Source organism: Apteryx mantelli, chromosome 18 (assembly GCF_036417845.1).
Source record: "Apteryx mantelli isolate bAptMan1 chromosome 18, bAptMan1.hap1, whole genome shotgun sequence".
NCBI lineage: Eukaryota > Metazoa > Chordata > Aves > Apterygiformes > Apterygidae > Apteryx > Apteryx mantelli.
Window position 1 is genome coordinate 12,764,325 of NC_089995.1, and position 71,444 is coordinate 12,835,768.

Consider the following 71,444-nt stretch of genomic DNA (forward strand, 5'->3'; position numbering starts at 1 on the left):
TGGAAGAATTTGGAGGATTTTGCTGGCACCTGATATTTTATAATGCTGACAGCCCTTCACTGGTGCCTTATTAGTGTGATTATAAATGACAGAGTGCATCAGGTGTAGAGTTTTGACTGATGTGATTTTTGCCAGCAGTGCAAAACAAATTTTTTTTTCACACAGCTCTTCTTCTTCTTGCCCTTTAAGAGTGTTGCAGCTCACCAGTGTATCAGTAATGGAGCAAGACCACAAAGGAAGAAGCATGGTGCCACCAAAACCTCTGTTTTTCCAATGCATTGCAATTAAGCAAACATCTGTGGTAACCTGTTAAAGGTGACATGCAAGGAACATCAGTGTTCTTGTGCTCTTCTTTGCTGCTAAGTGATAAAAAGGCCAAAGAGTTTGGGGATTTTGTGTTTATCTCTAAATGTTTTTTTTTCTTCCAAGCTTTTTCCCCTGTACGTGATACCTTTCAGATTTTGTCCAACAAAGTTTTGATGGAAGACTTTAAGGAAGATTGGCTATTTAGAGGGATTACAAATTTTCAAGAAACTGGACTATGGAAGTAAAAGAGTAAGTAATTTTGTTTTCTTTATTTATTTCAGTTGCCTACGGGGAAAATCCTCAACTTCAATGCACACGACCCATTTTCTTGACATTGAGGTCAGTTTTCTGATTTCATCATGCCTTTAACATGACTGAAGAATGAAAGGTGATTAGAAAAAAGCTATCTCGCCATTCTGTAAGTTCCTTTGTTATTCTACAGGTACAATCTGCATCTCTTCTAAACTCCTTTACATTGCGTTTAAAATCATCTTTGAAAATAAATGTTCAGATAATTTCTTTATTAGGATTTTAAACTTGATGCGTGTGTGTGTGTGTGTGTGTGTGTGTGTGTACATGCATGCAGAAGTGGATAGTTAAAAAAAATGTGTTTGATACATTCGCTGAAGGTGGAGAGACTGCAGGACTCTTGGAGGCTGAGGTGGAAAAGACCCTCTGCTCCTGGAGCCATCTCTCTGTCAGTGGAGAAACCTTCCCCAAGCAGTCACGGTAGTTCCCCAGCAGTTTTTTTCTTAAAACATCATTTAAGGTACCATAAAGGCTGTATATGCTATGAAAGCAGAGGAATGGATAAAGAGAGTTTCTAATGAAAGATGTTACTACAGTGCAAGTACAGCTCAATATAGGGATGGTGCAGGCTCCTTCTTCTAAAAGGGCAAAAGAATTGGGAGGCTGATATTGAAGGACTTGTATTAGCCACAGCCTGCACAGGGTTGAGCAATGTTTTTACAGCTCACTTCTGTGCCTGTATATGAAATATTTGCTTTCCTGTCATTTTAGCCTGTGGAATTTCTTTTTGTGGTACTGGGTCTTTTACTCTGATTGTAGTATATGCAATTAGCTGTAGGATCCATGTAGGATCCATCCATAGTGTGTATGATCCATCAAGGCTTTATTTTTTAAAGTATGAATTTGTGCCAAGTGTTTATATTTTTGCTTTCAGAAAAGAGCCTAACTGAATATACAAATTCTGATTTCACATTTAGCTTTATGGTGCTTTTACTGTGTTTTTGGTTTTGATTGTGTTTTTTGATGTGGAGTCTGCTTCCTGTGCTAATGAACTGAGTGTGAGACACACAGTCCAGCAACAACTTCCTTTAAAGCAAAACTCTAGCTAACAGCAACGAAGTTCATGCCATTGCCGCTCCCACTGGAAAAGAAATGGAGAGAACACAAAAATCAGAGCATCACTGCAGGCACAATGTCACAGCCCTGAGGAGGTATCTCAGGATCATCAGGCAGAGCTGCGGGGGTCTAGGGGACCATGCCTCTACCTCTTCCTTGGTCCCACCCGATGGAGCCCAGTCCTACCCAGCATTGGGATTATTACCCTCGTTTTATCGATGAGGAGACCGAGATAAATACAGATGCAGTGCCCATGGTCATCCCCTGTCTCAGAGGCAGACAGGCTGAAAATTCAGGTCTTCCCAACTCCTGTGCTGAACTCTGGCTGCAGGAGAGCTCGGGCTAGCTCCCTCGCAGGTATCGCTCTCCTGCCACGACCATCCAGCTCGACGGACCTTGTGGGCGAAAGCCAGAGATGTTCCTTGCCGGAGCCCGAGGCAGCTGCACGTCGCTGCTGAGCCTCTGCCTCCTGCCATGAAGCATCTGACCTAGGGCCTGAGAGCACCCGGTGTCAAATCTGTCACTTCCCGTGAATTGCTAAACACATCCCTTCTGCTGCAGGCTCACGGCACGCTGCGGCCAGGGGACTCTGGCCCTCCGTCCCCGTCAGCGGTGAGCAGCGAGGAAACATAGCTGGAGTCATATTTATTAAGAAAATTAATAGGCTGGGAAAAAAAAGGAGCCGGGTTGCGGGCACACTTCCTCCTTGCCCGCTGCAGAAGCGGGGCTGTGAGCGATGCCGGCAGCGGGGCCGGCGAGGAGCGCTCGACGGCGCGTCCCCGCCGGCTCCTCGGTGGCTTCGCCTCCCCGGCCCGGAGCCCGGGGCCTCGAGGGGGCGGCAGGAGGTGCCAGGGCTGCTGCTCCCCCCCCCCCCCCCCGGGGTGCGGGAGGAGGAGTTGGGAGAGCCCAGGCCGCCGCCGGGACGGTGCGATGGAGCCAAGCGCCTCCCTGGACGGCCGCTGCCCTCCGCCGGGGGGGGGGGGGGAGGCGAGGAAGCGGCTCCCCGGGATGCCGCGGGGGTCAGCGCTGCCCTCCCCTTCGAGCGGGCAGCGGTGCGAGCAAGCCGGGGAATGACCGCCCCGGAGCGGGGAAGAGGCAAAACTTCCTTAAAACGTCCCCGCTCGGCTGCGGCCCGCTGGGATCCGCATCCAGCGGCGGGAAAAAACCACCACCACCACCACCAAAAAAGGCAGTAAAAAAGAATAAAAATCAGGGGTGGGAGCGCGGCGGGGGAAACTCCGCGCTGCCCTTGGGAGCGCGTTTTTTTTTCTCCCGAAGCCTCGCAGCGCCGCGCCGTGCGCGGAGCGGAGCGGGGCCGCGGGGGGCCGGGCCGGGGGCAGCGCTGCGGGGCCGGCGCGGGGCGGTGCGCAGGCGCGCTCCTCCCGCGCCCCGCCGCGCTCCTTCCGCGCCCAGGTGTACGCGGCGGCCGCGGCTCCGCCACGGAGGCAGCTGCCGGCTCGGCGCGGCCCATGGCTCTGCTGGGGAGGATCGAGTGGCAAGTACGTACCGCGGCCCCGGGACCGGCCCCGCGGGGGGCTCCGGGGCCCCGGCCCGGCCGCAGCCTGGGGGCGCCCGTCGCGGGGAGGCGGCGAGCGGGGGGGGGGAACGGGACACCCCGCTCCTCCGCTCCTCCTTGCGTGCTGGGCGTGCAAGTTACGCGGAAAGTCTCCGGGGGCTGCGAGGCGGCGGGGCCAGCGGCTGCCTTTGTAAAGCTCTGCAGGAGCCGAGGCGAAAATCCGGACAGGTTGCTGCAGTGCCATTACTGATAGAGATATGTGTGTGTTTAAATAATTTTAAGAGGAAGAGGGATGTAGCTAATTAGCATCCCCACGCTCTATTTTAATTGCTGCCAAATAGGAAAACTACTGAGTGTGACAGAGGCTCAGCAGCAGGCTTTGGCTTCACACCTGGGGGTGCTTTACAGTCCCGTATAGGAAACTGCATCCTCGTAAAAAGAGAAATGTGTGCGGGGGGCACTAAACTTCCGGGAACAAGCATTTTTCTTACATATAGGTGATGCCCCCAAAACACAGGCATCAATTTTAGAAAAGCATAAGTAAGTGAAGCTGCCACCTGTCAGCAGCCACCCCCCTGGCTGCTACTCGGTTCCTGCACAGCTCTGACCGGGATGCGGTGGAAGGGGCCGTGTCCTTGCAAAGCCCTTGTTACCTGCTCCTTCGCCTTTGCGGAGCCCGGGAGTTCCTGCAAAGGGGGAGTTTCGATGGGGAGAGTTTGGGCAAGCGCAGGAGGGGGACAGCCGAGTCCTGTTGCAGGTGGCCGCGATGCCTGGCCGGGCACCTGGACCTGCCTGGCCGAGGTCTGGCGGAGTTGCGGTCGCGTTATGCGTGTGCAGGATTGCAGAAAGCCACGCTCCAGAGAGAATTTCAAAAAGCGTTATCCCCCCCCCGGAAAAGGCCCGAGAAGGCGAGGAGTTGCCCAGCTCTCCGGCCATTTGCGTTGGCATTTATTCAAAGCATCCCTCGACGGCTGTGCAGCGGCCGGGGCACGGGCAGCCCCGCGCAGGGCTGCGGGCAAAGCCTGCCCGGCGGCCGCCTCCTCGCGCAGCTCTGCGCGCTCCGCGGAGTCCGAGCGCGAGCGCCGATCCCTGGGAACCGTCGATTCTGCGAGTAGAGATCGAGGAGCAAGTGGATGTTTTGGAAAGTTTGCCGTAAACTTCCCCCTGTTTAGCCTTTTCTCTGCCTTCAGAGATTGGTTTGTTTTCTAGGAAGACAAGTGGCTATTTTGGGCGTCTTGTTTAGATAATTTCTTCTAAATACTTCATCCATCCTCTTCCACTCTTTTTCTTTTTTTAACTTATCAAACAAATAGAAGGGAATTGAATTCAACTTTTTTTTGCTTTTGGCCACCAAAACAAACAAAATGAAGGTGTTGAGACCTTGAAAAATTCTAAAGAAGGAGAAAATCAGGGTCGCTCTTTAGTGTGACATTTCTGAGCAAAAAGAAAATCAGGCTTATGAGTTTATGACAAAAATGACTACAATTGCTACAATGCAGGGTCGCTTTTGAAAGAAGATGAATTGACTCCAAACCTGAGAAGCTCGACGGTTCCTTTCCTCGTTTCTTTTTAAATCCATCTTGTCCCTTTAATACAAATGAACTTTAAGCTCCCCCTGTCTTTTATTATTTAGATTCCTAGTCTTAATGACGCCAGGAGCAGCGCGAGCACACTTGCTAATAATCGTCGCGAACTGCATTTCAAAGAAACATCCCTGGAAGAAAAACACCGTCGTTTAAAAAAAATAAATAGAGACTCCACCAAAAATGATAATGCGGAGTCCCTGCTGCTGATGGGCTTAATGCAACTGCTGCAAATCAGCACCTGCATGGTAGATAAGGCAGATAACACCTCCAACAGTTAGTTCCAGCACCGCCGTCCTCCTCGTTTTTATTTTTAGATCCTTCATTTAGTCGGCTTGAGGGTGTTTTTTTTTTCTTCCCTGATCCTTAAGAAAAAAAGGGAGGGAAGCTGTGAACTGGTTTAAATCTTGAGACGTGGGTCTATCTCGGGCCTTAATAACAGCTCCCAAGCGGCTCGTCCCCGGCTCAGAGATAGCCGCGGAGATCTCCGCAGCCAGCACTGTCCAGGGTCATCTTTTGTCTCTGCCACAATAAACAAACACTTGCTCCTCTCATGCAAACGAGCAGTGATCCGGATGCACCTTAAAACACTGGGAGAAGTCGTTGCTTTTGAAAACGATGTTCATTTCGTCTGACACGCATAACTGCATAGATCAAAATGCCTGCAGAAAGGTAGCAATTTTGCAGGGCAGTAGTTTCTAAGCTGAGATGAAAGTGTGGTTTCAGCGCCCCAAAACGCCTGTCTCACTTCCCACCTGCTTCCCCAGCGCCAAATTCGCGCGAAAAGATTAGACCGATTGGATTTTCGTTAAAAAAAAAAAATAAAGTCATAACACGATGAACCAGTGGCACCATTCACACCGCCTCGAATCGGGACGCTGAATCAGTTCTGCTTTACCTAAAAGGGATTCGATACAACTGCAATAATCTTGTCGGATAATTAAGTAAATTATACCTTAAGCATTGGTAGCTTACAAGTTGTAATCAGTAATTCAGACTCCCGACAATTATGCAAATTGATTCCATACTGGCGCTCGTACTTTCTCGCTTTCGCGACGCGGAGCGGTGCGGCTGCTCGGCGCGGGCGGGCGGGCAGCAGCCGCAGCGGCGCGCTCCGCGGCCGCGCAACCCTCCGCGCGTGGGGAGGGAGCTCCCTGAGCCACCCGCGCTGCGGACGCGGCCCTCGCCCCCCAGCCCCCCCCGGGGGGGGGGGCTCTGCACGGGGCTGGGGAGCGGCGCCCACGCGAGACCCCCGTCCCCGCGGCCGCGCGGGGGGAGGCCGGGCGCCGGCGCGTGCCCTCCCTGCGCGGGCGCGGAGAGCGCCGCGGAAGGAGTGGCTTGGGGCTGCGCGCTCCCTCCTGAGTGGCTGGCGCGGGGCCGCCCGCGAGCAGCGCCGCGGCTCCCGAGCCGTCCCTGGGGAGGAGCTATGATAATACTATTGCCATTAAGGGCGTCTGGGCAGGGAAAAACCCGAGTGACCGCCGAGCGCGGAGCCTAGTCCCTCGGCAGCCTTCATGCGCGGCGACTGAGCTCCGTGCGGGGCAGCTCCTCTCCCCGCGCCGACGTGGATTTACCGCCCGCGGCGGGGCGAGGACCTGCGCCGCTCTCCGCGCCCGCCCGCACACCTGGTCCGGACGCTGGACGCCATGTTGTGGAAACTAGCCGATAATGTCAAGTACGAGGAGGACTGCGAGGTGAGCGGCGGCGGCGGCGCCGGGAGGGGGGCGCGGGGGGGGCCGCCCCACCCCGCCGTGCCGTGCCGTGCCGTGCCGCGGGGCCCCGCGGCCGCGCAGCCTCGCCCGGCCGCGGCAGCCGGCCCCGGCTCGCCTTCCGCGCACGCCTCTGCCCCCTCCCCGCGCGGGATCCCCCCGCCCGAGGACACCCCGCTTCCCCCCCCCCCCGTTTTTTTTTTTTGGAGGTGCGGTTTTTTTATTATATCAGTTTACTTCTCGCTAGTCTCTCGACACCTCTCTTCTTTAAAGAGCCGGAGTGCGAGCCGCGGTCCCCCCGCGCAGCCCGGCGGAGCGGCCGGGCGGGGGGCGCAGCGCGGGGGCGCAGCGCGGTGCCGAGCGGCCCAGCCTGTCGGACCGGTCCGGCCGCCGGGGCCGGCGCGGCGCGGCAGGGAGAGGGCCGCGCAGCAGCCCACCGCTGCGATGAGCCGGCCCGTGCTCGGCGCCGCCGCCGCCGGCCCTGGCACGTCTCCCCCGCTGCTCCCGGGCTGCTCCCTGCTTTCGGTCTCGCCTAAAGTGGCTGCTTTCCCCCCCCGGGCTCCGCCGGTCGCGGTCTACACGTGTTTGGTTCCTGCAGATGAGCTGCAGCCCCCGCTTCACGCTCCATTGGGACCCCATTCACCCCTTATTAACTAGCCCTGTTATTTTAATGACCGTGAAGCCAGAAGCTTGCTAAATCCTTGGATCAGCTCAGTGTAGACATTTAGGCTTGGACTGCGGAGTTTTGGAAGAAGGGCAGGACCGGAGATGGCACGGCTGAGGAGAGGCGGTCTGTCCCGGCCGGGCCGGCCCGAAGCCGCGCACCCCGCCGGCTCCCGGGGGTGGGCAGCGGGGGGCCGGGGGGGGGGGCCCTGCCTGCCCTGCCCACGGCTGCCTCCCCCGCCGGCAGCGGGTCCCCAGCCCCCCGCTGCCAGCCGGGACAGCACAGGTTTGGGTGACATGGGGCTGCGTCGGTGACTTGATTTTTTTTTTTTTTTTTAAATAGTCTTCCACGAACTTTTTAATGCAAGCGTGTGGGTAATCGCGGTGTGTCTGTGAGGCGGGCGAGGCGCAGCGGGAAGCGGCTTGCGAGCCCTTTCCCCCGAGCTGGGCCGACTCCTCAAGCCCGGCGCCGTGGGAGGGAGCCCGCGGCGGGCAGCGGGGCGGCCCCGCTCCGCGGCGCGCAGTGACGCGCCTGCCCCTCTGCCCACCGCTGTGCTTGCAGGACCGGCACGATGGCAGCAGCAACGGCAACCCGCGGCTGCCGCACCTCTCGGCCGTCAGCCAGCACCTGTACAGCCCGGCCCCGCCGCTCTCGCACTCGGGCGCCTCCGACTTCCAGCCGCCCTACTTCCCGCCTCCCTACCAGCCTCTGCCCTACTCGCAGTCCAGCGACCCCTACTCCCACCTGGGCGACCCCTTCTCCATCAACCCGCTGCACCAGCCGCCGCCGCCGCCGCCCAGCCAGCAGCAGAGCGCCTGGCCCGGCCGGCAGAGCCAGGAGCCCTCCGGGCTGGCGCCGCACGCCCGCCCCGGCCTCGTCCCCCACCTCTCGGCGCTGGAGAGCGGCTCGGCCGGCGGCCGCCGCGACACCTACCGCCGCTCCGAGCTGCTGCTGCCCCACGGCCACGGGCTGGACGCCTCGGCGCTGGCCGACAACCTGGGGCTGCACGACATGGCCCACCAGATGGAGGAGGTGCAGGTGAGCGCCGGCCGCCCCGTCGTGGGGGCAAAGCCTCGCTTCCCGGCAGCCGAGGCCGCCCCGGGGACTGCGCGGGGCAGGGCTGGGTCCGGCGAGAGCCGCCCGAGTCGTTTCCTCTGAAACTTGGCAAGGTGCAAAACTTTCTCCCCTTTCTCTTTCCAGAACGTGGAAGATCAACACTTATTAATGCATGACCAGACAGTCATTAGAAAAGGTCAGTAAGCTGGCATGACGGTTTACTTTCCCTCGTCAGTAGTTTAATTTGTGCGTGATGCACCGGTGGATTGATGCCTTATTATCTTTAGGAGAAAGATCCTTTGGGATCGGGAGGGCGGAGGGGTTTCCCCAGACCCTCTGTCCCCGTCGTGTGCTGGGTGGGAGAAGCCCTTGGGTTTGCAAGCGGTCCGGCTCGGTGCCGCTGGCAGGGCGCCCTGGGCAGGAAAGTTTGGTGGGTGTTCCTGGCAGCCCCCGCGGAGATGCCCTGGCTGTTGGATGTGGCTTTAATCGAAACCAGGATCTTGGGATGAATTTAATGGTGCCCTGGAATTCATGCGTGCAAAGTGACACGGGCTTTTCTGGTTTTGTTGCTAGCACTTGAAGGCAGTTTGCTTTTTCCTTCTTTACAAGAAACACTTGAGTGGTGAATGCGTTCGCTGGCATAAGCCTGTTCGGCTTTATCTTAATCGAAATGGTTTTGTAGCTGAGGTTTTAAGGAAGGCAAGAGGCGTATTGAGTCAATTTAAGAGTACAGTCGTTAAGGTTTTTTTCTGCTTTTGTTTTTAAACAAATTCGTGCTTCAAAAAAAAAAAATCAGTGGAAGTTTCCTCCAAAGACTTCAAACAAATAAGCTAGCTGAGGAAAAGCAGAAGTGTTTGTCAGAGCGCTGATTGCTGCATTTAGCTCATGGGAGAATTATTTTGCTGTCAGATGCACCACTGAAAAATCTTCCCCCCTCCGGGAACCGAGGTCAGCCTCGCTCCTTAACCCTTTCCGACCGGAGCGGTGCGAGCCGGTAGCACCACCGCGGGTTAACTGGGTGGATTTACAAGGGGTGGAAAAGCTGGATCTGCGGTTTGGTTATTTGCAAAGCTTTTATTGTCCCTGTTCACCTAAAAGCTGGAGCCACTAACGAGCAACATTTTACTTTCAGTTCTTTTCTCTCTGTTGCGCTGTCTGGTGCGAGTTTGTTGGGGTTCGGTTCCCAGGGCAGTTTCCCGAGTGTCCGTGTTGGCGAGGGTGGGGGTGAAGCGCAGTGGTAGCTGGAAGCTGCCTCTGGCGCTCGCGGCAGCCTGGGACACCTCTCCCTGCCCTGGAAGAGGCTTTGGCAGTAGCTGAAAGATGCTAATTTGTACTCGGTAGTTGTATCAGGCTTTTTATAAGTATGAATTTGCTAACTTGTGGCATGCTGTTTCACTGGGGTGTATGCAGAGGGTTTGGGGGATTTTTTTTGTGCATTTTTTAAAAGCATTCTTAATTGCATTCAGCAACTCCTTGAAACTTAATGTGACAAAAGACAGCTATTGTTCAGGGCCGGTTGTGGGGACCTTCCGGCTGCAGCAGCGCTGCAGAGCAGACGAGAGTCAGTGCTGAGCAGTTAGCCCAAAACGAAATCCCCTCTCCTGCCCTTCACTGGTACAAAGGAAATTCACTTGCCACTTCCTATTTAGTTTTGCCTTTCATAAAATACCTGCTTTCCCTCCTCCTCCTGCAGGTCCCATTTCCTTAACGAAAAACAGTGCTCTGAGTCTCCCCTGCCAGAAGGATGGATTAATCGGAGTGGTCATAAACCCCAATGAAGTATTTTGCTCTGTTCCGGGGAGACTTTCCCTGCTGAGCTCCACGTCCAAATACAAAGTGACAGTAGCAGAGGTTCAGAGAAGGCTCTCGCCCCCCGAGTGCCTCAACGCGTCCCTGCTGGGAGGAGTGCTCCGGAGGTAGGCTACGGCCCGCAGCCGCGCTCGCTCGGTCTGTTGGGGCTGACTTGTATTTCATTTTATTTTATTCCTCCCCCCCCCCCCCCCCGTGCTTGTGTGTGCCAGATTTAGCACAACGGGGAGCTAAGAAGTAGTGGATCCAAAGCCTTTTATCAAACTTCTGATTTTTTTAAAAAGCCCAACAACACTGAATCCTAATAGGCTTTGGAAATAAAACTTCTTTGCACTTCTGCCACTTCTCCAAGAGAAGTGCTATTAACAGTTCTGACAGCAGTTCTCGTTCTCTGTCTAAAAGTCTGATTTTTCTGTCTCTAAAGCTGCTCATGGAGTTTTCTTATTCCAGTGACAAGTTGTCTCCCCATGAAATGATTTTAGATTAAATCTCATGATTTTGATTCAGCATTTAAAAGGACACTTGCTGTATCCTTTTTTTGCAAACAGTTTTAATTTAGGTTGTGATCATTCTACAACTGTTGGTTTTGATATTGCAGTTTTAAATGTTTTTGATTTTGACTTCTGTTGTGTTTCATCCTGGCTGGTTGGTAGTAGACCATTTCAAAAGTAGGTCACTTGAAAAGAGAGCCTGTTTTTTATCTTTCCCCCAAGTAGAACCTTATTGAATGTCAGCAACTGGAATTTCTCATCTTAAAAAAAAAAAAAAAATCCCCTTGAAGATAAATAAGGCCTTTTTTTTCCTCTAATTACAGAGCCAAATCTAAAAATGGTGGCAGATCATTAAGGGAAAAACTGGATAAAATTGGCTTGAATCTTCCAGCTGGTAGAAGGAAAGCTGCAAATGTGACATTATTGACATCTTTGGTGGAAGGTCAGTCTTGAATGTCTCTTAAAAATAAACTTTTTTTTTCCCCCTTGTGTACAGCTTATATACTGCAGGCAAAGCATAGAAAGGCTAGAAGATCGACAGACATGATAGAGCGCTTTATTTTATTTTTTAAATGAGCGTGTTAGTGACGCCGCAGCTGCTGACTGCTGCGTTGCCGTCGGGGCTCCTCTGCCGGCTTCTCCCTCCGGCTCTCGCGGGGGGCTGGCGGTGCGCGGGGGGCTCCCCGTGCCGTGCCGTGCCGTGCCGTGCCCGGCGGCTCCCGGCCCTCCTCCTCCCGCCTGCCCTTCTCGAGGGATGGCGTGGTTTGGGGGGTTTAAGGCTGTGCAGGGAGGCAAAAGAGGTGAAACTCAGCCTATTAGCGGGTTTGGTTCCCTCCGGGGAAACTCCCGCGTCCGGGGGCTGCAGCCCCTGGCCCTACCTCCGCGGCGTCCGCAGCAGCTTTCCTAATAAACGAGCGTATAAAGTGAGATTTATAGCTTCTGACTTCCTGATAGGAAACTGGAGCCCCTTTAATCTGCAGCGTGTTACGTGGACCCTCTATCAGTCTAGCTGAGCTTGACGGATGTGTGTATTTATGTACGTGTGCGGTTATGTTACGTGTTTTTGTTTAAGGCAGCTCCTGGTAGTGGCACAATTTAATAGGAATAGAAGCAGCAATTTAAATGTGAAAAATGGTGCAATACCTTACTTCTATTGCATTTCTGCATTATCTCTAATACACCAACTTCCACGTGAAACCTTTTTTGGAAGTTAGTGTTAAAAGAGTGAGAGTAATGTAAAATGTCAGAGCGCCTATCGGCGGGCACGTGGGCACGTGCACGTTACAGGCACATGCTGTCGGATCACGCCAGTCAGGTTTTAAGCCTGAAAAAATTACCATAATGAAAAAGTGGCCTAACTATACAGCTTTCAATTTTATTTCTATATGATTATTAGAAAAGTTGTTAGAAAATAAATTAAAGCAAAAAATCGGTTATTGCATGGGTGGAGTTTAGTTGTCAGTTTTTAAAATATCAGTGAGTGGTTTTTTGGATTTTTTTTGTTGTTTTTTTTGTAGACTAAGTTCTAGCCTTCGCTGTGCAGTTCATACTGGATAGAGGCAAGATTTTTTTCTCTCCAGTATAAGGGCAAAGGAGAATTATATCTATTTTGTAGCAGTCATTTTTTTTTTTTCTTGATGCAAATTTACAAAGAAAGGCTGTGTACCTATGGATTAGAAAATAGTAACAAATGGTACGGTGGAAAAATACCTGTGTTTCTTTGTAAAATAAGAGCATACTTCAAGAATTCAAAGTACCTTGCTTAATTCCATGATCTTCTTATAATAAATAGGTGTAATTACGTTTAATAAGCATTCCCTTTTCCCCACGCCAGGTGAAGCTGTACATCTTGCTCGTGACTTTGGTTATGTATGTGAGACAGAGTTTCCATCCAAAGCAGTGGCCGAATATTTAACTCGACCACACATGGGCCGCAACGAAATGGCAAACAGGAAGAACATGCTTCTTGCTGCAAAGTAAGTTTTGGGGTTTGGATTTATTTTTCCTTTTTTCCTTTCAAAGATGCTTTCGTTTGACCGCGAGTACGTGTGATTGTGTACAGAGTTGGGTACGTTTTCTTGTGCAATTTTAATCAGGGAGATGAAACGACTCTTTTGATCTGGTTCTGGTTTCAATTCAACTATGATAGCAGTTATTTTAGTTTGAACCCATGATAATAGTAGCAACCTTGTATGATAACTCTAAACCAGTCTGAACCAGTTCATGTTAAAAAAAACGCAGTGGAAGAGACTAAAGAAGAAGTCATGTGCAGGTCACTAGATCTCTAGGAAGCGGAAGGTGTCCGCAGGCTCGGCAGGGGGTGCGGGGTGGTGCTGGCGCTGGGAGCAGTGCGGGAGCGGGACCCAGGTGCGCGCGCAGCCCGGCGGCGTGAGGGTGCGGGTGCGGGTGCGTGCCCGTGGGTGCGGGTGCGTGCACGTGGGTGCAGGTGCGTGCCCGCGGGTGCGTGCCGCGGGAGCGTTCCTGGTGGGCACGCGGGGTGCAGGGGCAGCCCCCCCACCGTGTCCTCCCCGGCGGCAGACCCCGAGGTGCGGGTAGTCCCTTTGCACTGGCACCTGCAGGGCGTCGCGGTAGCTCGGGGTGACCTGGGGCAGACACGGAAAGCCCCTGTGCTCCGCTGAATGCTTTGCAAGCGTTGGTGAGCAGGGGAAGGAAGGGTGGAGGGGAAGCTTTGGTGTCGCTCTGCTGCAGACCCCTGTACGTGTAAACCAGCCGTGTCCCCGGGAGGCAGCTCGTGTGTTCAGCCGCGCTTGCCCTAAGCGGGGCGCTGAGGAGCTTGCTGCCCCCCAGCTCCCCAAGCCGAGCCCAGCAGGACCTCTGGGGCTGGGACGGTTCCTGGCTTTGCAGGTCCCGTCCCTCCGCGGAGGGTCTGCGCAGCGGCCCTTGGAAGGGGTGGGAAGCGTCGCGCCGAGCTGGGCGGGCTCGGCCGGGGCGCGCGGTGGGGGCTCTGCCCCGCGCGGAGGTTCCCGCGCTCCCTGCGGAGAGATCTCGCTTTACAGGAATCTCTCTCTTAGCCAGAACGTCATCTGCCGTCCGCATAACTTGAACCCTTCGCTTCTTGTTCAGCGCTGCCCCTTCAGCTCCGCAGAATTAGCGTGGTCAGCGTTAGTAACGCTCAGTAGCAATCGCGTCCTTCTTGAGGAGATGTTTGCGACCGAGAAATTCTGATAAAGTGGTTCTGCTGGGATTGCTCAGCTCGCGTGCAACCACGGCGAGGGGACAGGTTTGCAAGCCGCAAACAACATATGCTTGGGCGTTATTAGCCGCTCGTGTTTTGCCAGGCACATGTGTTAGTGTTTGCGGGATCAGGGCCTAGGTCTCCGTTAAAGAGGGCATATACATATCATATGCACAGCTAAATTGAATCTCCTCTTCAGCTGCTTATTATTATTATTTTTCTAAATCATTTAACTGCAGCTGTGAAAGTTCTCATAGAAACTAGCCCAAAATTCCCAGCCCCCCCCTAAAATCTGGAGCAAATGATGCAGCGCTAGCCAGACACCAGAGATGGAGAGATTATTCTGCGGAGCGTGGATGTGTTTGTGTGACGTACAGATCAAACAGCAGGCTCGTCAGAAGCTGATGCTAAATTTAATCTTGAAATTGGACTAGGAAGGACACCGCTCCGTTGCTGTTGCTGGAGTAATGAATTTCTGAAAACTCTTAGTATTGAATTGATATTGAAGGCTTTTTATTATTTTTTTAATTTTTTTCTTTACTGCTTTGGAAGGGTAAATGCTTTTCTGCAAGGTTTCTAGCCTGTGCTGGCATAAATTCCCACGGCAGTGCCACGGGTGACGGCTCTGTGTCTTGCAGGCAGATCTGCAAGGAATTCACCGACCTCCTCACTCAGGACAGAACTCCCCTGGGCAACACGCGCCCCAGCCCCATCTTGGACCCTGGCATCCAGGGCTGCTTGACTCATTTTAGCCTCATCACACATGGCTTTGGGAGCGCTGCCATCTGTGCTGCCATGACATCCGTCCAGAACTACCTAAATGAAGCGTTAAAAATAGCAGACAAAACGTACATGAACACTGGCGACCAGAGCCCCGCGGAAGCCACCAAACCCCTGGATAAAATGGATAAGCACAGGAAGTAAAAGCAGAGAAACCAGGCTTTAAACTCTTCCTCCTAAACACAGACTGGGATCTTCTTGCCGGGGGGAATGTAGAAATTTGGTTACTTTTTTTTTTTTTTTTTTTTTTAAGAAAGGAGGAAAAAAAAAGGAAAAAAAATCATCTTATTCAGGATCTTCACTCCCCCTGGATTCGTGAGACAAGTCTTTCTAAAAGCTGCAGTATCCCTTATCTGTGGAAGCAATTACCGGAAGATAAGTACTTGGTACAAGTGTATTGAAACCTTTCGCTGTAAAAGTGGTGCTATATAAGGGTTTTTGTTGGAAATATACAAAGAGATATATTTAGATTTTTTCCCACATCTAAGTATTCAGTGGTGACCAGCTTCATGTATAGTTTTTAAAATACAAATTTTAGATGGGAGCCTATTTGTTACCTGACAAAATTTCAGGGTTTTATTCTCTCTAAACGCAACAGTAACAATAAAGCAGTATTAAACAATGGTATATAGATTTATGTACATTAAAAATTTTTTATAAACACCTGAAAATAGTAAGATTATTCTGTTCTTTGCTTTATTTTCAAATTACCATAGGAGAGTACTAAAATCCTGGTAGATATAAAAGTTATCTGATGGCATTTGACATGCTTATTTTTATGGAAATATTCAGGCTTTCAAAAACTGCAGTAATGTTGGCTGCAGTGGGATATTATCTTGATATTTTTTTAACAAGGAATAGTTCAAAATGAAAATGCTTTTAGAAAATTTTCTGTGTCTAAGGATATTGCAGCTTTATTCACATATTTATATTGTATCTTGTTTTTAAATTGGGGGGGGAAACGGGACTTGAAAGAATAGGCACATAACTTTTTTTTTGAACTTTTGTTTTTGCCTATTAAGGCCAAAAAATATTTCCAGGGAGGCTTTATGTGTATTAAGGGAAGCAGTGTGTTGAATGTAAATATTTATTTATGTGTAATTTAATTGGATTTGTAAATAATGGTGAACTTTTTAATACTTTTTTTTTATAAATGGGTTTCAAATTTTAATTTTGGTAAGTATTTCAAAGGTAATGGGTAAGCTAAACATATCTTTAGGTTTATGCACAGGTATGTTATACAGGGTATTTAAGACTTTTTTTTTTTAATATCTCGATTCTTGCCACTGAAGATTAGATTTAATCTGAGGTGTTATGTTCACAAAGCAATAATTTTGTGCATCATTCACCCGATAACTGACTAGACATGCGAACCGAGTGTGAGAGTTAGTGCGTATGTGAATAATGGAGGTTCTGACCTATCTTTACATATTTGTAAATGTTCCCACTATAATTCTGATGTATACGATAACCATATAATAAAAGTATTCTGGATAGAAGCACGGAATGTTTTGTTATCCGAAAACGGTTTTGTTTTCTTTCTATACTTGAGGAATGTGGGGTGAGTAGCACTAGAGGACATTATGTATTGAGTCATAATTGCAGCACTTTGTTCAGATTAACAGAACAGAAATACGAAGCTGTTTGCCAGTAAAACTAATGGTTTCAATTAAACACGTTATGTATCTCCAAGAATCTTTTTTTTCTCCCCTGTAAGATGTCATTATCATGCTAGCTGCCTATTTAAATAAGCAGCTCAAGACAGATCTCAAGGCTTCCTCTTAATAAAAATCAATCCTGCCAGCTTTGTTTTATAGTGAATCTGACTGTATTAGAGTCTGCATCTGTAGTGATAAATGTTTACAAAATCCTGGTGTATGAAGCTTAATACATCTCCCATCTGGTTTTAGCCCCGTTTTACTGATTTGCGGAAATTTACAGCTTTTGTGCTGATTTGCAGCACAAAAACCTCTTGTGCTGCGGTGGCGACGATGGATGCGAGGCCTTCAGTGGCATTCGGTGTCCCGGATGCGGAATAACCAAAGAAACCGTGCCGCGGCGAAGCTCAGCTTTTCCGGAGCGCTTCGCAAGGCGGCGGCGACGCTGACCCGGGCGTCCTCCTGCCGCAGCGGCGCTTCGACGTCCGGTAAATCCCCGCCTGGCGGCCGGCGAGGGCAGAAGCTGCAAACGATGGCTTGGCCGCGCATAGCTGCGAGTAAGGATTCGGTTAGCGTCACTCGTGTGCCGCTTTGTTGAGAGATGCGGGGAAGGGATAATACGTACCGTTCCCGAATACTTGGCTTATAAATTCTTTTTATGTTTTCATTATTATTTTTTTTTCCTCTAAAAGATAAAGGCAAACCTACTGAAGGCGTGCAGGGAGAAGAAAGGGAAGTTCAAAGAAGTGAATGAATTTGCTATTTCAGTGGCGAGCTGGAAAAACGGGGTTTTGATTTGCAATCCAGTCCCTGTCCGCTCCCGAAGAGGTGTGACATTCCGGTCTTTGCATTCGTTAGACCCATCGTAGCCTCCGAGCAATAAGCATTTGGGACCATCTGTAGGCACAAACGTAGCCGGGACGTGTCGTGACTAACAGAACTTGTTAACATTTTTCTGTATGTATATGATATATTTTAGGTATGATAAGGTCTAAAGGACAATTGCTGTTCAGAGAATGAGATACCAAAGTTTTGGGGGGGCGGGTGCTGTCTCTGCTGCTGGGCCGCTCGCGCAGCGTACGATAGTAAGAGATTTTAGCTACCAGACAATGGAATCTTGCTTTTTATTAATGCACAAAACCAGGCTCTGAAATAATTGCCCCTTGGGATAGGAAATAGGGATGTTTCCATTTATTCCTGCGTGCATTCAAGCAAAGCCAGTCAATTGTCTAATGTACTGACTTGGGTTCTATTTATATATCTGGAACATTAGAAATGTTGAGTTTCCATTACCTTAATGCTTTTCCTCTACTGTATGTTTTAGATGGCACGGGTTTTTTTTGAGGCTCAGCTACCTCAAAAGCTGTCCCAGTAATATGAAACAAGAACAGTGTCTTCTGCTCCTTCCGCTGAAGAGAACGGTTAAACTCTGACCTGAACTTATCTGTCATCTGAAATGATTAATCTAAAGAAAATGAAATAGGTTAGTAACTTTCTGGGAAAGCTAAACAGCACAGGGTAATCTGAACACACAGGAAAAATTTCTGATATATTTTTTTTCTGATCCTCAAACTTTTATGCTTGTTACTGTTTAAACATGGAATATCCAGGAGCTGGCTAAAATAAAAAAATCTGAAATTACGCTTTTTGTTTTCTTTAAATATCTAAATTACTTGGGTGCCCCATCTCATCCCCTAACTCTTCACCCAGAAAAACATGTTTTTAGTATCGACAGCAAGGGAAAATATGATTTCAAACTGTAAGGATTTAAAAGTAAAACCTCTGAAATTGAACCATTTTAAAGAATGACCTCGTGGCGAGGTATGCTGCCTGGTGCAGGCCCCCAAAATGGTCAGTTATGTTTTCTTGGTGTTACTTAACACAAAAACAGTTTGGGAAAAGGATTTCAGCCGGCTCTCGCGTGGGTGAGCAGCCCCACGTTGGGGAAAGTCGGCGCTGTCCTGAGCCGTGTCCGTCCCCCTGCCGCCGCCGGGGGCTTTGCCAGCCCCATCGGTCCTGAGCATTAATTCCTCGTCTGATTAAGATTCAGGGCCCCAGCGCCTGGAATCATCTGACCTCGTGACAGTCCAACGTGGGAAAGAAATGGTTCTAGTTTTTGTGGCTCCAGAGAGAAAAAAATGACACCAAGCTAGTAGAGCTAGGGAAAAAGAAAACTTAAGTTGTCCTGGTTTCCGGTTGTGCTTTGCCCCTCGCGTGCTGGCTGTGACCTGCAGATGCTTCGTCTCCCTCCCGGCTCCGTCCCGCCAGCCGCCTGCTCCGTGTCCCCGCGGACGGTCGCAGCGCAGCGGCACGCAGCTCGCCGTGGGTCCGGCATGCCGTTAGCCTGCCGCGCGTGCGTGCGTGCGTGCGTGCTGGCTGCAGCCCCTTCTTCCCCGCTTCTCCCTGCGAGTGCCCTTTGCGGAGGGCCTGGGAGTTATTTCGGCCGAGAGGCGTGCAGCCTCGGTCCTGGCAGGGGCCTCGGGCCGCGCTGGGGGACACGCTCTGCCGTCACCGCTTCCTTGTTTTCTTAGGGCGCCGCTAAAACCTGCGTCCGAAACTGTTACTTCGTTGAAGGACATGAGGAAGTTGGGGACAAAGACGCTTCCCTCTCAGGAGAAGAAACAAAAATAAAACGGTAATACGTTTCTGTTCACCGATAGTTGCAGGTTTTTGTAAGGGACGACCTGGAGCCCCTTTTGCCGAGCGCCTGCGGGTCCCTTGGGGAATTTGCCCTCGGCCCGGTGCTGAGCCGCTGGCAATGCACAGGGAGCCGTGTAAACGGGGATCTGCTCCGAAACCTTGGCCACGGCAGATACGCCATGTCTGTGTAAAACCTGTATGTTGTCCAAACCGCTTGTGGTCTGTCATAACATTTCCATGGTGCCTGGCTATTTCTGCTGCCTGTTGCGCTATGTCACGTTACACACGTAGCTGCATGGGTGACTGTCGCCAGAAACTACGCGGGGCCACACGTGGGGTTACACGATGCTGGAACAGTGTCGTTAGCAAATCGTTAAATCCTGTTCTGTATCGCTTGCTGCCTTCTCTCTCTTTCATTTTCGCTTTCGTAGGATTATATAAACAAGCTTTCTCCCAGCTTCAGATGCCACTTCGCATTCATTGGATGTCCTTGTGTGTCTTGCGAGGAGGTTCCAGCTGCTTTCCATGGGCCGTTATTGTGTAAGGTCTGGCCACAAATATTCTATTTTTCCTCTCTGTTGGCTAAGCAGCCCTTTTTAACTGGTTCGCGTGAAGGCCTTGCTCGCGGGCTATTCCGTGACACATTCTCTGAATATTCCATTTCATCTACATTTTTGCCTATAATCTTAAATTCAAACCACATAGTCGTACAGGCACTCAGTTTGCCTTGAAACACGGACATTTGTTTACTAATAGAGCAGACTGTCTGGAGATCTGCAAGCAACAAAATAACAGACCACATCTTTAGATGAGCTGTAGAGCTTATTTTTCAGAGTGGTGCTTATATTTTCAGGTCAATCAGCATTAAACTAAAGGAGAAACAGTAGTTCAAGGTGCCCATGTATGATAGGACTGTTCCTGAAAACTAGGAGGAGCTGCAAGGTTGAGTTCTTCAGGTGATCACTGCAACCCAGAACGAATTCCTAGTTAACTGAAGGAATTTTTCAGTAACAGAACTCAAAGTGGCCTAAAAGGATGCCAGCATCCTTATTGCAGATGGGACACTACAGTAGAGAAAAGGGGAGTGGTTTGATTGCAGCCTTCTGGCAGGACAGTGCCTGTTTGGGACCGGTACCCACCTCGGCCAAGTCCTCATCCCTTCCTTCACTCTTTGTATCATATCAACTCAAAGGGGGGAAAAAAAAAACCATGAGAAATGCCGGCTTTGAGGCCTATCGAGTGAAATGCATGATTTTGCCTACTGTAAGATACTAAGATGTTCTTGAGATTGTCAGGCTGTTGCACCTCTGCTTGTGGCTGGAAGGACGCAGACATGAAACAGTCACGATGGGCAAATGAAAAAGCCGACGTGCCGCAGCTCCGCCGTGGGAGGACGTGGACATGGTGGCAGAGAGAAGCCCGTGCCCTGCTGCAGCCCGGCACCTTCGTTCCTGGTGACGCTGGGGCTGAGCTGGGCGCTGGACAACGAGCCGGAGTGGCCGGGCTGGAGGCACATGCTCTGCTTTTGGCTGTGCAATAGAAATGGAAATTAACCTCCAGCAGCAGTAGGGCAGGTAGCTGGGGCCCGTAATTTTCTTCAGTTCTTGCAGCAAAATTTACCTGAGCTCATTTGTCAAGCTTTGAATCCTTAAATCTATAACTCCAATTAATTAAGAATCTCTAATTACCCCCAAAAGGTGCTCTCTATTTAATGCTAAGGTGTGGTGGAATCCGGCAAGAACATGAGAGCAGCTGGAGGATGTTCAGAGCTGGAGATGCCAGGGAAAAAGGCACACGTAGGTGCAAAGGAAGCCGGATGGCTCAACGTGCCAGTGAGACCTCGGACAGGTCCTAAACAGCCAAAGTGACTGCCTGATATTTGGGTCTGTATCCTTGGGTGCCTTATAAGGGCCCATTTTCTAGAGAGTAACAACCACCAATCCTCACAGCAGAGGATTACGCTGCAGACCCCAAACCAAGCAGCCCTGGGGACTTAAACCCACCTCTGGAGTATTTCTAAATCCGAAGCGCATTGGACAAGTTTTAGGTTCTTTACAATAACTGAACGAGAACCTCCGGTGGGGATATTACTGCAAACGCCAGCACAGAAGGATGCTGGCCCTGCTGGCCTAAGAGGAAAAAGCCCTTAGACTGTTCAGGTCTTATTATATTAGGTTAAAAATTTATAGTTTTTAACTAGACTATAACCAGGTAATGTGACTTAGGTAAAAGTGTAATGAGAGCTGCCACGTCTCTCTTGCTGCAGAGGTTACCGTTTTCCAGCAGTCATCCCACACGTGTATTCCTAGAAGCTCAGGCTGAATCACATTTAGGAATTAGGCTGTGATGTTATCTGATTAAGTGAGGGGGATCAGCTGGGTTTTGGGTTGATTGAGTTCAGCTGTGCCACAGACACCAGCCTGAGACACTTCTTTCTGAGCATGGCTCAGCCGAGTCCCTTCCCTGGGACGTGCCAGTGTCTTCCCTAGGCTCAGGTAATGCTTCTTGTGGGACGTGGGTGGCCCATCGGGTGCAGGTGCTGCAGACAGGCCGCATCTACATGTGTATGAGGTCCTTGTTGTGAGGACGTGAGGGGAGGAGAAAAATTATGCATGTTTCTAGGTAAATGGTAGGGTCTCCCCTGCAGAGCCTCAAGTACTGTTTTCTGACTCTGACAATAGGAAATCTTTGTGTTGTCCTGGCAAGCAAATGCCTGTACTTAGTGGCTTTATCTGGTGGGTGATAAAAGGTGATAAGATCCCAGGAGGGCCGTTTTGAGGCAACTCCTCTTAACTTTGCTGCAGAGGGTGTTTCCAGGGATTTGCTCTAGAAAAATTATTGAGTTAGGTGAAAAAGTTAGTGATCTTTGTTAGCGGTTGAAGTAGAAATGATCTCTGCCTGATATTGCTGAGGACTTGCATGATTGATGCTGGTGTTAAAGAGCAATGGAGGTGCTGCTAAAATGATGATTTCTCTATCCTTCTTTAATATTTGCTGGCAAGGTGTGGGGAAGTAAATTGCCCCAGAAGGAGAAGGTAAAGATGAGAATGAACTGCTGGGTGTTAGTTTAAAAGGTAGGTTTGAGAGTGGGTGAAACGCATTGAATCAGTTATAGGGTTTTCTTTCCATTCATTTTTCTCATGTTGCTCAAAACGTGGGCAAGAAAGCATGATCCACTGTTTGGATTGCTCCAAACAGCCCCGTTTGCCTGGGTTGTTCAGGGCATCCCAGACGCTCTCCTCAAATAAACCTCAAGGCTTTCCCGTTGGAACCGCTTTGCGTTTCGAGCCGCGAAGTGCACGGGGGAGCTGGGACCTGGGGTTTTCCTCTCCTCCGACGTGCGCCGCCGCACAGCGGGTCCCGTCGGTCGTGCTCGAACATCGCTTCGGTGCTGACTCACAGGAACGGGGGCCACCTACCGCCTCGCCGGCTCGGCTGCCGGCAGCACCTGGCTCCCGGCGGAGGTCTCCCAGCCAGGGCCCAGCAGGCCCCAGCCTGCTCCGGCTGGGAGATCTAACAAGATCACAGCCAGGGCCAGGGGTGATATGGCCCCAGGCCATCATCTTACATAAAACCCATAAATTTGCATAATGTGTTTTACAAGATTAAAACCAAGGAACCTTTTTTTATATTTTTTTCATAAAAGGGATGAAAATAGGTGAAAGAGCTTTATGAAATGGGATATCAGGAACCTGGGCCTTCCAAAATGACAGTGTCTGTAATTGGGCTTGAAACTATTTCGGGGTGGTTTTTGTCTCCTTTGGAAAACTGGTGCGGCATGCGTGTACGCAGGCAAAACAAAAACCCAGAGATAAGTACGACCGCGAAGAGAAAGCGAATGGCGGACCAGTGACACGGGAAATCATCCCTTTCGAAAGAGCCGTTTCCATTCCCCGAGCCTGTTGGATGCCGCACGCTGGAGGAAAACCTTCCTCTGCAGCAGGGCTGTGGTATGGTGTTGTCACCAAAATCGTGGTTTGCAGAAGCTTGTCGAGTCACACAGCCGAGGCGTGCTTATTTTGCCTAATTACAGCGGGTGACTCGGATGCTAATGCAGAGGTCAGAAAATGGCCTACGAGCTCCAGAAATTCACCTTATTTGGAGGCTTAGGCAGTACAAGCGACTGAATTTTGTGCAAAGGCCCCATTGAGCTAATTTGCTAGTGACTTGGTGGCCAGCTGCCCGGGCATCCCGCATGAGAGGCGTTTCTTCCTGTAAGACCTAGTTCTTTAATGGAAGAACACGTGGAGATGATGGGGGAAAAATCCCAAGAAATCACAAAGTTTGGACGCTGTCTGTGCCCTGATGCATTAGGAAACGCTGTCTAGGGCTTAGGAAAGTCTGCTAAGTGCCCCGAAGCGTAGCTATGGCCATGGACCTTATTACCTAGAGCTGCCACGTCCAAAAAACAGAGCAGAGAAATTCACTGCCCTGGGGAGGGCACAAGGCAAAGCTGAGCTTCAAAACGCTCCTTCTGGCTGGGTGTAAGTGTGGGCTGGGGCACGCTGCCCCCTAAAGCTGTCCAACTGAGAGGCTCTGGGGAACGTGGGGCTGGGATGGGGGATTTGGGGCCTGGGTGGGTGCCGGGACAGGTGCCTTGGCCCCTCTGCGGGAACAGGGATGGGCAGCGGAGCTGCTGGGAAGTTATTTTTGGCTGTTGCTTAAGGAACTGACTATGATTTTAATAGCTGAACCAACCCAGCTGCTTCCAGCACAGCCTGGGAGTTGTCGTAGGTGAAGAAGAGACCTGGACGGGAGGCAGTGCTGGATTTCCTGTGAGTTTTTGTTTTCACAGGGTTTGGCTGATTCATCCCTTGCTGAACCGCTCCCGGCAGGACTCCTGTGGCTGTGGTCCTCTGCTCCTGCCCAGGTCCGCAACACGTGGCGGGTATGCCCATGGGGTATTCATGCCTTTGTGCATCAGGAAAGTCAAGGGAGCTGCTTGCTCTGGCTATGAGAGACATGAACTTGTGTCTTACTACACTGCCCTCCATCCCACATCACCTGTGGCCAGCTCATGCATGCGTTTAGGGCCCCTAACTGTTGCTGAAATAAGTAGCAGCAAAGTACCTAGGCGCCTTTGCAGATCAAGGACAACGTCCTCCTGTGCCTCAAGCACATGTGTCTGATGGGGACACAGAGAAGAGCTGGGAGGAAGGTGAGTGGTCTATGCTGCAGTCCTGGGGTGAAAAGTGTCCTCAGTAGGAAACCTATGCTATCGACTTAGCATGCATAATATAGATTGACTGAACAAGGAACTGGACTTGCAGTTGGTGAAAAAATTTAACTTTTTTTTTTCCATGTTTACTATGTCTCTTCTCCTCCCCCTCTTGCATCCCTTTTGAAAGAAGCCTCATAAAACTACTAGCTCAGGGAGGGAGGGGAAAAACAAAAACTTTCCCTGCCTTGCACTAGGGTGCAAACTCAAAAACAGGCAGGGGAAAGAAGGAAATACACAGGCTTGTTGAAAGAGAGGATTTTATGGAGACAGGAGCTCCCAGTCTGCACTAATATGGCTCATTTAATTTGCAAAACACTTTTTTCTTTCTTTCCTCCCATTCTTCTCTTCCCTTCTTCTCTGGGATTTATAACCCTGCCTTTCAAGGTGTCTACCCATGCAGATCCAGGATGGGCTGTGCGATTGTACAGCTGTTGTCAGGATGACACAGGAAAAGCTGCCTACTCGTGTGGTTCCTACGTGCAGTCCCCTGAGCCCTAAATGCAGTCTAGATCAGTCTGTATTTAGGGGTGTTAACAAAACTTCACTCAGAAAGGTGGAAATGCCTATTATATGATGCATCAGAGCCTGGATGTTGTGGAATATCCTCTCTCAAGAGTTTAATAAGCCCATTACAATAATGAGTCAAGCAAACCAGTCTGCTCTGCTGGGTGTGAGTGCTGATCCCTGGATCTGACGATTTGATGTCTGGCTGTTGAATAATCTCTTAGTTGACTTGTGTCCTGCACTTGCTTTTGAGGCTAAAAAGATAGTCACATGCAGGCAACTTCGGGACTGTGTCCTAACTACTTTGTAGACAACAGGAGTTGTGATTCCTATTTTACTCAAAAGATCAGTTTGAAGAAGAGAAGGTTCTGTGTTTTGAGGAAGAAACCTGAAAACTCATGAACCTTGAGCGGGGCAAATAATGAAAACAACTAAATTTCTTTCTCTGTTCTTTTAATCATTACTAATGGAGAGTGCTCCCTCTGGCATGTTAGCTGACCCTTATGATACAAGGGAGAGGTATCAAAGAACATACTTTCTTCTCAAAAATATGAACCTAAAAAAAACTGAGGCCAGGATTCTTTCTTCCATTAGGGTATAAAAATCCAGCATCACCGGGGCAGGTAAGAAATTGCACCCCTCGGAGGGAAGAAGCTTGGGGTAAAACGCAGAACTGCTCTTCCAGGTTGCGTCTACTGCAGCCTGGCCCTAGTAGGGCTATTGCAGGGCCTCATCGAAGGGAGATTTCTGCAGTGTTTTTCAGCACATGATGAGCATGTGAGCATTTATGGTGAGCCACTGCTGGACTAAAACACTGCCTAGCAGTGCTGCTGGGTTGAACCATTTTGTAAGCCTGTGTAGTACAGAGGTTATTCTTCCTGCTACTTCTCTTGGCAGCACTAACCTGCTGTGACAGTGATGTTGCTGGCTGCTGCTATAAATCCAGCCTTCTTGGAGATGTAAAAATCATGCTGTATGTGGGGCGAGATGGGCAGTCAGATTAATTCACTGCTCTGAAGTTAGCTTTGCTGAGATGCGTTATAATGTGATAGCTCTTGTGTGTTAGGGTTACAAACCGGGGAGAGATGTGACTGGGAGCCCCTTTTTCCATGGTGATCGTATGCTGGGCCGTGCTACCTTATTATACAACAGGGTCATTTGTTTCAGTACAAGAGATCTTGCACCTCTAATTTTTCCATGCAGTCATGCACTTCTGGAGCTTCAACTTCCTGCCTCCTAAATGCTGCCCTTATCCAACCCTTAACAACTCTGCAGGTTTATTAAAGCACAGCTTCTCATCCGCAGAGATTTGTTTTGAGTAAAATGAGGGCTTACTTGGGGTGCTTTGTTTTGAAGGATGGAAGGAACCAGCCAGGATCTCATGCCTTATTCTTCTCGGTCTCTGAGTATTCGTGGAATTGCAGGCATTGTGCTCTCTGAACCACGCTGCTCCGTGCTCTGTCCTCGGCTGAATTGCATTTCCCCTCTTTGTTGGAAGAAAGCAACCATATGTCCAGAAGGCAGGTGTCTTGCCGGCAGCAGCCTGCCCACTCTCTTCGAAGCACCGGTGGAGTTTCTCATGTGTCATGACGGGGAGCTCATTAACGAAGGCCCCATATGAAATCCGTGCCTGACGAGTGCAGGTTGCCTTGCACAGATTGGTCTGCATATGATTATTTCCATCCGCCTCTTCAGCAAAACAGCATCCCTCTCTCTTTCCGCATGATCTCCTCTTCCAGTTTTCAGCACCAAGGGCAGCCTGGATGGATGCAGGGAAGGCAAAGCACAGAGGTTAACGTGGGGGGACTCTCCTGGTGCAAGCTATTGTATATATACACTTGGGTATGTGAAATCGCATACATCTGGGTATGTGAAATACCTCACAGAGTAGAGAGAGGGAAAGAACTTTTGATAGGTTTCAGCTTCTCGTATGTCATAATTTCCCTTCCGGTCTGAGGGATTCCTTCACTGGAGAGACCCTGACTTCCTTTATTGCTTCTCAAAAATCAGTCTTCCACTTTACATGACCTTGTTTTTTTTCTCCCATCACTTACAGTTTATCCTTGATTCCTTCCATCACAAATCTTTATTCTGTTTATGTTGCAAACATGGTCTGTACAGACCTCTAATTCAGCAGGAAGCTCACTAGAGCAATTCTCTAATCAGTTGTTGAGGACTATTGCAGCTGCCATGGCCCAGGTTTGGGGTCCTGCCTCCTCTGGGCAATGAGGTAGGTCCAGTGAGATGTTTGCAGAATATCAGTTTAAGCAAAAGATTTATTAATGGCAAGAAAGGAGACCAAAGGAGTAGACTGAGAGGCAGCTGTAGAGCAGACTTTGTATTTGTGGTGTACTTGTACAGCATCTATAATTCAAACATTTTCATTCAGATACAGTTCCAAAAGAATAGTTTTAATCACCAGTTTTTGAAACTTGAAATGCATTATTTAGCTATGTCTGATTTGAAAGTCACATGGTGTTCCAGTTACCTGAATGGATAGATAAATTGTCATTTCAGATGGGTGCATGGACTTACAGATAGTCTCCTCCTATTTTTTTTCTTTTTTTTTTAAAGACATTTTGAAAACTACATTCTGTGCATGTGTATTGGCAAATTTACTTTTGTGATCAAACAGGCAAGCGAAGGTGAAGAGTGATGTAAGCACAAAAAAGTTGGTTCATTCTAAATCAAAAACTAATATTTGTTTGCAGTCTTTTTTACAGTATTTGCCTAGCTTTATTTGTGAAGGTCATGGGACACTTGGGCGGTTCATTATTTGTACAACTGGGAAGATCTTATCTCATTTTAAGTATATCAGGGGATGGATAGAGCAGGGATATGACCAGGTAACCCGGTATCCAGGACAGAAGGTTGTTAAAATGACGAGGTACCTCCCCAGCCAAACTTACCATTCAAAAACCTAATGGTAGAAGACATGGGGGATTCAATAGATATTGCATATATAAGTTCTTGGTTCCATCAGCATATTCTCCCTGTATTTGAAGCTCCTTTCACAAACACCTTGGGTACGTGCAACTCCCTCACTATAGTCCTGAGCTAACTGAGATGTCTAACCTATGCAAGGAGGCTCATAGCAAAGCAGGAGGTAGTTTTGAGAAGTTCTCAGGTTTGTGGCCAGCTCATGAGGAGCGTATGACAGTGCTTCATTCATTTGCTGGATTCCTGTAATAGCTGCAGTAGATGCACTGAGATACAGCATTGTCATAGTTCAGGCAGTACCAGGATTCATTGATGAATGATTTAGTCTTTGAAAGCTGGGGTGTATCTTAGCAGCCATTCATGACTCTTGAAACCAGGAGGTGTTTTTGCAACAAGAAGGTAGATACAAGAGCAAAGTTTGCATGTTGTAAAATGAATTGTAAAATCCTTTAGCTAGGAGGTAGGTAGCTCTTGTAATAAAATATGTGCTGAACCTTTCCATGGGCTTTTGTAACCTCCTACAGCCTAACTATGGATTTTCTCAGAGCTCTGTGAGCAACATATTTAGAAATTCTGCAATAGCTAAGATTTTTGCATTTAAAAACATTAAAGCTAAATAGGACTCTAGTGTCTGTGCTTATGATGGCTCCATGCAACTGCAATAACGGTGTACAACTGCAGATCTGCATGTACAGGTCTTAATACTTGGATTCATTCTTAAGACATTCATAAAACTCCTTTTCCCTCGTTTGGTTTTACTGTAACTGATGAAGCTGCCTGACTTGAGCAGTTCTGAGAAGCATTTCAGAAATCTAATGCTTAACGTTTCACTGTGCATTTTTTGGCTTCAAAGTGATTTTGTTATGTCCCCAGAGCCTGGTTAAATCCTTAGTTATAATGATTGCACACTGAAGGGTGCTGTTACATAGAAATGCTGTCCCATAATGGCTTCGTTGCTGTGGAAAATCCGATGTTATTTGGTCATTCGCTACGAGTTCCCTAAGCCATCAAGACATTTGCCTCAAGGCTACAAACACAAAGCTACAGGCAAAACCCTCTGGACATAATGAGTGGGCATTTATGCAGAACTAAAAACTGGAACAGCTGAGCAGTAGATCTATGAATAGCAAGCATGCCTCGAAGCACAAAAGACATCATTCTGGAATAAAGGGGTTTATAATGGTTCTGACATCTTGTATGTCAAGATCATGCTACGTTGTTGTAACTTTTTTTTATGTTTGTTTGTTTGAACCACGTTCCTTAAGTAAGGTTTGAGTAATTAAAGGGTGTGAAGGAAACCCTATAGCTTTAGTAAGAACAAAAATTGGGCAACTGACACTTTTGGCAAGATCCATCATTTTGATCATGCTTGCTAGGGAACAAGCTTATTGCTTCTGTGCTCTTCACATCCCCAGTTCCACCCTTTGGGATTTCTTAGGGGTTTCTCTTATATCAGCAGCTCTGAAAGGCTTGATTCTAATGTTAGCTGAGAAGTGTCTTCTGATGGAAAGGCAAGGATTGGGCTAACCATAAACTACAGGGTCAGGGAGTCGGGCAGTACGAAGGAGGGTAATAAAATTCAGAGTGACTTGGATCAACAAGAAGCTGGAAGAGCTTAATGTTGAGAAATGTACTGCAGTGGGGTTGCAAGCCTTCGCAAATAATCTATAGGCACTGCTAACTACATGGCCAAAAACAGATGGAAAGGGATGTGCAGCTCTTGGACCAGGAGCGCAATGAAAACCTGAACAGAGAACAGAAATTGGGGTGGGAACTGGAATATTGAAATAGTCTCAAGGGAAAAAGATGGGGGAGAGAGAACATAAGAGTATGCAAGGATGATGTATTCTTTTTCTACTGTTTCTACATCCAGACATCTGCTCCATTTTTGAGATTATCAGTTTCCAAAAGAGTCAACTTTTGGGCCAAATTTCTAGTCCTCACGCTGTGGGACTGGGGGAGGGACTGAGCAGCCCTTTGTGACTGGGAAAATATGAGTTCAAACAAGTTTTGCAGTCCTTGCAAACTAGTTTGGGCCTTGCAAAACCATTGGCTCTAGAGATGAGCAAAGCCCTAGTACTGCAAAGTTCCTACAGGGAAACGTGGCCAAGGGATTAGGCACTAATCTCTGACCTGAGAAGATCTGATGAATGTCTACACTGCAGACTGTACTGCAGCCCAGAGATACCTGAGCTGGTTGGGACTAGCTCTTTTGGCAGAGTAACCTGGATCTGCACTTCTGGGGTACTGGAAGCGAATTTCCCTCTCTCAGCAAAGTAAGCTAACCCATGCAGGGATCTGTGCAAGCGAGTTCAGAAAGCAGAAGGTATCTCAGCAGAACACTGTAGACTACAATACTTCCATGCACCCTGTTTCCTCTTGTTCAGATTTCTTACATGGCCGTGAGTAAATTATTCCTCCTCTTGGCATCTACATTTCTTATCATTGAAAACAAGTTATCGTGTCTATCTTGCATGATTGCCCTGAAGAGAGGCACACTCTGAACTGCAAGATGCCCAGATATGGAAGGATGTTACTTAGTTGCTTCTGCTTAGAAAGGCAAGGGAATTAATTTCATTATCCATCCATCTTCTTCCTCACAGCTATTACTGGCAGCTTATCCCACCTGAGAATGGGATCCTGGGGCCCGATCAAGAGAATGAGAACTTTGCCTACTGGTAAGTCATTGCTCTGCAGCCACTCTTGAGAGACTGCTTGGTAGAGGTGCATGGAAGAACAGGAATGGAACTATTCCCTTTACAAAATGCTAAATTAAAAACTAAAATTTCACCTTGGTCAAAGTGATATCAGCTGCAGTTGTCCACAAACCAGACCATCACAAGCGTGTCTCTGATGCCCTTTGCAGGGAATGGTCCTGCTACAGAGTTTGGTGCTCTGGTCATGCAGTCAGACTTTGTTTTGCTGCGTGTGCCAATTGTGTTTCAAGTAAAGGTTTTCATTTTTTCCCTGGAAAACTGTCTTTTACCATTGCATATTATTGTATCACTGCTCATCTCCTCTCATCTCTCTCTCCCATTCATTTTCCTTTCTCTCCTCCGCTAGAAGAGTGTGGGTGAAGGTCCTCTGGGTTGTGTTTCACTCCTCCCCGGGAAGGAGTCTGGGTCTGGCACAGCTCAGGAGGTGGTGCTTAAATGAGCAAGGAGTTTGTGACTGAGTGGCACAGAAGAGGTGATTTGGCAAAGAGGGATCTTGGCTGGTGGGAGACCAAAGCCTACTTCAGTTATTTGGGTGTTCACTCTTTTCTTTGACTGGAGATACTATTTATTGCTGTTAAATCTATGTGCAGTTATAAAGCGAAAATAGGGCATAAAATTTCAGTATTTTGCACACCTACAGGTGAATGCTAAAACAGAAAAAGCATAGCAATAGCAAACTAAAAGTCTGAGGGTCATGTGTGCTGGAAGGTCCTTTCTCCCTACCCATCTGTCTCGTGCTGCACAGACCAGATAAAGAGTGGGAGTCATTGAATGCTGTGGGCAAGTGTAGCCCATCACTACAGGCTTCTCAAAAGCAACTGGAAAAAAAAAAAAAGATTTACTCCAGCTTGTCCTTTTCTGATGTGTGCACATAAAGGAGAATGACTGTAGTTCGGTCTCTGATATGATGTCCACAGCACAGTTCTTCTGACTTCAGGACAGCTGGCTCTGCTCCTGCTCCTTAGCACAGGCTTGCCTGTAAGAGCTCCTAGAAGCTGATGTTCCCAGTGTTTGGAATGGTAAGAGATCTACTGCTTTCTCATGTAATGAAACTTTTCCAAGTAGTTAAAGATTTCTCCTTTTCACAAAACATCTCCCTTATGCAGTTTGTACACTACAGAGTTGATAATAACAGTGTAGACTGAAACAGCACTGCTAGCTTATTTGCTTTGTGATTTGTGGTCGGATCATTGCATTTCAGTGTTTATCGATGAAAGGAAATTACTAACAAGATGCTGGTATTTACATTAATTGTGGCTTTGGGGAGACAGTCCAAAGAAAATTATGTGAAAGCCAGTTATTATACATCTCCCTAATAATTGGAATGAAACCCAAAGTTTATAAAACAAAAGTTGATCTCAAACAGATTTTAGCTGCTACTTGATATTTTCCTTTTTTCTCCCCCCCCACAACCCCAAGAAAAGTGTTGTTTTTGTTTTTGTTTAATCCACCTTTTAAGAGTATGAGGAACATGGCTTTAAAGATTGCATGTGTGCTACTGCAAAAGAAACGTGCACACCTATTTATTAGCAGATTTGGAACTAGTCGTACTTATTTACACTGAGCAGGATCTTAACATCCAAGGAGGCCTAGTGGAGTGGGTTAATTCTCAGGCATGATACATACTAAATGGCAGGGGGTTCTCAGTTAACATCGCTGGATTTGATTGCTTTTGTTTGACCTCAGCGAAGTCTTGGGCAGCTCTGTGCATTAAACAGAGATTTGGCTCCAAAAACCTCAAGGTAGTAGCACATTTCATTTATGTCCCACTAGATAATCTTGTGAAAGTCCTAAAACCCAATTTTGACTTCAGTTAGAACTGTTTCTGGACACTAATTCAGTGCTTTTGATGATATTTGATGTATGATGAAAAGTAATTTAAGGTTTCTGAGGATGACTCATTTGCCAGAATAGTAGATCCAAGAAACAAACACAGATGTGAGATTTAAATTCTTCTTTGGCACAAAACACTGCCAGGACTCTTCATGCTATAAACCACAAACCATGCCCAATGGAGACCAGTAATACTTTTCTTTTTTTAGCTTTAACTAATAGGGTAGCTTCTGACTTCAAAGGTGAGCAGAGGTATAAATACATCTTGTTCTTTCACTGTATATCAGTGCTGTTTGTACATCCCCACTAATGGTGGGATTTATCTCATCAAACTCTAGATGCCTACACCTGAGCTTCTTGGAGGCTCCTTTCGTAATTAGTGGAGAAATACAGGCACTTCTGAAGTATGATTCATCTGACCTGCTGTAGATGCCTACTTTAGGGACGTGCCTGAAGTAAGGTGAAATTAAATCCTTCCCACAAGGTTCTCCTTAAGAAGGGGGGATTCTGGATGCTGTGGGGAGACAGTCTGGGCTCCCTTTGCTCGGATGATCCCGTTACCAGACTTCGTCCTTATGTCACTATGAATCCTCAGCAGATCCAGGCACAGGAACCATATGCCTACGGGCACGTGGCTGCACGGGGGAGTGTGTAGACCCCTTCACGCTGACCTTTCTTTGGGCTTATTCTGTTCACCCCTCCTCTTGTCCGAACCAAAGCACACAGCACTGTTTGATATACGTCTGGCCACCAAAAGGCTGCAGACTAAGTGTAACTGGCTTTAATTATGAAAACATAATTTAGTTCTTCATGTTTATAGGATAATTGTTTCTTTTTTAATATAATTTAAACTTTGCAATACAAGAAACAGGCCTGAACCTGTGGATGGAGTGTTGGAAACTGTCTGAGAAGATTAAGGTCTCTTAATTGATTTCACATAAACAGGTGTGACCGAATTCATCAGAAGAAGGTTAAGACTAAATGTATTCTGCTAATTATGCTGAAATTGCCACAGTGGGTGCTCGGTTGAGCAACTGGCTTCCCTTTGCAAGTGGGATCAGTTCTCAACTGTCAAATGGGAGTATTGACATTTCCTAAGCAAATGAACCAACCTGTCATGCATTGTTTTATTTTGAAAATCTGCTTTGCTAGTAGATACATTGCCGGTGGTAGATTTGGCAGCAGGACATGGGAATGTCCTTTTTGTGATGTGCTGCGACTGATGGCGTGGGAGGACAGGTGTCAAAGCAGTGCTATGTCTTTTCCTGAATTTTAGGAATCTGCGTTTATGAAAATCCCTGTTTTAGAGAAGCAAGGGGCTGGCTCCGCTTGAAACGCTTGCTACTTGCTCTCAATGTTTGTTTGTGTGACCTCTTGTAGTTAAGTCACTTTTTTTCTTGTTAAACTGAACTCTAGGCTTTGGAGATGCATAACATGGACAATGCTGTAATATAAAGGACATCCTTTGTCTTGAGTTTCAAAAAAGACAGCCAGCAAGTAGAGTAGAAAACTCCTCCTGCAGCTGAAAACATTGCTTACATTTTCTGCTTACTCTGCACTTTTTATCACCTGTCCTTCTAATCTTACATTTCAACCTTCTAATCTTACTTTTCAAGAGAATAAGGAAGAATCGATGATGTGTTGACCACAGCTGTAGAAAGGCCAAAAGCACTGCTCTTGATGCATCTTGTCACACAACGTGCTATCACACCTAGGTGGTCTTTGAGATGGACAAATATCACAACACAGCATCATAAAGGCACTGCAATTACTTGGTGCTCCTGACAAAACCATTTGCTGATGAAATAGTTCTTGGAGTCTGCAAATTGAAGGATGACTAGTATTTAAGGTGTGTTTTCAGTGGCAAAATTTGCACATAGAGAGTGATCTAAAATTAGTTTGGTTGCTTAAATCACTGTTTCGTAATAGCCAAGATAGTTTGTAACATTGCAAATTAATCTAGAAAATCATATCCCACTTGCATTACTTCTAAGTTTAGAAGCCAAAGGCAGACTTAAATCAAGCCACTGCAGCTGAGGACTTGGTAGCCCTCTGACCATGTGTTCATGGTCAAAGTTTTGTATTTATTATTAAAGGCATCCCCCATCCATTCAGGCTTTCTGCTTAATCTGGGGGGGACAAGGATCTCTGAAGTATCGATCTTATTCTCAGTGGATCCCAGGAAGAAAACCTGCCTATGTCTGAGTCCTGAAAAAACTCATAGATGCAGTGGTTGCACTGGCTCGTTTTCTGAACGTGAATCAATGTTTTCATGCTGTTGCCAAAACGCTATATAGCTGGACTAAGGCCCGCAGAAAGGATCACAGGTAATCTTAAACTCCAGTTAGTACTGGTAAAGCATCAGCGGAAGACTATATCGAAGACTGGGCAATCCACACAGGGAAAGATGTGGACCACGTGAAGCATGTCCAGAGAGAAAGGACAAAGATAACAGGATAAATGCAGCCTACAAAGAAAGATTGAATTTGGGGTTGCTTTGCTTGAAGACAAGGCCAGGAAGGCATTATAATTCTTCAAAAAGCAGAAAATAATTTGTTCTCTATATCCACACATCCAAAAGAAGCAGTGTCTTGAATATAAAGCTAGACATCAGGAAAACATTTTAGCAGTAAGAGGATATTTTTAATAGTGTCGGATTCAGCTGAGGAAAAGCTAGACAAACACCAGTCTGGAATGACAAAGGGAAGAGCTGGAAGATCGCTTGAGATCCCTTCCAGCCCTGTTCTTCTATTGATTTTTATGATTTTTCTTTCTTTTTTTTTAATTAACTGCTGTAAGCACTCTTACATCGTGAGTTAGAATAAGTCATTTTAGAGAGCTGTAATTTCAGTTGCTGAAAATCCTTCCTTATTCCAAGCAATCCTGTCAGTTTAAATTTCTTGTCCTGGATTCCCAGCTTCCCTCCTAAAAATCATCTTCCTTTAAATGAAACATGATCAGAAAATGCTTTGTCAGTTCCCTTCCCTCTTGTCTGTGAAATTACCTATTGGTGAAACAAAAATGTTTAACAATTTTTGAGGCAAAAAAAAAAATCTTGAATTATTCTGATACAGAAAAGAACTACTTTCTCTTTGTTAATTTTTTTATTATTATGGGTTTTTTTACAAATAGGCATGGTCAGAAACAAGGTTTCTATTTTGGACATAAACTCTCTTTTTCTGGGTAAAGTTTCCAGCTGTTACCACACAGTGATTTCTCCACATACTCATTGCACTGAGCAGTTTTTGTGGAAACCTATTTTCTAGTGAGTGTCTTTAAGGCTCGTTTTGGCAGTTCTTCACAGAAACTATCGGCTCTGTGCACCCAGGCTCCATTAGATTCGAGACCGATGCGAATGCCTGGGTTTCTCTGCTTTTCTGAGAACACAAGCTATAAGTTAACCACGAGAGCTCAGAGCTGGCTGAAATGGCATTGGAACTGATAAAAACTTAAGCTCACAATCTTAAATTTTCAGATAAATTCGGGCACTTTGTATTTACCCCCTGTCTAACGTGAACCTCATTTGATTTAATCAAAGCAATCGTTTAGGCTCCCACCTCCTTGCTTTTGCGCTGCCGAGTGAATCAAACCCTAAAATCGGGACCTGCTCCGTGGTAGCTTGAAGCAGGAAGGCGGCTGCGGGGAGGCAGATGCGGGGGGGGGGGTAGGTGCCTTTTTGTCCGATTCGAGCGTGCCGCTGCACGGCTTGCGTATGCAAACGGGATACACGCTTACTCATTTGAATGCAAACTGGTTGTAGGCAAAACATCTTCAGGGCATGGCTAGAAAGGGGGAAATGATTGATTGGAATAAGTTTCCAAGTGATTTATCTAATCCAAAGTCATTTTCCACATCCTCTTCAATTGATTAAAAACCAGCACAATGCACTGAAATTATTTTGCTCTCCAAGGTGTGAGGTAATACAGGAATTACTGGTACTTTTCCGAGGTTGGGAGTACTGAGCTCTTGGCCCCCTGCCTCATAATACAGCCCAAGCTGGTACAAGCAGTTCTGCAAAACGTGTAATTTTACTTCACTTGTATTAATGATCAGGAAACGTATACTTTTAAAATGATCTCTACTGTACAATTACATGTGTTTTGATGGAAATGTGTTGTTTTTTTTTTTTTAATTAGTTTCATTCCCATAATGACACTAGCTAGACTCTGTTCTATTAGTAAGCAAAAGCGTTGCATTCTTTCGTCGGGCTGCTCAGCTTTCGAAATCCAATTCCGTTTCTATTCAGAAACTGGATCAGATCTCATTATAATGAAGTTCCTCAGCCCTGGAGAAACTTAGATCCCTAATCAAGCTCTGTTTTTAAGGTCTATGACAAACATTTGAATATATTTATCAATCAAGTTCTGTTTAAAACAAAGAAAAAAGGATGTCTGAATCCCTAGTCTGTGGCTTCCTATTTATTTTCTTGTACAGCTGTGGTAATGGTGAGTGGAACAATAATCTATTCTCTGTGTGTGTGTGTGCGTGCCAGTTAGGACTAGAAGTAATGGGATAAATTCCAGGTGAGACAGGATATTCATGCTACTTAACAAAATTTGATTTATTTCGAATTGCCTGAGAAAGAGCAGGATAAATCGGGTTGGATTTTGAAACTTTAGGATCATAAATATTATCACAGACTCTTTTGCCCTTTGTTGGAGGGAACATGAAAACCACTGAGTGTTTTGGGGGCCTGGCTGCAAATAGCGGGACTTTGGAGGTGGGGTACGCGTTGGCCGTGGGAATGTCGCTGGCTGTCTGCAAATGTTTCTCTGGGACTGCAGATTGAGATTTTATTGTGTAAATGAAACATCAGGTATTCATTTTCCACATACGAGATGCAGTAATTACTGCGCTCACACAGTAGATGACAGCTGTTATCGTTCTGATGAAAAGAGCCCTAAATTAAAACCCTGTTCCTTTGCGTAGATCTCTGTCAGAAACAAATGTTAATTTTCTTGGATGGTCAGTCTTGTTTCTTGGGACCTCTGATAGGCACAAAAAAGGACAAGGTCTTTGTACTCTTGCATTGGGGTTTCCCAGGCATTTAGGTCGTTTTGTAGTCGAGAGAATAAATCTACAGTTAATTTTGGCTAGATTTGAGAATATACCTGGCATTCGGACTTCAGCTAATACTACAGCATTTTGCTTGCCTGGGGATTTGGGAGGCATTACTGAAGGCTAAAAACTACCTCGATCGGGGTTATTTTGTTTGCTTGGTAAAATGTGGTGCACTGGCAGGAATAGAAGAAGGTTAAATGAGCAGGACACATTTTAGCACAGATGTCTGCTCCTCGGACAGACCCTGCTCTGCCAATCCAGGCAGACAACTTTGCCCTGCTTTTTGACTGGAGAGTTGCTTGGATGGATTAAGTAGGTGACATGTGTTTGGGTAACAGACATTCAGACTGGGGAGGTGCTGTTTGTACACCCCTGTTTTCTTTGGAAAACTTTTTCCAGTTACAGGAGATTAAAACCTTTAATATATCATGATTTCAGGTTGGATGTTAACTGCCAAGCACTGCTGCACTCTTGAGCTAACGAGTTAAGAAAAGAATGCATTTGTTGAAAAAAGCACATTTTCTATACAGAATAACTGCTATCCACTAGCTCTTTATGCAGGAGACTTTTAGGATATGTGGGAATCCAAAATATTGGTTTCTGTAAAGGAAAAAGCAGAAGGAGAGGAAATAAAAGGGGAGAAAATGCAAAATTCTCTGTGATATCAAGTATACAGCTTTTCTTAGCTCAAAAAAATTTATACATGTAGTGCCAGCCATGAGGGCAACAAATGGTGCTCTACTCCTAATGCATCTTGATAAACTGTCTGAGCCATGTAGAAAGGTGCAATAACTTGGCCCCTCATCCAGGAGGTCTGTTGTGGTCCTTATCCTGGAGCTCCTGGAGAGAGCGGAGCTGGCAGGAAGCCCTGGCGCGGGGCAGTGGGGGCTGAGCAAACGGCAGGACTGAGAGCTTCACCGTGCTCGTCTGCCCACCGGCACGTACCTCCGACTGCTGCCGGAGACCTCGCAGTGCCACGTCACCTGCAAAGTACGTCATACGGCTAATAATATCCTGGTAGTCGCTCTTGATTTCTGCTACGATGAGTAACACAGTGGTATGATTTAAGGCAGGAAGAGCAGTCTGTCTCTATTAATATTGTTTGGGATGACCTCTGTTTTAAGATAACAAGAATTAGGGCTCCAAGAAGGCTATTTTGATTTTTTTTTTTTTTTTTTTTAAAAACAGTATATCATAGTTGGTGTTAATTTCCTTCAAAGTATGGATAGAGAGAAGAGCTTGGGGGGAGAAAAAAAGATGCAGGATGAAGCCCTGGACTCGAGGGGCCTTGCTCTGTGCAAGTTAAGACACAGCTTGAAGGTCAGAAGAGAGACTTGAAACACTCAGAAGTCCTGGGGCTTGTTGGGAAAAATTTGGATCTGCTTTGGATTGCAAGCCCCGTTCCCATACCAGGGATTGTCCATAAAGCAAATGAAAATCGCTGAATTGTCCCCCAGAAACAAAGCAATCTGATCAATTTAAGAATAACACAGATTCTTTATTTTTTTGAAGGCAATGATAAATCATCAATTTGGAAAAATACTGTACATGTCCCAAAGCAGAACAGCAACAATAAAACTCTCTTGAGTAAATATTGCAAAAGAAACTTTGAATGTAGCCATGCCCTCTATCTGTTTAAGATGGTTCACTGCAAACTGTAACTCTTCTGCAATCTTACAGTGGCCCAGTTGTGAAGATACCAGACTCCTGGTTTTCTGAGGTAGAGAAATGTTCCCTTAGATTTCATAGATAAGAACTTTTTGGTGCTTAGTAGCATTGTTGAGATATATCTATATATAGAGAGAGAGATATAGATGTATCTTTTTTTTTTTCTTCTCTCCAAAACTGCAAAGATAGGGTGAATATTGCCTGCGGATTTCATTACTTTAGTGAGTGTACCATTTGCATGTGCAAAGTCTTTGGAGTTTTCATGTTGTATAGATTCTCCTTGACTACCTGGCTGAGAAAGGAAATGTGAGTTTAATGGGTTTTTGTACTTGTAAAAGCTGGCTGGGCTGGGCTGGAGATAAATGTCTTAGCTCTGAGGCCTTGCAGTTTATGGGAACCCTACACATCCCTCCTGCAAGGGAGACACGATGGCGTGCTGGTGCCTTTTAACTCAGACCCAGGGCTGAATTTAACTTGGGTTTCTAAGCCTAAAAATTGCCAGAAGCCTTTTTTTTTTTTGGTTGTTCTCCTTTGGGCGTATGAAACAAGTTAGGGCTCTATCCAAACAGACATGCATGCAATTTTTCTTAATCAGGCAGTTGACTTTATTTTAGGTAGTCTCTCTTTGTGGCTGGGTAACTGGTGTGCTTTTTTGGTGGGGCGGTGGAAGGAGAGGAGGCCGGCGCTCGCTCAGCGCAGCGTCCGCTCTCGCACCCGGCCTGGCTGCGACGGTTGGGTTTCACCAAGGAGCAGGACATGTTGTGCTGCTTCTTCTCCTTGCTTGGCTGTGCCTCAGGCCCTGTGCAAGCAGTTGCAATTTTGGGTTTTGCAAACATTAGAACTTCACAATTTCCTGAATGCTCCTGCCATCTGTTTATTCCTGCCTTTTATTTATATTAATAGAAGTGCATGCAGACACAGAACTGAGGTTTAAAAAAAAAAGTTCAAGCCAATACTTGCAATTTTTTCTGAGATATTTTCACAGCTCTAATATTCAAACACTGCTTTCACTAATTAAGTTTTCTTAATTATATGATTTGCAAGATTAAAAGGCCACTGCCAATATAAACCACATATTGCCCCTAAACTGTTAGATTATTAAACTGAATTTTTTAAATTAATTTTTACTTGCCATGATTTGTATTCTGTTTGTTCTGTGCTATTTTAAGCTTGGATAATAAATATCATGTTGGTCTCATGTTCGTTTGTGGACAATTCCAAGTTTTCAGTGCTACGGGGTAAAGGTTTGAAATGCAACAGCACAGTTTTTTGTTTTGTTTTACAGGATTGTTTTCTTAATTCTATTCATGTTATGCTTTATAGAAGACTTATTTTTAAAATAAAAAAATGGACTAAATATAAGCTGACAGCATCTCTTGAAATGATATTGTTTATGACAGTATAGAGCAGAGGCACAAAAAGTCAGAGGTCATTTTTTTTTCTTAATGCGCAGTAGATTCTCATATATGCAAGAATGTCTGGATGTGTAAAGTGTCTGTACAAGACTGAGTCATCTCTTCTCTGATGGGATTTCTCAGGGCTATTGCTATAAAAACTGCTTGTGATAAACCCATTACCAGAAAGATGTTTTTTGCAACCCTGGCATGTCTTATCTGAACCGACTAGCTACCTGGTGATGGCCACAGCTCATCATGGAGGCTGCAGGTGGGTGCCTGGACGTGAGGAAGATCACTGGGCAAAAGCAAGAGCTGGGGAGCTGGATGGGAGGGCAAGTTAGGATGAAACTGATGGGAGCAATCAAGACATACCTGTGCCACAGATGTCGAACAGAACACGGCCAGTTTGGTTGTTCTGGTTCAATGGGTTGGCCCTTAAATCAATCATGCCCAGCCCTACTGGAAATGAAATGCCTGTTCCAGTGGCAGTGGGATCTATTTTTCAGGGAAAATCAACTCTATAGATGGCATCCCAGGGCAATGCAAGAATGCCTGAGAATTTGGTCCTGAGAGTCCTTGTCCTGATAATGCATTGAGAAGTAACAGGTGCAGGCAGAGCCTGCTGGAGATGCTGTAGCTCAAACCTGACCATCTCTGTTGTGAGTGCTACAGCTCTTTGTAGGCGTGACATGGAAATAATAGCCATGGTGGGATGCAGGAAGGGATAAAGCAAAGCATTATCCTGTGTTACGCAGCATTTTCACAGATAGTACAAAGTTCTCATTGAAAGCAATGCTGATCAGTACTAGGAGCTCAGTCTTTAGGTCAAAAGCATGGTAACTATATTAATATAATTTCAGTATTGGCTTCTGCATGTTTGCTATCTTAGGCAAACCGAAATCTGTACATGCTTCATGGTGAGCAGAAACTTGCATAACAGCTAATTGTCAGCTGTTGGAGCTTGTTGTACAATGGAGGAAGGGAGAAACTCTGCAGGAAACTTGCTTATTATAATTTTTGCCTAAATTTCAAATACCGTGGGCCAACACTACAAAGCACAATATAGAGCTATCCCAGATTAGCAAGCAAAGTTAAACCGATGTATACGAGCCATAGAGTTTATAACTACAGAAGTCTCTTCCTGCCAGCATGGGCAATGAGAAAATATTCTGTTGCATTATCTAATGAATAGCTTACATGATTATTAACTGCACATACTTTTCTGATCCATAAAATGTAGACCTTGTTCTGTGTCCAAGCCAGAACAGGCAACCCTTAACACCCACTGACTTCAGCAGATACTTGTCCAGGTGCAAAGGACTACTTGCACAAGCAAATAGTAGGACTAAGGCCAATATATGTTCCTCGCTGTTTGAAACACAGCGGCCTCTTAAGGAGAGCTGGAATCTGTTCAAACAGCAACAATAGTACTGAAGAAGTGAGAACACGAAACAGAAAAATAACTCCTAATTCCAATTGACTTTTGAGAGGTTAGCCAAGTCAGTATCATTGACTCAAAATTTATGGAGAAAAATTAAGATTCTGAAAATGTGCTATTGAGGATGGATTTTTAAGAGTACAAGGTTCTGAATTCTTTTTTCTCCCAGAAAAAGTAAAACTTAATGTGTTTAGAAGAAAGTGTGTTGAGCACATGCACATAGTTTTAGATATTGGAGAAAGAAGATTTCTTCCTTGAAAGAAGATGGTCAATCTTTTCAACATCTGACAGAAACAAGGTGTATTCAGCAAAGCATGAGCTGGTGGAGTTAGGAGCATGGGGAGAAGCTTTGTTTCAATTCATGACTTCCAGAAAAATACATATTGAGGGGGAGGGGAAAAAAAGAGGCACTGTGTGAGCACACGCAGTGGGATGACGATGCAGACATGCCATTAACTTCAGACACTGTCTTGAGATTGACCTTTCTCGGAGCCAAGACTGAGTTTCTTCAGAAGGCTGTCTCTGTTATGCTGCTGTCCCAGTTTGTGATGACTATTTTTTTTTTTTCCACTGCAAAAGATCGTGGATTGAGGGACTGTTCTCGTGATCTGTTCAGTGTTCCAAAGGGGCTGATTAATCTGAAAAACCCAACAAGACAGCTGAAAGTGCTGCCAAAAACTGTCATCCATCCTGTTTTCTCAACTGCCAGCTTTCTGTACTCTTGCTGTAGAGACAGGTCCGCTCCTAAAGATGCAGCTTGACATTTTCTAAAACAGTAGCAACAGGGTAAATCACAGGGGAATGATTTAGGGGTCTCTGAGTTTTTCTTCTATTTTGTTGCTTCTCTGAGGACACAGTGCAATTAATCCAGTGGTGGAGAGGATGGGAATGTTCTGGAGGGAAAGGTGGCCCTCAAAGGGTCAACAAGGTGGAGTTCACACGGCTTGTTGTCCGCGCCTCTTCGCCTCGCTGACACCCAGCAATAGGAAAGGTGGATTACCCAGAACTGCATTTCCCATGCTCACATTCCCTTAAAGCTGTAATAATGTTTTATTTTTGCTCTGCATGGGAGTGTGAACACTGATGTTAAGCACGAGAAAAAGAGGCTCCTTGATTGTTGACAGGAGAATTTTGGAGCTCTGGAAAGAGCAGGATATGGCGCCCCAGCCATCTTCCACTTGACCCACATACTGTGCTTATGCAATGCAGTGCAAGTCTCTGTCCCCCTCTTGTGGCTAATGAACACACAGGTGGAGGGTGGCAGAGCCCATGGTGGAGGCCTTCAGCCCTGGCAGCGGAGGTGTGACACCTCTGGACTGAAGTCCTGGGCTTGGCACCTTTCAGATGCCTGATCTGAGTGCCTTGTTGGGACTCCCTAATCTTCTTCAGCTGTAGAAACAAAAATCAAAAGGAAAAAATAATTTAAAAGAAAACAGGATAACTGCAATCGAAAGCTTGAGGGAGTGTTTAATGGGGCCATTAATAAATGACTCAGGCAGCCAATAGGACATAGCCTTTGGTCTCGTGCCTTGCAATACTCCAGAGGCGCACTGTAATGAACCCATAAAACGTGCCCCATCAAGTCTGAGTGCTTTAGCACAAAGCACTCCTGAATTTAATGTATGGTAGATGGCAAAGTGGAGCCTCCAGTAAATGCCTAGGACAGATGGTGCTGAGTAAACCTCATAAGGGATGGATCTTTTTTTTTTTATAAGGGAACCTTCAAGTATTTTTAGAATTTTAAGGAATACCCAAACACTCTAGTTAGAGGAGCAACCTTCTGAACTTTAACTTGCTAGGAAACCTGTGTATTAACCCCCAACAAGTATGCAAATGGTGAAAGGTGTAAATGTCTCCAAGAATGTTTTGCTCTGGTACCAGTACATTTTGATCCTGGATATGGCTAGGGAAAACAGTGCATTGTAACAGCAATCATTACTGTTCTAGATCCTCAGATAGCATAGTGTAGAGTGCTACAGAAGCCCCTAACTAAAGATTAAATTTGATTAAATACACTCCCAGCAAACTAGCTGTGCTGTGCCAATTAACTTGGAAACGCAGTAGTGTTTTATTGCTTTAGGAATGAATGGTACTTATTGGCTTCTTATGTAACAGTTTGACTTCCTCATCCAGTCAGAAAATTGAGCATCTGTCAGACCATCAACCCATAAATGTCTTCATTAGATCAGATAAACAGACCATGGCAAGCCAGAAAGTGGGAAGGTACCACCCTTGTGCCTGGGGGGCTGGACCGACTTAACAAGTTTAGAACTAGGGAGCTGGCTATGTAAAACAGGGAGAAATGCTCTGGGTGAAGAGATACAGAAGAAAGCTCCTCAGAGATGGGCCAAGATGCAGCAGTGAAATAACCACTCTTATGGCCATAAGGGACTCTTCCCTCTCCATGTTACCACTAAACAAAACCTTGGCAAGTGACCAATTCGGGAAGCTGTCCCCAGATAAATTGTTGAATATCATTCCAGTATTTGATCTTGAACCTACCAAAACCTGAGTGCCTTCTTCAAGGCACGGATGTTGCTTGATTTGAAGGAGCGGGGACCCAAGGAGCGAGGTTCGTACCTGCCTCAGTCGTGTTTGCTAGAGGCTGGCTTGCGATGTTCCCATGTGGTTTCCTTGTGCACTGTTTGTCACTGTCAGAGACTTGTCCAGTGGCCAAGAGTGCTGTGGAGACCTGATTTTTATTCTCGGTGAAGGAGCCTTCATCCTGCTGAGCCTTTCCTTTGCCTTGCCTCTGCGCATGGTGCCCCTGCTTTTGGGAGGGAATGAAAGACTTTGCAGGACAAGCCAAAAGCATCACCATTGGCCCACAAAATGTTTTTACTCCTGGCTAGGGCTGCTCCAATACATTCTCAAAACTTAGCCTTGAGGGGTTGTACAACCCTTCCACCTAACCTCTGGTACAATAAAGTCTGTGGCACTGGCAACAGAGATGTTGATACTACGGTAAGAGATGGAAGTCCTTATTTACACATGGATGTTTTACGATTTCCAGTAGAAGCACTGACAAGAAATGGAGAAGACTATGGGAAGATCAGCTTTTAAATGCTCTTGCCCTGAGTCTTCCTTCAAAGTGAGAAATTCTTTTTCATCTTCCAAAACTCTTACTTGGCTCTGGGCTCTGATAAATCTTTCCCTTTAAATAAAGCTGCCGCTGTTGCACAACCTTTGGTCTTGCAAAATGCAAAGCTGTCTGTTACAACCTCAATTATAGGTTAGAAGAGGCAGAAACTTATTTGATGGACTGTAACAGCAGGATTTACCTTCACTGTGTGTCTGAGTGAAAAGGGCCAACCCTTATGACAGAGGCCAGGTCAGGAACTTAGGGTTTTATCTATCAAAGTAAATTGAAGAGTAGGAAAACCTTGAAAGAGAGATTTTTAGCTCATATCTAACTTCTAAATGAAGTCTGAGCTGATACATATGTCTATATGTCTGTGTAGTGTGTATATAGAGGTAGTGCCGCTCTGCACTTCGAGTACCCGTTCCCTTGCAGAGCAGTGAGGGCCACTAGAGCTGCTTACATATGTGCTGCTATTGAGACAAAATAATTTAGTTTCTGTTGAGTCCGTTCTTTGCTAACTTAATCTGAAACAAAATAAGCTTGGTGCCATGTGAGATAAAATCAGTAGCTTGTCAACTTCTGTGATTTTTACTGGGAGATTGATATTTTGCAGATTTTGGTCTTTGCAAAGCTAGAATCATGATTATCTGAAGAAAAAAGCTTTAATTAAAAAGAAGTTTCTAAATATCATTGTTGCAGGAAAAAAAATGAACTAAGTGTACTGAAAAAGCCAGTAAGAAAACCCAAAACATGTCTTAAAACCATGTCCGTTTTGTTTCCATTTTCCTGTTGGCAACCCATGGGATCCTCGGTGAGCACAACCAAGTTTGGGTTTTTTTTCTTTTTTCTTTTAACCCTTGGGTTGACGTTAATGAAGTGATCACCCTGCCAATGAAGCCAAAGCTGTTTGCTTAACTGTTGACGTTTTTTCTTACCCCATTGCAATTCCCTTGAGGAGCTAAAGCCAAAGTGCATAAGGAACCTGCTGTTCCTTATGTGAGCGCTCTGCTTGCCTGGGAACCGTAGCTTGGAGGTGCCTCGGCGAGCCTTTCGCTCGCAGGGAGCCCATCGACTGGGTGCTCTCAGTCTTGCCTGGGACACCTGTGGATTTGATGTCCTGTCTGGGTCCTAACTGGAGCCATGAAGCCCTGGCTGGTAGTCTTTTTCCTATTCAAAATGAGATGAAAACCCAAGGCTAGACCGGCAGTAGCATTTCCCTCCCCCACCATGCTGTCCAGTGCAGACACATATATGTTTGATTTATCTCTGTCCCAGTGTGTTAGAGCAGAGGGAGTTTAGTGCTTTGTATGGGGAAAGAATTTAGGATAAACCTGAATGTACTCAGTTTAAAAAAATAAAGAACTAGGTGAAAGCGGTAAATATGGTAACTATGCCAGTCTCTCCCAGTCCGCTCTTCTGTTACATTCTTGTTATACAATAGTAAGAGCTATTGGAGCGAGCACTGTTGAAAGATGGGGGATTTAAAAGAGAGCTGTGATGGTTGGGTTGGATCGCTGCCTATATTTGGACTGTATTTATTATTCCACTTCTATTAAGGTGCTTAAGTTATTCAGAGTTGGGTTTAGACAAGAAATAAATATCTGGGCAGCTGTGACTACATGTCTGTTTGTGATTAGTCATCACTACAACTCTTTAAGAGTTGGATTTACCAGTAAATTGTTAAAATTCCCACAAACAGAGGACATCATGGTGAAAAAGTTGACTTTTATTTTGTTGCATTTGGCTGGAAATTTGACCTAGAGCAATCCAACAGGCCAAAGAGGAGAGATGCTGACGGCGCATACAAGAATGAACTATTTAGAATTTTCCTTCCTGGCAGGTGCTATTTCCTGTAACTCACCTGTTGGGATCCAGAGGAAAACAAAAAGATGGCAGGAAAAGGTATATTGGTAATACTTGTTAGCAAGGGCAAATGAAGTTGGTAAGGGAGAGCCTGAGCCCAAATACACTGAAGTCACTGGGGTCTTTCTGTTGTCTTCAGTACTTTTTGGGTTCGCTTCTCATTATAAGCGGCAAGGAAGGATCAGACACTGTCTGATTTCAGCCTGAGACAGGTACTGCAAGGGAGACTTCCGTATGCACTGGTTTCTTATTTGGCAAACATTAATAAATAGGATTTCAGTATATTCCGCGTTTCTGGCCACTGCAACATATCACACTGCAACTGCAGCTTCTGTAATTCTCCTTGATGGAGAAAAAACATAAAACATCACCATTTTCTCTGTCCCCTAAAATAGAAGAGAGGGCACTCACAATTACAGTGGAAAAGATGACAAGAAGAATGTCCAAACAAGAAGCTTCAGTTGAAAGTAAAAGGAGAACTCTTAACAGCCCCCCTGCTCGCCCTTGACAAAGGGGAGAAGAGGGTTATTTTTCTGCTTAAACAAGTCCTGCCACAAGCTTTTGTTTTAGTTCAGGCTGGCATTGCTTGCTGGGTGGGGGAGGCAGGGAGGAAACACAGCAGTGAACTGTGGCTCTTGCAGTCCATCACTGCTAGCAGGTGAAAGCATTGCCTGGGAACGGTTAGGTGAGGGAAGGCCCATCCGGCCGGTGAGATGCTATTTGGGAGTGGGGGGAAATGGGGATTCGGTTTCGTCCCCTGCCACACACACTTTGGGTAACCCGGGGCATTTTGCTTGCAGGTGGGGCTAGTCATGTCATGTCCCTGAGGTAGCTAGGTTAAGTGCTATAAACTACGTTCCTGGGGAGCCTTTCTCTCCGCCACCTATTGCTCTTTGCGTGGCTGAAGTTAGGTGCCTGGAGCAGTTGCTGCAGGCACCTCTTTCCCTTCCCCTTCTCCTCCTTAGCCTCTCTTTGTGCTTTGTTTTTGGAAGTGTTTAAATACATCACATAGACTATGCCAGTGGGGGCTATGCGAGTCCTTAAAATGGAGGTGGGCAACATGTAGACATTTGCGTGACTGGTGTTCGTTGCCTAATTAGAAGAATGCCTATTTGAGAGAATTTTGTTCTCATTAGCCATGCAGGTCTTATTAGCCGTGAGGATTAGCAACTGGGGCTGCAGTGCACAGGTGCTGGGAATAGTTGATTCTCAGGTCACGGGAAACGGAGCTTTGCCTGAATCACGTTGTCTGCCATTGCTAATGAACGAGTTAGATGAAAACTATGATTACTTTGGCATGGTTCTGGGTATCATGAAAATCATCTGGATGTTAGTCTTCAGTGCTCAAAGCACTGCATCCAGATGGGATGGAGGGGTCGCAGAGTTGTGTGGCCTTGACTAGTACAACCTAATTTGATCCTGAAATCATCAAGCTCGGGGTCATCTCTTCAGGTACAATAAGGGCCTGTGGAGAAGTTTGTATAACAGCAGTCGATGCCTTTGTAATTTTTAGGTGTGTGTGGGGGTCATACCAAATAACTTACGCTATTCAATGTTAGGGAAACTTCTCGGTTTCATTTCCAGCCTAGCCCCACCACCCACGAGAACTGCTGGATATGAAAGAGAAAGTTTCCCAGGTTTGCAAAATGGATCTAGTGCGAAAGGTTATTGGCAAAGCCTTGTAGTTTCTAGTATCAGATCAGTGCAAATGATAAATCAGATGCTTAACTGAGAGAGAGATTCTTGATGCCTGGTTTGTTTATTAGGGGACACGTTTGTAAGATGTACTTTTCTTGGGTCAGTTGAGCTGCTGTTACTAATGACGCTGTGCGAAGGTTAGGAAGTGTTCTCTGTCTGAAAACTCCAAGACTGAAAAAGTTATGTTCTATGAACAACTTGGGATGGATTTCTCATACCAAGTATTGGTCCTGCTTGTTTAACCCAGAAATATGTGTTTCTGACCTTCTGACTGCCTTGTCTGAGGCTCTTGGCTTCTCATTTGGGAATCACTGTGTAGCCAGCACTCTGAGTTAAGCCTGAGGAATTGCACATTGGATGTATAACACATTATAAAAATACTAAATACTCTTGTAAGTACATTAGGCCTCAGGTGTCTGAAACAGGGCATCCAAAAGTAGTTAATTCTTCAGAATTTTAGTCTTTTGCTTTGTACTCTAGCTATAAAAAACAGCTTAACTTATAAAGGTGTTGTAAAGATAAATTCATTAAAGTCTAGGAAATAATCTCTCAGAGCAGTAACAGGGGCTATTAAAAGGGTCATGAAATACTTAAGAACAACTCTGTTTTGCCAAGACTTTTTGGATAACAGGTGGTAAATAAGGCTTGGGACATCCCACGCATGGAGAGGATTTCTGTTCCACCAGCACCATCTCCCCCTGTGCTGAAGAACAAGGTCCTGTGGGGACAGCGGAACAATACTGAAGCACAAGGGGGTTGAATTAGTTCACACAGGTTTCTTAAAATTTAAACATTTGTTAATTCAAGCATCTCCAAGCTTCTGGAGTCCTGGTTATGCAACTGTAGAACATCATTTTCTTTCTCTTTCAGTGAGTAACTAAATATTTGCACTGTGGTAGTACTGAGTAGGCACAAGCTGCGTTCCAAACGCAAAGCAAGGTGCAGTTCCTGCCCCGACTTGTAGGTGTTTTTCTGATGAAATCCTTTGCTAATGATAAGACTTCTGCATACACTTGGTTATTTTTGTTCTTCTGATTCCTCTTAATATACCTACTATAATTAAAAAAACCCAAAACACTGTATATGAACCTTCACAACTGAGCAATTCACTGGCACAGGAAATGGAGATTCCTTGCCTGTACCCTGCAAGTGGGACCAGGCAGAGAGGCACAGAAAAATTAACTTTACAACCAGAAGCAGTCCAGCTCAGCCTTTCTTAAGGGAAAAATGTGGCTGTGCTGTGTTTGAACTGTTTATACTAGCCTGAGCTAGTATGGCAGTGGGTAGTACTGCATGAATATGTCTCATGTGACTGACCTCTCCAAAGGCAGAAAGTGCTGCTCAAGTTTTAAATATCAATTGTTAAATACCCTGTGATTCTTCCTGAAGCCGAAACACACTCTTCGTCTAGTGCAATGTCCCAGATTTGTTTATTTTTCTTTGCCAGCACACTTGGACCTAGATGGGTGCAGTGCTGAATGGGGTGTGGATAAATACCGCAGCCCCATGATATCATTCCCATTTTAGCAGATACTGGCAAGGCAGTAAATCATGCAGTTTGCACTGAGTCTTGATGAGTTCTCCCAAACTAAGAAGTATAGTACCTTGAAAACTTGTGCAATCCTCTTTTTAATCCATGCATGAAGACATCCTCAGTGTTTACATGACATTTACTGTGCAGTGTGGCACAGGCGTGGTACAATTCGCACCCTCACAAGAGGAGCTGTCGTTGAGTGACAGCCCTGCTAGATGTGTGTCTTGATTCCAGCTTCAAAACCTTGATGCAGGAGAACTCTGTGGTCCATCTCCTCTCCAAAGCTCCGTTTTCCCCCTTCTAGCCTGACCTAAACTGAATTTCACAGGAAAAAGTATGAGCAAAGAGCACTTGGAGCATGAAACATGCTTCTCTCAACTTTGCAGACCTGAAAAACAGTTGAGGATTCAGCTAACTCTTATTAACTGCAAATCTTTCCACTGACCCTTGCAGGGAGCTTTACGAGATCTCTGATCATGGGTAGGTTGCCTTGATTTTTCTTTTCCCTTCTCCCAGTCTCCTTTCCAGAGATTCAAAGCACTTGCAGCTGCCTATGAAGTCTGGGAACGAATAAAAGAGCCACAGATGTTTAAAAATGACTGCTTTTCTTGAAGCTGAAATTGTCACCTTTCTTACCATTCAGAATCCTTACATAACTAATGAAAAATAACACAAAAGAGATTTTTTTGTGTGTGTGCTGTTAGATTTACTTTTTCTTGGTTTTCCTTTATGTAAAATTGAACAAAACTACATTAGTATTTAAAAATTTCAGTGAAACTGGTTGAACCCACCTTTTTCAAATATGCCATGCAATATCTTTTGAAATTGTAATACAGAAAAAAAAGCATTGAGCTGTCAAGTGCATTTTAAAGTATTTAAGGCCTGGCTTCTTTCATTTACTTAGGTAGAAAAAGATCTTTCTGCCTTCCCTGGTAGAAAGGTTTGCTTTGAGGCACGTGATGGCTGGCACAATGCTTAGAAGTTCAACACCTATGAACCAAATCCTCGGCGAGGGCAGGGAGATGCCTTGTAGACCAACGTGCATGGCATGAATTGTAAATGCACTGATAGTCCAAGGAAGTAACTGAATCTCCGTTTGAACTATCTTTGCTCTTTCACTACTTATGCTGGGCTTATTGATTATCTAACAGGGATATAGTTAGTTTGCATTTTAATGCCTGAACAGAAAGAGTGGGAAAGTTCTCATTAACAAGATGTTCTAATACATGGGTGTTATTTCTGGCTTTTTTAGTTTTGTTTTGTGTCATTTAAGACATACAAATTTTAGTAAGTTCACTAGGGTACATAGCTGTTTCTGATTCTGTAGATGTTAACTATTGGAAATGACCACTGGAGTTGCCTTAATGGGTTCACAGGACTAGTAAAATCAGCTTTGACAGCAGGAGCTAGCTCTGCTAAATCATACAAAATAAACCTTTTAAGATCATAAAGAAAGCTTAAAATTGTGCAAGTCAGAGTATTCCCAATATGTTTTAATCCTTATCTCTACAGTTGTCCTCTGGATAATGTGAGCATTCGGTTTTGTTATATTAAAAATTAACTAAAAAAATGAGATCCTCTCCCTTCCCACTCCCCTCTGGAAAAAAAAAGAACTCTAACAAAACAGTTGTTTTTTGGAGGGAGGTAAATCTTCATGCTTCAGGGCAGAAGTAGGACTTTTCTTAAATGATGAATGGGAATTTTTTCATTGCAGAGAAGTAATTCAGTAGCTAGGTACTGCAGGTTTCTTTCTACATGTAGCCAGAGTTGGGCTTCACAAGGGTCAGGATGAGGGACTGTATAGATCATCAGGTGAGCTGGTATGGTAATTCCTGTGTTGGCTAAACTTTGTGAATTTGCCAAATCCTGAGAAGGGTAAATTCTAAGTCTGATTTTTTCTTTCTTTTTTTTTTTTCAGTTTCACCCATTAAATGAAGAGCTTGGTAGCAAAAGCAGTTTTCATTCTAAATCTATTCATTAAAAAAAAAAAAAGGCATTTAGGAGAACCTCCTCTCTTGCAAGTCCAACAAGCGAAAATATTTTCGCTGCATGGTCTGCAAAGCAAATGAATTTTCAGAAGGCTGCATGACTTTAGGCTATGCATAAGGTATATGTACAACTCTGAGAAGGGAATTTGCAAACAGCCATCCTCAGGAGCAGATGAAAAGCCTGATAGACACTGGGCATCATGTAGGATTGTGGCAAAGCCATGGCAGGGTGGTTGGGTTTGACAACTAACAACATTGCAAAGCTTTGACAGAATAAGAACTTACATGCAATCATCCTCCTCATGCCATTTCCGATTTGTCTCTCTGTTAGAGGATGTCTGTCACCGTTGGCATCTGAAATATAGCTATCAATGTCACCGCAGCAAGGACAGAGAGCACCAAAGGAGCAGAGTAGAGGGTGCACACAGCAGTTTTGGTGCTGCCTACGAAATGTGCAAGGCTGACACAGGAGAGAGATGGCTCTGAGACATGTCCTCCATCCCGAAAGGAAAATCCTTCAGAAAAATGGGCTAACAAGAGAGCGGTAGGTGGGAGAGCTGCTGAGGACATGGCCGTGGTGCTCTTTTCCCCCCGCGTAGGTAAAGAACAAGAGTTCATTTCCAGTCCTAACATCAGGTAGCCATTTGGGTACAGTCTCAGGTTCATCTGATTATTGTACAGCTGCTGAGTTGGGCCCTCAAGCACGTGCTTCTGGCTTACCTTTAAGGAGAGCATAAGTGTTTTACTATTGTTTTTGAATCCACATAGGGTGCGGCATAAAAGCTCTGTGTTTCCCTGCCTCGCTCTGGAAATCAGCTGAGCATTTATTAAGTACCTCTCTCCTTGATTGATTTCTGGTACCGTTTAAAGTGTGATCTTGCATTTTGCAGGTTTTTTTCCGAGTTGCTTGGACTTGGTCAATAGATTCAAAAGCTGTTGGGAGCAGCAAGGACAGTTTGTGTACTGCCCATGCGTTCACAAACCTTGTTTCAACATGAAAGCAGACTAAAGGCAAACCATGCACGTTGCACACGGGTGGGCTGACTGGTGCACTCTCCTCCTGTCCTGCTGTCACCCACCAAGACATGGGAAAGAAGGGCTTAAAGAGGAATAGTGTTTTCAGTATTTCACAGGACAACAGTTTTTTTGTTTAAAAATATAGAGAAGAAACTTGGATATTTTTGCTTTTGAAGTTGTAAGGGGAAATTCCCATTTCAGTTTATTTTTAAACTTCTTATGACCCTTTCTGTCAAAAGAAGGCTTTTTTTTTTAATTTTCACATATTTTCCTCTTCGTTTACTCTCTTCTGTATTATTTTTCTCAAAACAAAGCAGAATTTTTTCTTTTCAAATAAAGTATTCCAACAGAAAACTCTGAAAACTTCAGATTAGGAAAATTAGGAACAACTCTTGACACCTGGGACAAAACCGAAACACTTATGATTTGTCAACAAACCAGCCCATCCTGCATACTTAAAATGAGAAAATTTTAGAAAGGCAGGTGCTAAGAGATGAGTGAAGAAAGGAGTGAATCTCCTTGAACAAGTTTTTTGTCTTCTAAAAGTGTAGATGTGTACTACTTAAGACTAGGAGAGGTTCTTCTATTAGCTGCAGTGTAATCATATTCCTGTTGCAATTTGCTCCACAGATAAAAGTTAGGATATTTTGGCTTGGTTCCCTCCTGTGTTGGAAAGTTACAGGTTGATAGTAGTACAGCGGATTTCTTTTTCTGTTTTCTGATAGTTTTCATTCAAGACAATTTTAGTTTAAAGCAGAATTTAAAAATGTATTAAGGAAATGTTTTGGAGCAGAAATCATTTGAAGATGATGGGATGACCAAACTTCTTGGCAGAAGTATCTTCATGAGAGCCACTAAACTGTAAATCTAAGGGAGCTTTTAGAGTACTGGGGTGCCTGAATTTCTACTCATGTGTAGACTAATTACTGAGGTCTGAGCAAGTGGTCACTCAAGTACGCCTGCACAGAAGGCTCCGGGAGGCAGCCTGGACGGCTAGCTCAGGTGCCAACGGTGCCATAGACGGAGGGAAGAGAGAGGCTTGCCAAACCTGCTCGAGACACCAGCAAAACTCAGGCAACATCTAAACTCCCCAGTCTGAGGCTAGTGTGACTGTGTCCCCTCTAGCTGCAATGACTCGATGCCTTCATTCGCTTGTGCACTGTGCTCAGTGCATGCAAAATCCTGTCTTGCAAAGCTGACTGAAGCTTCAGGAATGGAGACTGTGAATTGGGTGCCTGCACTGTCTGCATGTACAGGCTGTTTGAAGCATTTTGCTTAAAAATTTGCAGATGGGATGGAAGAAGAGCTATTTTTGCAAGTCGCATTTCATCTCCATTTTAATTTGCTTAGGAAGCAGCTATACCAATATCTGAATGCCAGTGCAGTCCAGACTAATTCTGCATCCTCTGCTCCATAACTACTATTGTGAGTGTTTATCACCCTCGTACTGGAGGGGGGAACGCAAGTTGTTCTGTGTCTGCTCTGGCTGTGTCTGTTAGAGGTAAGATAGTTATACTGTGCCCCGGGGCAATGTCTGAGTGTGTGTGGTAGTGACAACTGCTAGTGGAAAGAATGACTGTGTGCATGCGCACATGTGGCCCTGCATGCCAAAATGCAGAAGGCTGGGCTGCCAGCATGTGTTCTCACAAATGCAGCGAGCGATCGGAGAAACGAGGGAAGGAGGAATTGGCAGGTCAGAACTGTAAATAAATTCGACGTATTTTTGGATCGCTGCAAGCGAGAGGCCTTGATGTCTATTAACACTCTTCCACCTCTTTTAAAGTGTTCTGTTATAAATTTACTGCTTGATTATGATCCTGTTTAGGGGAGAGGAGAAAACTAGATAAGCCATCTAGGGTGCCAGCATATATGAAACTGTGGCTTTATTTGACATAACCTAAATATACTTGAGTGGAAGGTGTGTGTAAGTAGTGTGAGAGATTGCTCTAGTATGTATGTCCCCAGTGCATTTCTTAGTTAGCTAATTGTCACTCTACCCTCATTTATTCCCTGCAAACAGCAATAGCAGGAATGTGTGCAAGCTATGAGCACAAATTCATAGTTGTGAAAATCTGCTATTTTGATTCTTTTTGCTTTGTTTTGAATACTTAATGATGCAACCAGAACCCTATTGTTACACAGGCAAAGCTCCAAAGAATGATCGGCTCGCCTCCTTTTTTTATTTGGAGTTTTACAAACTATAATAAAAGAGCACCCAGACAATGCTCTGGGCACCCTGGATGATCTTATTTAAAAAATACACCAGTAAACAAATGGCTCCATCAGCCACCTCAGATCAGATCAAATAAAACTTGTTATTTATGTTGTTGCTAAGTTAAGAGCCATCTGTTGCTATCTATTAACAGACTATTTACACGTATACAGATACAAAATACTCTGCTAACAGGAATTAATTGTCTTTTCCATCAGAATCCCACAATGTTGAGCAGTCCTTTCCACCACCCGGGTCCTCAAAGTGAAAGGTGAAAAAAGAGGCTCTGTGGTGAGCTAGGAGGGCTAAACCCCCTGGGTTTGTATTGATCTGGTGGGCATTTATTCCAAATGTTAGCAGCTTAGATGGAGTTTGTTATGAAAATGTGGTTACTAGGGAGAGAACCATGTGCTGGGCTGGAGTAGTCTGCATTAAATCTCTGAAGCTAACAAATTGCTTTTTTGTTTTGTTTATGGAACAAAAGAGTGAAAAGACATATGAATTCTGGTAAGAACAGGCACAAGAGCTATATCTGATCTTTGAAGAGTGCTTAAGAAACCAAGGCTGCCTAAGTAACAGTATTCCCCAAAATGTTTAGCTTGGTCACCCAGAAACACATAAAGCCCCAGGGTGCAGGGCATGCCTGTGGCTGTTGCCTTTCTCTGATAAAGCCTGATGTTGGTAAATATGTTGTTCCATGTCTGGGGTTTGTGTCTTATGCAGAACATCTCTAGAAGGCTTTTAATTTTTCTGCATAGGAAATGCTAGAGAGGTCGGAAGTGAGAAGCCGTCCATCTCTGTTACTGCTAACAACAGTTGTATCAGACAGTGTCAGTTTTGCAGTGGTCTAACAGTGCTGGGAAAACTAAATATTCTCACAACTTAAAATCAAGAACTAAAAGTCATGTCTATGGGATGACTGCGTACAAACTCTTTCTCCAGACATGGTAAATTGGGTAAGGGTGATTGGTCTTTTGGTCTGGTCCCAGTTTTTACATCTTTCACTCCTAAACAGCTAGTTCAACATTCCGTTCAAGTGATAAGATCTTGTAGATCCAAGCTTCGGTATCAAAAATGATTGTTTTCAAGAAAAAATTAGTAATGGAATAAATAAGGTCTTGAACTGAGATCTGGAAGCAGTTATAAGGACCTCCATAGAATCTGCTTGTGTGCCGTGAAATATGTGACTATCCTTGAGCCATGATTTCCATAGTCATTCCACTTAGTTGGGTAACTGTAACTTACTGTTGCATGAAGTTGCCAGAGAGCTCTTGGGATCTTTTTGCCAGCAAGGTCATTGCTACCTTTCCTTTACACAGGACAGAAGCAGATGATGGCCGCTATTGGAAATGTGGCTAATGCTAGCTCCAGTGGTGGCAGTGACATCACCCTCGCGGATTTCCCTCCTCGGGTGGGTGCTCGGGTGCAGGGCATGGGTCCCGCTCTGCCCATGAGATGTGCCCATTGCTTCCTGTAGTGCCGTAGGCCCACGGCACTGGCTGGGGGCCAGGGAGAGCCTGCGATCAGCACCCTGCGTGCTGGCCTTGTTGCCTTCGATTGCTAGTTGGGGCAGAGTCCCTTTGCCTGTTGGAGAGCTAGTCAGCACACGCACATGTGCGCCAGAATAACAGAAGTTGTGAATGAAAACCAACAGAGTCATCTTGATTTAAGTTTCCATAAGGGCAGTTTCATCTCAGAATAAAAGTGGTTGAAATTGATTCCAGCTAAGCATGATAACTGCTTTAGGTATCCAAGAAGTTGCACCCGTGGAAGTCTCTGGACCCCAGCAGAGAGGAACAACAGACAAAGCATTTTAGGGTAGACAGAGAAAATCATACAGACTCATAGGTCCCTGGGAGGTTGCATGGGCCAGGAGCTCCTTGAGCTGCCCAGCACCCTGAGGGTGCTGCTGTTGTCTCTTTTCTTCCCCCCCCCCTTTTTTTTCCTCTTAAATTGTTTGCAAAATGTAGAAAAATGCAGCAGGTCCAGAAAAACTGGAACTGTTTGGTGTAATTATTCAGAGCAACTGCTTAGCACAGACAAACCTACCATATTAAACCTCTGCCTAGAAAAAGCTGCAAATGCAACAATTGAATAGTAAGAAAAACTGTGCTTTTTAGTAGCTGTCATCCTCCTCTAAGAGAAACCAGAGCTCAAAAAGAAGCTTAAGGTGAGGATGGTGTGCAATTTCTTTTTAATGAGTGCAGAGACCCATACAGAACATAGGTCCATTGAATGCAGGGAAAACAGAGGAGGCAAGTTAAGCAAGTTGTTCCTCCAGGATCGCATATGTTGCCTGGAAAAATTGCAGTCATGCCCTGTGCAGCAGAGTTAGGCATTTGTGTTCTTACAGTGCATGGTAAGACGGTGCAGCACAACTACAATGTGGAAACAGCTTTAGGAACAAGAGCTGTGTCTGCCAGCATACTCAAGACGGCGGAGCAGGAATACCACTATTATCTGGTTGAGCAGGAAGGTTGGACTAGATGATCTCCAGAGGTTCCTTCCTTCAATGATTCTCTGATTCTGTATTTCAAATTTTTCCAAAAATCCTGAATAACATAGTTTCCAACTTTTTGGTTACTTTAAAATTAGTGATTCTTCTGCATGTTTTCTACTCTTAAAGTATCAGGTCTGATATTCAAAAAAAAATGGTCAGATAATGGCACATAAGCAAAATGCATCAAGCTATTGTTGATTTTGTGTAAGAGAGTCCCGAGACTATATGAAAATCTGATATTTGCATGCACAGCATCCGCAGCATACAAGGGACAACCAGCCAGCAGCGCAACGTGACACACGAGAGCCAACTTGTTTGACTTCCTGCAAACTTGAGATTTCCTGTCTCCTCCACAGTAGGACACAAACTGCCTCCTGTATCCTCCTCACATAAATCCCATGTGCTTATGGCCCCTTCAGTTTTGGGGGAACTAGTTATAATCTGCCAGTTTATTGTAGAAAATTGTGTGCATGTGTGTACGTACTCTATTAACAATCATCATAACGTCTTTCAAGGTTCTTCTTAGCAAGGGCAACTGCCTCTGGCTCTTTGGCTCTCCTTCAAACCAGTCTTGTCAGCAAGAAAAACCATATGAACTTGGAGATTGAAATCAGTTGCCCCAGGGTACCAGGTCCGGTTTCATTTTAACAATAAAAGAATCTGATGCCTTTTAGCAGGCAAGTAGTTATTGCCTAGATGAAGGAAGAGTTGTAATAGTAAATCTAGAATTGCATTCAGATGTGACATCAGCTGATATATAAATACTGTGTGTCTTGCCATATCCACCTACTCTTTCTATATGCAGGGAAATCTGAACCAAGGGAAAAGTCAAATGCTGGGCTGGCTCCCCCAACTCCACAATTATGTGCTAGTAATCCTGAACTTCCTCTGCATTTGCAGGTAGCTAGAGGGGCCTGAATCCTAATGCTCTGTGTTCAATTTCATACACTGTTTACATTAATCTACAAAAGCTTGTGCATGTCTGTGTTTCCAGACACATAAGACTTGAGGACAAAATAAATATTTGAAAGTTCCTGGGAAATTACCGTCATGGAAATGCTCTCCTTTGCAGACTACATTGCAGTTGTAATGTCCTGATCTCCCATGGTCATGGCATTCACTGAAGCTAGACATTCAGTTTATTGCCTTCTAATAAAATTGGAGGTGGGAGGGTTAATCAAGGTATTGATGAGTAGGTGTATATTACCTCTTACTATGTGTGTGAATGACAAATACAGAATATGCCAACTTTGCCTAGTCCTTAAATGAATCATGGATTATTTAGTATCTGAATGCCTTGCTATCATGTCGGGTGTACTATATATACAAGTGTAATGATTTCCACATTTTTATCCAGGTATTTCTTTAATATTATTGTCACCACTGGTAAATATTTGCAAACTATCACTGGGGACACAAGAAGACAAGGGTGGTACCCTTGTCCTTCTAGAGAGCTTCCTAAGCAATTTTTCGTTGCTGTTAAGTACACCATTGGTTTTGAATACTGCAGCTTATCTTTGCAATTGTGAAAATGAATCTGGCCAGTGTCTTTTTCCGAGTGCAGTTGTAGTCTCTCATCCTGCAAGAGAGCTCCTAGTGGCGTGTTAATTGCAATATGAGGCCCACGTTTCAGAGCCCCAGCAGGATGGAGGCTTCTCAGCCGTGCGGGAGCAGCTGTTGACGGTGGCTCTAATTGCTGCCCAATACTCTTGATTAGAGTGGAGTTGAGGGAGCAAAAGCCCTGCTGGGCTAGAGCTTAACAGCTCCCCTGACTCATAATCTTTCCGAAGGTGCCTCTCATTCTTCTGGTCGAGAGCGCGGAGGAATTGCTCTCGCCCATACAGCTTAATCAGCGAGAAGTGCTTTTTGTGTATTGCTGGTAAGCAAACCGCTCTGCCATTGAGCACTGGCTGGGGTGTGGCTGCCAAGATAAGTAAACAGTTAGGCTTGTCGATCTAGACATCTCCTTGGGCTGCTGTCTGTTTCCAGAATTTAGTATGGGAAAAAATTGGAATTTTTGCTCTTCAGTCCTCTCTCATCTCCAAAGTGGAGACTGTCTCCTTTTCAAACAAGTGGACTGAAAACTAAGGGCACAGACTCAGGCAGTTGCTGAGCTGGTGCAGCCCGGCTTGTGGGAAAACTTCCTATTTTCCTAACAGGTTCCTTAAAGATTCACGTTGCTCTCTTCCACAAACAGAGGAGTAAAATAGTGATGCTTGTGCCTGCCTGTGATGCCTGTTCATTAGTGCAATGTAAAAGACTGGTTTGTTTCATGACATTTTTAAGGACAATGAAATTAGGTGGTGGTGGTTCTGTTTTTCTCAGTCAGGGGAAAAGTGGGAAATGTGAAACATCAGTTAAAAACTCCTAAAGCAGTTATTTGACAAAATTAAAATGCTTTAAGATATTGTTTCAATTTGAATTGTTTCAAACTCAAAAAACTTCAGAAAGAAAATCTGTTACAAAACGAGAAGTTGTAAAAATTTTGGCCTGGAAAAACAAATGGTGCTCTTTAAAGTGGAAATGGTTCCACTGGGGAAAAAGAAGTTGTCCAAATCCACTAAGAGATTTCTTTTTATAGCCAGTTTACCACTCTGGTGGAATAGGATTATTGACATATCTCAGAATAGTTTCACCATTTCTCTCTTATCTATGTGGGTTAATTTTTTGTGATGAAATTGCTTTGTCTTTCTTGTGTCTTCAAATTGATAACAAGCTGATTCTTTACTCAGCCCACTTGCTTTTGATCTGATGCTTCATTTGTCTCAGTCATAGAAAATGTTGCTCAACAGGATGTCAGTCCCTTTGACCTTTTCTTGGGATACACAGGTCCCATGCAATGCAGTACCACACGTGCCTTAAAGTAGGAGTTTGTAATCTTGTCGATTGAGCAAGGTAGAGTTCGGGTGCTTTAATCTTTGTACAGCTTTAAGCAATCCTGAGACGACGTTACTTCAGCACTCAGTTGCATGTGTTTGCTTCACTGTGGTTGGTAGGGTCTATTCTGGGGCTAGTCAAAAATGGTAAGTATTTGTTCTGTGGAAAATCTTCAAAAGGAAAAAATCGGTTTAAACAAAAACAGTGTTCTTTTCTCCAGTGACATAAGAAACCTCATTTTGTATCCAAATAAATAAATAATCCTCTGACATGTCTCAGTAGAAAAATAGAAGGAAGAGAAAAGAAAAGGACAATTTTTTTTGGTATTTACATGTCTATTTTGACATAAAAATCTATTCTGACTGCTTGCACAGCTAATTTTCTTTGCCTTTGGGAGCTCTCTTTTTAAGAGTACATAAAAGCTGTGTTTTGTTTGCTTGAGGAACCAGGAAAATGTCCAGTTGTGAGAAGTTTGCTGAGGGATGGAGCCACCAGATCCTCCTGGTATTTTTGTCAGGCCCATGAAACAAAGCCTGGAAGATCATAGGGAACACATGTGTCCGCTTCTTATCAGTTTGCCAGTAATTTCATGTGATCAAAACTTTTAATTTCTGTGACAGCCTAGCATTCAGCAACAAATTATTAATAATCTGTCCACCTTTATTCTGCTGTTGAGTAAAACTACTGTCTCTTCAATTGGCATTGAATTACATTGCAAAGAAGGACCTTTCACTTGACCGGATGGTGTATGCAAGTCTGCATGCAAAATGTGTTAGATTCAGTGGGTGACATGTCCTCAAAAGTTTTGAAGGCTTTTTTCAAAGGCGCTTCAAATTTTTCCCTTTCAGTACAGTTTCAGCCGGCTGCAGGAAGTAATTTAATATAGGATAGGTAGAAGTCCAGGATAAGAATGCAATTTAATATACTTGACAGCTTTTTTACTTACTCATTTATCAACCTAAAAGCTAAAGCAAATAGGGATGCAACCTGTAAAGTTGTTGAATAATTTTAGGGAGATTAACCACATGTTTAGCCTGAGGAAGAAAGAGTAGTTAATTTTATATCTAATTTTTTTTTGCATCCAAAGCAAAAGGACCCTCCTTTTTCCTGAAGGCAATTTCAAGCTGTTATCCAAGAATGAAAATTGATAATTGTTATAGCTGTACTCAGTTGATCTTAATTTTAGTGAAGCTCCAGGCTAGCAAATATGAAAATATCATCTTCCTGTCTGATAAACTGGTTAAATGCATTGGTGCTGGATTTTGATGAAGTCGCAATAGTTAATATTTTTTGCTTAGCAAAGAGCAGTTTTAATCCTGGCTTTGGAACTAAACCAAATAGGGCGGGGAAAAAAATCATTCAGCAGCAGTATGAAGTGGGTTTTTTTTTTCTTTTTTATAGGCAGACGCATACAAATATTGTTAGACAGTACAAAATGATACATAACAAATTGTTTGGTCGTTTTGCTGGTGAGATGAGCGCAAGGAGATTACAGTGCCCGTGCACTGTCCAGCTTAATTGGGTGTTAGACTTTTCCACCATGCAGTGTCAGTATAATACTTAAAGGTATTTTGATACACAAATATTTATATCTCATCAGCACCGAGGGCAGGAAGCTGTATGGAAAAGCTCATAAATGTGGATGAGCTGCTCTATGTTTGAAACATGACCAGGAGCTGAAGACTTGAGGTCCAGTATAGGTCATGAAAACATTCTCCATCTATAAAACAAGGACCATGATGCCTACCTGGATGCCAGGGTTTTACAAACCTCTATTAATGCTTGTAAAATACTGTATATCCTTTCCAATGTACATAACTATAGATATGCAGGATTGTGGTACCAATTTGGGCAAATGAAAGTTCTCTCAGTCCATTTATTAAAACTTAATTTGTAGTTGTGGATGTCTCATTTTTGGAAAGATATGTCTCCCTGTCTTTCCCCCTCCCTTGTTTCCTATGGCCAGGACTAACACTGTTCTCTGCAATATCTCAGGAAACTTTCGGCTTAGATGATATTAGGGCAGTTTTGACAAGCATTTGAGCTTTAGACATAAAAAAGGCATTTTCCTACTTTCACTAATTGTCATTTCTGGCACTTACAGCCATCTGTGCTCCACTGCTCAGGGGAATTATGAGAACAAGGAGTTAGACATTACTGAGAAGTCAGAGGTGCTGGTGTCGGGGGCTTAGCTCAGGGGGAAAGCATAGAATTCCAGCTATATTTTTGCATATCTCATGATACAGTTCTTCAGCTTTAATCTTCGTCTTCCTGTGGTGTCAGGATTTGCTGCGTGCAAAGTTAGGGCAATTAGTAATAACGCACGATCTACTTTGTTAGATCTGCACACGGGACAGGAGTGACGTGATAGATCACAGTGTTCAGTCCTCTGATGGTGAGGGTGCTGCACCATATGATGGGTCATCTTTGATGAATGTTATTTTAAAATGAGTTAGGACTTTTTTCCTCTAAACAACCCTCCCATCAGAAACACTGCAAAGATATTAGCAATTCTGCTTGATCACAGGATTGAGCCAAATGAATGCTGAAAAGTTAGAGTAATAGCTCCTGCAATTTAAGTACTAGATTCTTTGAAGGAATATTTAACCTTAAGAGTTATTTTTCTCTAGTATCTGCTCAGGAGGCAAGGTAGCTTTCCAACTGTACATAATATTAATTCATATAGATAGCTTCTTTCATTAAAATGAAATTTTCTTTTAAACGTAATTTGCATTGGGATTCTTAGATATGTTAAAACAGCCTGGCTGAAGTCTGTGCAGTCTTTATTCTGTCCCGTAGACAGCTGTTTCTTCCGGTGTATCCTAGCATTTGTGTTTTTATAAGATGGGAAAATAAAGTGAGAAACAAGGTGACTTTTTTAGCAACCCGAATACTGCTGTGATGAAAGCAACCAGATATTATGGTTTAGTTCTGGGGCATGAAAATATTTACGAAGTATGACCTTATTTAAGGAATTAAGTGAAGTACTTAAAACATCTACTGTGCACCTTACAGATATACATGCTTGTTTTATTTGAATATCTATAACACTGTTGCTAACAAAAGATTGCAATCAAAAATGAACCTCGAAATGCAGCACAATTCTCTAGAATAACAATATTCAGCTAGTAAGTAGAGGGATATTCATTTAAAACACATATGCAGTCCACACTCCCAACTCAGCCTGCGGGAAGCAGAAGGAGAAAATTAGGGACATGATGAGATAATGTGGTGATAACTGGGTAGAGGCAAAGGTACCGGTTCAGCAGATAGTTACACTTTGATTGTGATTATGCACAATTATGCACAAGCTTATGAGGCCAGAAGTCATAGTAATAGAAGAAGAGCAGGTGAGAAGATAAAATGAGGGCCTTGGAGGCAAAGCAATATAGGATTCTTCTTTCAGTGACTATGGGATACAGAAGCAGTGTCAAATATTCGGAGCAAGAGTTGAAACCTCACTCATTTAATGTCAGTCTCTGTTTATCATTCCATTGCCCATATTTATTTCTTCTAAAATGTGACCCAAAGATGCTTTTACTATGTCCACTGCTGGTCCCTGTCTAGCTTCCATTCTATGAGCTGCTCATCATTGTATCTCTTTGTACCTAAAAACATTAAGAGAACTGAGACAGAAAAGATAAGTAACTTGCCAAAGGCCAAACAAAGAACCTGAGGTGGAGTCAGGCACAGAACCCCATTCTCCTCGCTCCCAGGGAAGTCATTTGTTTAACTGGTTTTCCTATTTTCCACTTCTTTTCTGTTCCCTGTCAGTCCCTCTATTCTTGTTTGAAGTATTGGGGGCTTTATAACCCTGTATTTCTTACAACTGTTTGAAAACTCTACAAGAGTGCAGTACCCCTGATTGTTTGCACTCAAAGATGGGGGCGTTTCTAGACGTGTCATAGCTGAAAGGTGAATGACTTTTGGCATATAGTCCTTAGTTTTCAGACACAAGGGGCCCATGCAAAGAATATAAAATACATTGCTGAAGCCAGACTGTGTGTCTCTAAGCATACAATACTCATCCTATTTTGAAGGCCTAAAATGGGAATTTTCTCTGCCTATATAGACAAGGGAGCCTCCTTTTAGGTATTATGCACTATACAAATATTGGCCTACTCCTTAAAGCTAGTTTCATAGAAAGTTTAGGGTAGTCTAAGAAGGAGAACATATCCTTTCATATGTGTTGGATAAGGTAAATGATATCAAATAAAATGAAGGATTAAGGCATGCTGGAGCTTGAGGTAATAGATATAAAAAGGACAGGAATTATTGTTTACTTACATTTTTCAACTGGGTGTGTGCAATTGGTTTTGCTGGGGATTTATGTATCACATCAGTTAATTTATAGTCTGTGCCAACTCCCATCGCATGCACCATACCAGCAACATCTATCACGAGCTGCACACAAATGTGTGCGCTAGTCTAGTCCCCTGCGTGCCCAGCACCACCTTCTCTCTTACACTTCTTTACACTTGTTCTGTACACTTCTCTCTTTGCACTCCTCCCCTTCCCCTGGTGCCCCCTCCTCCTCCTCACCAGTTTCCCTGATTAATTCACTGAAGATGCTTCTCCCAGCCTGCAGCTCCTTTCCATGACAGCCGGTCCTGTGCTCAGGACAGACGGATGCCCTGCAGCTCACCAGGCGGGACTGTCGGAGGGGGTCAGCTTAGTGCTGCACAAGAAAGGTGCAGGATTACCCCAGAAGTCCTGGCGATTCAGCAGGGTTCACACACCGGCTTGCTCAGGCTTTCATGTCAGGCACGATAGCCTTGACAGCCTCGTGGAAGCCAGGCATGGCTCACCTGCCTGCCAGCTACGTAGTGAGGACCTACTGGATGCATTTTCTTTTACCCAAAGGAGTCCATGGGCGTTTCCTTAAAGAGGGCAAGAGCTGGAGGACTCTTCCCTATAACTAACGTGACTTTTTGGCTAGTTTGAAGTACAAATCTTGCTGTGGCTTTCTCCTTTTAAAATGTGTGTAATCTTTCACCATGCTGCTGCTCCTCAAGATCTCACGTCCTTTTCAAAAACATTCGGCAAGTGGATGTAGGGGTTATGTATACTAGTTTTTGTTATCTTAACGATATTAGTATGTTTTACTAAACCTGAGGTGCTCTTAGAAAGCACAAAACAAAACAAAAAAATTAAGGAAGTTTCCTGGATGTTTTAGTCGTGGCTTCTACCTTGTGAAACTGAATTCTAAGTTCTTTAATGATGATAGTCCTAAAAAAAGATAACGACTAAACACTTTTGCTTTCCTTCTTTTTTTTTTTCCTATTTGTTGAGATTTAGAAGCTTTATTTTCTGCTTATCACACTTATTGTTTCAAAGCGTAAGAGCACTAAGATCTCTCCTAGAAAGCATGTGGAAGAACCTAGCAGGACTGGGGCTCCCACCATCAATGAAAACTCAAGCGTATATTACAGTAAGAGACCCAACATGTTCTATATTCCACATTGCCTATGAGCATTGTGATAGAGGCAGCCAAAACCAGTCTTAGCAACATAACAAAAAAGGGGATGAAACAAAAAATCAGAGAGATCTAAAGACAAGTTTATATATTTATATTTAATGTTAAAAAAATTACAGGTAAAGGTCACCCAAAACTTTAGAAGAGCAGAGGAAAGGAGATAGTCAGTAACACAGTTGGAAATGCCTACGTATTTACAACTGTTTAACCACAACTATTTGAAACTAAGAATTTCTATAAAGAGTTTAAGCAAACAGAAAAGTTTTCAGTAAATACACTATGCTATGAAGTAAGCTGGCTCAACAACAGAATTGTTCACCTGCAATAAATCAAACCTTTACAAAGTAATTCATGTACATCAGTTTATTTCTAATGGCCAATAAGCAGAAATAATTCCCTCGGGTCCAATTTCCCTCTTTTTCATCAATGAAACTGATAGTCAGACTTGGCTCTTTGAGTGTTTTGTATATGGTGGTTGGAAACTTTAGGTAAGTTGCTGACATAACAGGGATTATGTTTGGGTTTTCGTACAAAATTCAGACCTTGGCACTTTGTTTTTCAGACTCCTTTTGAACTCTGATAGCAGTTGCTAAGCAGAGTTTAGGCTGGAGGCAGGATTAAGGCTAAGGCTGGAGTACAGGCAAGAGTCCAGAAGAACTGGGCCAGCAAATGGCGATCTCCAGGAACATTTGTCTAGTTTTAGCCTGGAATTGCTTGTCAGTAGTTAAAAGTAGAAGTAGTATGGCAGTTTGGGTACACTGAGGCTAATGAGCAATCACTAAGACTGGAACTGAAGCTTTTTGAAATGTTGCAATGACAAAAGACATATCCAAAATCAGCTTTCCCTCCAGTTTCTGCTTTGAGCCTGACAACAAGATTTTGCTTTAGAAGTTGTTTCTGGATTTCCCAGTGTATCCAAAAGCTGGCCAGACATGAGGAGATCTGCATTTCCTCATGAGCCTTGTCATGTTTGTGTCCTTGGACCACCAGAGCTGCAAGAGCGATGTGGCAACCATCCTTGGGAGAGGGTGTTCCTCCAGCTTGAATTGGCGAGAAGGGCTGTTCCTTACCCCCTGGTTGGAGGGAAGCAGGTAGCAGGACAGCATTGTCACCAAACACTAGGTACATTAGGCTATGCTGTACTGGGTAACAGGGGTGACTGGAGGTTGCAGTAAAGGCCAGCAGTAGCATGGATGGAGAAGGGCTATTTTTTGTTCCACAATTTTTCACTGTATAGAGTTGTAATTACAACTGATCTAGTTGGCCTTGCCTTGTATTAATCTTCCTACAAAAGGAAACCCAACTAATATTAGTCAGCAAGTACATGTAGACAAACTCATGTATCTCATACAGATTTTTCTTAACAAAGTTTGTACTTCCCCATGATACGAGCTGGCTTAGTCCTCCCATCCTGCACTCAGGGCCAAGCAAGGCAGTTCCAGGAAGAGCAGGCGTCCCCACAGTGCTTGGTGGTGGCAGCTCGGCTCCTTTACAGGAGCAACAACATGAAGTCCAGAAGTAAAGGCACATTTTGAGCATTCATTTTGCTTAGTTTCGCACCCACTGCTTCTCCTCTTACTCAGATCAAACTTTAACAATCATTATGCAGAGGGTTGATACACAGCAAAATTCTTTCAGAATGAAAAATCTGTTTGCTGGTAGGAAAGGGGTAACATAGCAACTCTTGTGTACTTTGGTAAAAAGCAATGTATAAAAGTTGACTCTTTATGTTCTCTGGGTGATTCAGGCTGGTTGGGTGTGGCAACCGGTGAAATCTGATCCATCAACTATTTATATAAACTGAAAAGTGTTTGTCTAAGCACCAGGAGACAAGGGCCTACCTGGATAAAGTGCTGTAAAGAATTCTCTTTTCAGAATGCTCGCCATTTGCCATCCAAAGAGGCAGGCATATGCTTATATCGTAGGATACGTATTTTTAGGGACTAGTTAAAATCCTTTCCCTTACAAGGCTGCTCTTTCTCTACCCCCAAGACAGCTGAATGTCTGGCTAGACAAAGAACGAAGGAAGTATTGTCTCCCATTGTCCTCCCAGAATGATTTCTATAGGCCTTCAAAAAAGAAAAGTAGAGATGCAAATACACTAGTAAGTGTATTAAAAAAAAAAAAAGTGTAAAAATGATTTCCCTTCTGTAGAAAATTTACCAGACCAATTGCTGAAATTTCATAATTTCATAAACTATTCTGCTTATCAAGTCGGTCTAGATTCAGCTAATACTAGCCATGTAAAGCTCTAATATGTAAATCAGCTGACAGAAGGGAGTTCAGAATTTAACATTAGGTGCTGATTTCAGTACCGGTAAATTGCTTTGATCCATTGAGTCATGCCTTGTTGTCCTTCCAAATGAACACAAGCACCTTCTCCTGGAAATGAGTCAGGATGAGACAATGGGGGCCAAGCTGGCCTGGTTGTCCATATACAGTATGTATAGGCACATGCATAACTGCAGTACTTGAGTGTCCTACAGCCTACGGATATATTTATCCTCATGATGCTCCTGTGAGGTAGAGAAATGCTCCTGATTTCCTTTTACAGTAAGGGAGCTGAAGCACACAGCTGTGTGTACTATAGTGCTGAAGCAGCTAACTCTTGAAGTTCCTGGGAAAAGAGATACTCAAGCCCAACATAGATACCCACTCACCTTGTTTGCTATGGGAGCTAGGTGACTTGCCCAAGGTCACTCAGGAAATGTGGGGAAGAGAGTGGGGTTAATACCAGACACATCGCAGGGAGCAAACCTTCTTGGTTTTGATAGAATTGACTTTTCAGTTATCACTTTTTATTTTAAAAGTCCAAACCCACAAAATCCAATGAGAATGTATTTATACTATATAGTTTATGCTTTCTGCACATGAAGACAGGGGATTTGCAAGCAGTTAATTGTAGAAGCCAGTATTTCTGAAATTCCTGATACAGGGGAAAAAAACACTCAAAGCAGAGTAGTGTAAACCTTTAATATTCAACAAACACATGAAAATCAGCTCCTCTTCAGCACTAGCCTCCTTTGCTCTCTCTGACTTGTGCTGTTATGGGTGAGTGGGAACAAGACTAAAGATGATTATTCAAACAGCAAAGATGAGGCTATTTTTAGCATGGGAGGATCCTCTTCTGCAAGACAGAATAGTGATATATGCACTTCAAGACTTGCGCTGTGGTTGTAATGGTGGATCTTACACTGTGCTGTCTCGTAAAACAGCGCATCTCTTTGTTCTTGCCCTCCAGGACAGACGCAGGGCAAACACAAATGGAACAGTAGAGTTTTGCTGTGAGATGCTTCTGTTACCATTAATGGTTTATTGAAGTCAAATGTGTAAAAGAAGTACTCTAAAGGCACAGATATTTGACAGAGCAGAGGACTACATGTGAGAGGCCTGATCTGAAAGGTCAGTGCATTCAATACAGCTGTACATGGCTTCCCACAGGTGAGTCTGGGAAAGGGTAGAGCACATTTTCCCCAGGACAGCTCCATGCATTTTCTATTCCTGATCAAGATCTATTCATTGGGCAAGTGCTGTTTAATCAAGCAGCAGGAAAAGGGTGTGTGCTGTCTTCAGAAGTACAAAGAAATCTCATTCAAAGACAGTACCGTTCTTACAAGGCTGGTGTTTAAATTAGACCTGCCCAGACAGGTCTGGCATGTTTAGTGTGACCCCCTTTTACTGTGGATGTTCCGGTTATAACTATATTACCACTTCCATTTAAAATAAAAACACAACTGCCATAGAAAACATGGAGCAAACCAAGTTCCAACCAGTTGTCAGACCCTGTTGTGAGCAATGTTTCATGATGAACCGCTGCTACTGAAAAATAGTTATAAACTAAAAATTAAAGTGTGTACAAGATCTAATTCAGTTTGTGGCACACAAACTCAGAGACAGTATGCTAATTATCAAGGGCAGCATGGGAGAGATGACAGATGTCTTTCTGATTTATTCCAGCATTTGGGCTTCGTTGATTTTGATGCCATTTAGACCTAAATGCGTAAAGCCTTTGTGACTGCATTTGGCCCTAGGAATCAAGTAAAGTTCGTCCACTGGTTCCTGTACAGGGGCTCAAAAAGAGCCATGCCTGTGGTTGCACAGTAATGGGTTTTCGTGTAGTTAGTTTGTGTGTCTTTTTTTTACTGAAAATTCTTTGGCATATAACCTTTTTAGCTGTAGCAAGAGGAGAAGCTGCACACCATCTTTTCTGGTCGGAAGAGTTGCGTCCTTGGCTGCTCAAGATGTTTTTCCTCTTCTTGTGCATGCTTCTTTATGCTGCTCCACTCCTTTTACTATTACATATGACAAAAATGAGTCTTAAAGGTCACTAAAGTTTATTTTAATCTTATTTACAATGACATACTATAGCTTTACAAGGTATTAAAAAAAAGAAAAAAATCAGATATGGCCCTGAGATGCACAGCCTTTCATTTCTGGTGTAAGGGCAGACCACCCTGGTAGCTAGTAGAGTCCATATGTTCAGCTTCTTCCCTGGGAGGCCTCTTGGTGGGTTACAGTCTGCCTCTGTCTTCCTGAATCTACTAGCAGAGGTAGCAGATGCTTAGCATAGGTCTTTCAGTGAGTCATCTGTGGAGAATGAATGATCCATCTGCACACAGCGATGCATGTCAGGAGAGGCATATTCGTACTTAGGCTCCCTAGGAGCCACTCCCAGGCTGTACTGCTTACGTGAATGAGTGCAAGGTTCAGGTCTTGATGATTTGTCAGTCCAGCACTCCCTGATTTCACCTGGGATTCACTGCTCCACTTCAGTCCTGTAGTATTGTGCTTTCTGCAGAGAGGACAGCAGACAGGAGAAAGATGCTCCTGCTGTTGGTGATAACTGTTGACAGGGTACCCCTTGTTGAGGCACCCTGGAAGAGCTTGGAGCTCCTCTCCTCCTCTTCTTTTGGTTGATGAAGTTTAAGATGTATTATATGCAAAAGCACCTTACCTCGATTCTGCAAAGCATGGAAGACAAGAATTTTCCCCAGATTTCATGTGTGAGATTGGATGGGGCGGAAAGATAGGTACCATGCTTTCCAATGAAACTTTGCCTTTAACTTAGGAAGGGAAGCATAGTTTACTTTCTTTCATCACAAAAAGTTGTATCCATTTACCAGGATTTATTACAAATAATTTCGAATCTGAACCCCATTGGATAAAGAGAAGATAGGTTTTTGCAGGAGAAATCAGGAACTGCTTCAAAGTGACAATATCTCACAGGTAGGAAACAGCAGATATTCATTTATTGATCAAGGAAGTAGGGAGTGGTAGCCTAATTGCTGAGGAGAATGAACCCTGATGACATAAACGGTGGAAAGGCTGATAAACATTCAGTCTTCATACATTCTTAAGAAAAAATGGAAAACACAAACTCCTTGCATGTGGGATACTACTCAGTGCAAGTGAAATCCTATACATAAAAATGGAAGTTTGGCTTCACATTTAGAGATTTCAATACAGATCCATGGCAAAGGAGTGGAGGCCAAAGATTTGTTCTTCCTTGCTTATGTGAACTTTGTGCTGAAGTTTTCTGTCAAGAACAGAAACTGCTTCCTTGTGGTTAGATCTTACCAAATTGCTATTGTTGTATTTGCATTTTGGGTTCTACATGTGTGTCTAAGGAACACCTCATTGTCGGA

At 44.7% G+C, this 71,444-nt stretch overlaps 1 protein-coding gene across 1 annotated transcript; it reads left to right on the plus strand.

Moving 5' to 3' along the window:
• The first annotated feature begins 6,239 nt into the window (after positions 1-6,239).
• TFAP2C (transcription factor AP-2 gamma) lies at positions 6,240-14,692 on the plus strand. The gene is made up of 7 exons (XM_067307567.1): positions 6,240-6,464; positions 7,705-8,181; positions 8,344-8,395; positions 9,893-10,115; positions 10,823-10,941; positions 12,334-12,475; positions 14,334-14,692. The coding sequence occupies exons 1-7, from the start codon at positions 6,417-6,419 to the stop codon at positions 14,617-14,619; spliced, it is 1,347 nt and encodes a 448-aa protein (XP_067163668.1). The 5' UTR covers positions 6,240-6,416; the 3' UTR covers positions 14,620-14,692.
• The last annotated feature ends 56,752 nt before the right edge of the window (positions 14,693-71,444 follow it).

Bases quoted from the DNA above. Each gene is read 5' to 3' on its own strand.
- TFAP2C (XM_067307567.1), top strand. From the start codon at position 6,417: ATGTTGTGGAAACTAGCCGATAATGTCAAGTACGAGGAGGACTGCGAG. The intron at 6,465-7,704 runs GTGAGCGGCGGC...CTGTGCTTGCAG, and splicing joins AGTACGAGGAGGACTGCGAG to GACCGGCACGATGGCAGCAG. The intron at 10,942-12,333 runs GTCAGTCTTGAA...TCCCCACGCCAG, and splicing joins ATTGACATCTTTGGTGGAAG to GTGAAGCTGTACATCTTGCT.